Genomic DNA, 72,089 nt, shown 5'->3' with positions numbered 1-72,089 from the left:
TGTTATTTATTTTATCCACAGAAAGTCCTAGAACAGATTCCCCAGAGATATGGTGGTTGTACAGTGCTTCAGTGTCATCTAAAAAGAGTTAGATGTAGAGAGGCAGAAGGAAATGATCCACTTAGAGAAAATTTACCAGTCCTCATTTTTACAAGTTTGAAGGAATCTGATGCAGTTCCTTCAAAGTTGTAAAGTTTAAAGCCATTTTTTTTTTAAAAAATTCAGCACTTAAGACTTGGTAAAAGTTTGTCTGGTTTTGTTTTTCCCCAGAGCTTCTTACTAGCCTTCTCCATGCAAATCATGTTGTCTAAGCTACACCATAGCATTTTGTTTAGGAGTCCTCTGCAGATCTAAGGCTTTGACAACATTTGCTGTCATACATAATTAAAGATGAATCCCACTGACGCTGTCTAAACTGAACTCACGTTGGTCTTTGGCATGATGGAGGAGGACTTCTAGATCGACAATGCAGCTTTTCTTAGTGGAGAAATGGGTAGTACACAAATGCTAATGGTCACCCTGCAGTAATGAATGCCAGGCTAGCTTTGGTATCTGGTGGCAGGCCAGAAGCATGCATAACATTTTGGCTGCTTTTGAATCATAAATGTGTTCTGGTGCAGCTGAGCTGTCAGGGTTAATTTATTTATTTTTCCCCAGACGAGTTTCTCATTTATGGATTAGTTTGCTACGGTGCTGTTTAAATGAGAAGTAGGATGATCACCATATCTTTTCAGAGTATTCTGCTGTAAATTGCTAAGGGATAGCAAGGCTGCTGCTCTGTCACAAGAAATTAAGCTGTGCCCCTCGCTCCCCTGCCAACTTCATCACTTATTTGATCTTATGATTTTATCATGCCAGGGCCTTTTAATGCAGAATGCAAGTGGAAACATACTGACACTGCATTTCTTTCTTTCACACCCTCTTTCTAATAGCTTTTTTTTTTTTGCTTTGGTTATGTTCTGCACCACATCATTGATCCTTCCTTCCTATTCACATTTGCCCTTCCCAGCATATGTGCTGTTTTCTTTTTGACAGGGGTGAGGTTTGTTCTGTTATCATGAGAATTCTTCATTCCATATTGTAAGCCCCCAGATGGCATAGTGGACTAAGTGACTTGAAGGTTGGGTTGCTGACCTGAAAGCTGCCAGGTTCGAATCCCACCCAGGGAGAGTGCGGATGAGCTCCCTCTATCAGCTCCAGCTCCATGCGGGGACATGAGAGAAGCCTCCCACAGGATGGTAAAAACATCAAAACATCTGGGCGTCCCCTGGGCAACGTCCTTGCAGATGGCCAATTCTCTCACTCCAGAAGTGACTCAAGTTGCTCCTGACACGAAAAAAAATCCATATTGTAATATTTTGAATATTTTTAAATCAAATACTGAATGGAGCACAGGTGAATGTTATTTCAAGTGCATCACAAGGTCCTCATCATCTCTTTGCTGGAAGTTGACTGCTCTAGTGCAACTTGTGAGGCTTTTTATTTTATGTTCAACTGAGATTCTCTCCCCGTCCCACAAAGGCTGCCCAGATGGAGATTAGGAGCAGAGAAATTAATGCATATTTTATATGAAGGTTTTAGGCTTCTGTTTTTGTTCCTGGCTAGAGAGTCATTTCAACTTTTGTTATGGAACAGAGAGGAAAGAAAATCTAATTTGGACAATAGTGCCACATAAATACCCTCTTCCTCTAACTAAATCCCTCCTATTTTGGCATTCCAGCTCTTCATGTTAATGCTAGATCACCAACAGAAATGGCTGTCCAATAGGACGGGACAATGAAGGTGCGACCAAAGAAAGGTAGCATGTATATCACAAGGAACCTTTTCCTAGCTCCGCTCAGGAAGGCTAAGATGGAAAATGTGAACACACTCAAGTAGCCTAGATTTTAGTTAGCGAAGGCAGATAAAAAGAAGAAAACCACCCAATTTGAAACATTTGCATTTCCATACCCATTTTATTTCTGTCTCAGTTTATTTCTTGGGATGGAAAAAACAAATAAGCAGACAAGAACAACACAGTTATTACTCTGCTAAAATGGCAACAACATTGAGAGTGGAAGATGACATGAAGTCCATGGAAATTAGATATAATCATATTCTCTGTCCAATTTGTTTCTCTCCCTGGAGTTATTTTTAGCTTTGTTTACTTTAATTGTGTGCATGTCTAAAATCCTACCTCATTCCACATTGTGCAGTGTATAATACCATCACTTCTTCTGGTGTCATTTCCTTCCCAGCTTTTTTAGTACAACCTTTAAATGGAATATCAGACTAAGCACAGTTCTCACAACCTCTAATATGTAGTTGTACAATTCATTACTCTAAAAAGTGGTCTTGAGATAATTAAGAATGGAAATATTTATTTATATAGTACAATACTTGAGGCAGTGAAGTCTCTGACACTTGCTGAAGTGGATCAGTGTTAAGCTACTGAGTCCATCAGTTTGGTATCTAACTTTTGTGCAGAAAGAGTTGACTGTGTTCAGATCTCATTGAGGACAAGACAAATGTGGAGGGACAACTATACATGACTAGATTACTGTCTAATGGCCTGACTTCATATAATACTGCTTCCTGTGTTCAACGTGATCAAATGATAGCAGGACCATACTACTGGAGTACCCCTTTGTTCTATCTGATTTCTAACATATTACTTTGATATATGCATAGGTGAAGCCAATCATGAGTTGGATGTTAAGAACTGAAGTAGAGAAAAAGATGGTAAACAGCCTCCAAGGCCAGAGGGGCATGTTGTTTTCCCCAATGTAGAGCTCAGAAGTAATGAATTAAAAGGAATGTCATTATCTGCAATAGTTTGGGGCGGTGGGGATCAATACTAATATAAGAACTCTAGGGGGTTTTTTAACACCTAGGTTTAAAAAGGAAAACTTCTCTAGGCATTTCTAAGTCCTTAATTTCAATACTATGATCAACCTGTAACAGAAATGTGCAGTACAACTACAGTAGAGTCTCACTTATCCAACACTCGCTTATCCAACGTTCTGGATTATCCAACGCATTTTTGTAGTCAATATTTTCAATACATCATGATATTTTGGTGCTAAATTCGTAAATACAGTAATTACTACATAGCATTACTGCATATTGAACTACTTTTTCTGTCAAATTTGTTGTTAAACATGATGTTTTGGTGCTTAATTTATAAAATCATAACCTAATTTGATGTGTAATAGGCTTTTCCTTAATCCCTCCTTATTATCCAACATATTTGCTTATCCAACATTCTGCCGGCCTGTTTATGTTGGATAAGTGAGACTCTACTGTAATAGCAAGTAATTTTCAACACTGTAATTGATACACAATAATGTATCAATTTTCAAATGCTGGAACAAACAATAGTAACAACTTATTAAAATAACTTTCTAAGCTTCACAAGAATCGACAGTGAGGACAGAATGTAATCAGGACCTCTGGGATTCAGCACATTTGCATTTGAGAAGGAGTCTATTTGGGTCCTGGTATGCACTACAACACAGAAGGAAAAAATAAGTATTTTCTTTTCTTCTGACAGCATATGATCACTTTTATCACTTGCTTCAAAGATAACTTGAATGTGATTTTTTATTTTTAAAAAATTGAGTTATAGTCAATGATATAAGTTAAGATGCAAATGACTAACTCACTGAAAATTTTAAAGCTGACTGACATGATTTATAAATCATTACAATGTGAAGCTGATAGAAAGGTTTCCTTCCTCACAACTCCTTAAACACATAGTTAATGTCACCCATTGTGACTCACCCTGCATTGCTAACTTACGCAAACTGGGAAGGTTCTGTACGTTAAATAGAACATTAATTAAAGATTTCTTGATTCATTGGTGGTGTTGGAACACAGGCGCCTTAAAGAGCCACATACACAATACTCAGTCTTAACAAAAGATTTATTGCAACTAAAAAACAGTCTCAGAGACACTTAACTGCAGTGTCTCTGACCAAAACTCAAAGTTTTAGCCCAAACTGGGCTCAAAAAGGAGAACGGAAAATAATCCGGATTAAATGGATGGATAATCCAGAATAAAACACAGTCAATGGAATTGGCAGCAAACAGCGCTGTATCAGGCTTCCTGGAAGACACAGAAAGTAAACAAAACCAGTCAAGGTTCAAAAAACAGCAGAACAGAAGGTCCAAACTAACGTCATCTTCAAGGTGTTTACACAAGCCGCAGTCGAGTCAAACCAGGAGCCAGGAACAGGGGAAAGCTGCACTCACGATAGCCAATCCAAAGGTAGTTTTCCAAAGTGGGTAACCGGAGCCGAAGTCAAGTCAATCCAAAGTCAGGAAGGGAGAAAGCTGCATCCATGAAAAGTCTGGCCAACACGGGACACCTCCTGTTTCGGAATCTAAGTCAGGCTTGACATCGCCAATATTTTGTTCCTCCAAACCCAAGAAAAGCCAATCCAAACGTCATTACATCGAGCCGAAGTCACCAGTCCAAAGGTCTAGGAAGGGAGAAAAGCACACTCACAATAGTCCAGTCCAAATCCAAGAATCACAGGAACCAGGAACGCCAAGCTGTAGAGCCAAGACCCAAAGCCCAACAGGAAAAACAGGCAGGGACAAACCTACGCCAAAATGACACTTTACTTTCTGCAAAGGATCCCCATTTCAGACCCTACTTTTAACTTACACATCATTATCTGAAGATGAGCTGGCCTCCACCCTATTGTCATCTCCCACAGCTGTTCCTGTCATCACACGTGAATCCCAGTTATCATCCCTCCAGTTCCTCCATCTCCTATCAAGACTTAGGTTTCCCCATGTCCCTGGTGTATCAGCTGTTTGCCAATCCTCCTGTCCTGAAAACCCCACAAACGTATCACTAGAAGTTGGCTCTGCACACATGTCCCTTATTTCTTGTACCCTAATCCAGTCCAATGTGCCCTCCACATTTTACTCACTCTCAGACCCATCATCCCCAGAGAAACCCAAAAATGATTCCTCCTCTGTGGGAGCAGTAAGTATATCCCAGAGCTTCTTCCTCTCCCATTCCTCTTCTGATTCCTGCTCCCGAGTAACCCTCTTAGTTCCTCTATTCACATCCATCCCATCTCCTTCTTCAATCATTGACTCCTCATCACTTGAAAACCCTTCAAACGTGTCTTCCTCAGAAGGTGCCATAAGTACCTCTCGGATCCGTTTCCTTTGCTGTTCTTCATCTGGCACCTGCTCAAGATTACCCCTTTTCCTCCTACTAGTACTTCTACTACTGTTTATAATATTGCCAGAAGACTCAACTACAACAGGTGGGATTATTTTTAAACAGTGGAATGAGTCAGAAGGACCTGTATATTTTAAATATTATTTTATTGAATAAAATATACATTAAAAAACAAACTACAAAAATTGCACACAAAACTACCAAAATAAATACAAAATAAAAAGACATATTCTTACTCTTAAACTTACACCTCTTTCTACTTTATCCATAAGTTACACTTCATGTATAAAAGAAAGGTACAGCGGAGTTAAACTGTTTTTTAGCACTGCAGGACCATGAAGCTTTCACCCCATCACCGCTGCAGGATGGACCCAGTGTGTGGCTGCTTCTGGGACCAGTCTGAAGTAATTCTACTCCCAATTGGCTACAGAATATCTGGTGGAAGAAACCTGAGTGGGAAAGATAGTGAAGTGCTAACAGGTGACAGAGTAAACTCAACACTTTCTTTGCCTTGGTCGTCTCCCTAGGAAACCAAGCATTCATCCTGGGAACAGATAATGCAATAATAATAATAATAATAATAATAATAATAATAATAATAATAATAATAATATATATTATTTATTTATTTATTTATTATAACCCACCTCCATCTCCCCGAAGGGACTCGGGGACAAGTCCTAAAAACATCAATTTGATGTACAGTTAAAAACATAAGACACATTACATAATTAACATAATACAACAGTTATACATATTAAACAGTTACAACATATTAAAATAACACAACCATATCAATTAAAAATGAAGCAGAATTTTCAGATTGCATGGCGGGGCAGGCTGTGCAACATGGGAGTAGGACCATGGTGGCATAAAGTGCTAGTAAACCCAGTAAGAGCACTTGGAATTGTGCAGTGAAGTATAGGCTGATTTATCCAAATGCGCATTTAAACAGCCATGTTTTCAGTAGGGGGAATGTAGGACAGAAGAGGTAAAAAGATAGAACAGGAGTCTAAACGAATTCAAATCTCTAGGCCCAGAGGAACTACAATCAATGGTATTAAAAGAACAGGGAGAAATAAGCTCAGAGTTGGCAGAAACAACCTCAGAATTGGCAGAAATAATCTCAGAACTGGCAAAATATTTGAGAATTCCTGGAGAGCAGTAGAAGTCCCAGCCAACTGGAAGAAGGTCCACCCAACTAGAAGACGACAAATGTTGCCCCCATATCAAAAAAGAGGGGGGAAAGAGGGGCCCAAACAATTACCATCCAGTCAGCCTGACATCAATACCAGGAAAGATTCTAGAGCAGATCATAAAACAGACAGAAATAATAATAATAATAATAATAATAATAATAATAATAATAATAATAATAATAATAGAACTTTATTTATACCCCACCACCATCTCCCCAATGGGGACTCGGGGCGGCTTACATGGGGCCATGCCCAGAACCATACAATATAACAAAAAATAAAACAACACATCATAACACAATTTAACAATACAATAAATAATAACATACATTACAACCAAATTCAGAAAAAGCAATAAAAACCAGGGCGGGCCACATGAACACTAAGTTAAAACTCAGGTGAGAAAGGCATAGGAATAAAACCACGGGGAACAGGGACATAAAATAGTGGAACAGTCTAAAGGATAGATATCCAAGGGGAATAACCAAAGAAAGATATGACAGTTACTCTCCAAAGGCACACCGGAAGAGCCATGTTTTTAAGTCTTTCTTAAAGGCTAGTAAAGTGGGGGCTTGCCTAATCTCAATGGGCAGTGAATTCCTTAGTCTGGGTAGAAAGTCATCATCGGTATCTTAAAAACAATTCATGCTAGATTAACGTTCTCTTTCTCTATCTTTTTATAGAGTTACAAGCTTGATAGATGAAGGGGATGTAGTAAACATATCATATCTTAATTTCAGCAAAACCTTAGACAAGGTCTCCCATGATATTTTCACAAATAAGCTAGTAAAATTTGGGCTAGACAATGCTACTGTTAGCTGGGAATTGGTTAACTGGCCAAACCCAAGGAGTGCTTACTAATGGCTCATCATCCTGGAGAGAAGTAACCAGTAGGGCCCCACAGGGTTCTGTCTTGGGCCCAGTGCTATTCAACATCTTTCTTAATGACTTGGGTGCTGGAATAGAGGGCCTGCTTATCATATATGCAGACAGCACCAAGATAGGAGCAGTAGCTAATACTCCAGAGTGTAGGATCAAAAGTGAGCTTAACAGATTAGAGATGGGCAAAAAAGAACAGAACTTGTGTTTGTGTGGTCTCAGGAATGTCAGTGTACCATCTATTCCCATTAGGGAGTCTATGCATGTTTATTTTTAAAACCATTTTAACTTTAGTGAATTACTGTAATTGGCAATAAAGCAGGGGAGGACAATATAGAAGACAGATGTTCTTTCTAATGATTCCAGCTAGGCCCTGATTACTAAATTATAAATTACTTGAACTTTCCCTTGGCATGTTCAAAAAACAACACTCTTGTTTTGATAATGTAAAAAGTGTCTGCATCAAACAGACTGTGAATGAATATATTTAACTGATGAGTATCTCTCTTCATGGTTATTCATGCTGGCTGATGCCTGGCCATTTTTGTTACTACTTTTTAAAATTAAACAAAATCTAAGGATACATTTAGGAAGGTTCACACGTCAGCCACCAACCCTATCATTACACACTCTGGAAGATATCCTGCTAGCCAGTTAACATGCTGTAGGTTAGATTTAGGACATAGCAATCATTTCCTATTTCATTTGAAATCATGGCATTATTGCCACAACTACTAATGCCTCTGAAACCCATCTTAAGAGCCAGTCACGACCTTGTCACACATATTGAACATCCCCTTTCCTTCCTCTATTGAATGCATATATAAGCATAGAAGTAATTTCCACTCTGCATTAACATGATTTGATTGGGGGCATCACTGAGGCACAGGGCAAGGACTAGGGACTTCATCCCACACAGCCTTCTCTCTGTCTTCATTTCTCTGAACTGTCCCATGAAGGCCATCATATGACACAAGGACACGTGTGGTGGCTGCCTGTAGGACTCCATTTTGGCAGTGCAGGGAAACGGAGGGAAAACTGCATTTCCAGGATTCAGGTGCTACATAACTCCAACCGGCAGAAGCCAGAAAAAAGCCAGATAGAAGCAGGGAAAGGGATGCTGCATTCCCTGAAGATGGAAAGGTGCAGGACCTCAATGGTAGAAAATGAAGGAAGACAGCTCCCCTCACTTTTCCCCGCTTTCATGTAATGAAGTCCTTAGTCATTCAGTTCTATGACACCCACACATGCACACGCACACATATTTTGAACATGCTCATAAGGATGCTCTTAAGCAGGAGCAAGTCCTTAAAGAAGAAGCAAACAACATATGAATTATGCATAGTAACAAACAGGTAGGACATCTGATACCACCCACAGCTGCTGTTACCAGTAATAAATTACCCTCCCCAAAATCAGTGGCAGTCCTGAACAAAAGAAAGCAGAAAAGACTCTGGCTACTTCCATACTGCCATATAATCCAGATTATCAAAGCAGACAATCCACATTATCTGCTTTGAACTGGATTATATGAGTCTACACTGACAGATAATCCAATTCAAACCAGATAATCTGGATTTTATATGGCAGTGTAGAAGGGGCTTCCTTTCACCCTTTTTTCTTAAACAGTGAAATGAACTCCTTTGTCCTGCACAGTATTAGGTGCAGAGGAAACCTTTAGCACTCTCCTGAAACATTGAGAAACACTGGAATAGTTACTGAATTTGAATGGAAATAGATCAGTGAATTTGGATGGTAAAACTAGAAGTAACTATGAGGCTGGCCGGTTCTGCTTTAAAGGAATGAAATGTTTCGCTGCTCCAAGAACGGGTGCTCCGGTTGCTTCTTTTCAGTGACTTTTCTTTCCATAGCTGACCTACAAACTTAATTATCTTCCCAAACAAGACAGTTTCAGTGGGAAAATGAGAAAGACTGAAAACAAGCATTCCTGACAACCAACACAAATTGAATTTCAGATTAGAAATCATGAGCATTGGCTCCCAGACTTCATTCTAAAAGCGTCACTCACCTAATTAGGTGTGAACTGATCAATATCATCCAAGCAAGGAGACGTGCAGCATTCAAACTACTGAATATTGGATGTTTGCAAGGAAACAGCCAGGAAGAAGCCAGAGAACGATTCAGTGACTCATCTTGAATAATTAATCCATTAGAGAAAAATCACATTCGTTTTTTCACGACCAATTTGTGACTCCAAATGTGCCTGGTAAACTGTTCTCTGTGAATTATTTATTTGCTTCTAATAGAACCCTTTGAATGAATCTGCTTAGCTTCATCTGTGTCTGTTGGCTTGAGATAGACTAATGGAACTGGGATTTTGCAAAGTCAGCCTAGCAAGATAATAATCTTTAGCAATCCTGATTCAGGACAATGCTATGTTTAGTAAACATTGTTTACTTGGTTCATCCCATTCATTTCAAAAAGCTTGTCTATAGATTTTGGCTGGTATTCAGGATCAAATTCACACAGGGTTCCTATTGAAAATAAATACCCTCCATGTTGAGCTCCTCCTCCTCCCCCATCGCCTTCACTCTATCCCTCCACAATCTGAAACACAATTTGCTACCTTTTGTGATCTGATTGTGTGATACTTTCATTGTACGTAATTAGAAGGAAACATAGTGCAATGATATGTGACCATGCATTTCAGAGCACAATAATGCAACATGGGGCAAGTGTTCTCAGCAGAATCCCTGGCTTATCATTTTTACTTTCCATTATTTACTATTTTTAAAAGCTTAAAACTCAGTTATGCTTCCACTATAAATTTACAACCTGTCAGGTAGTGCAATCTAGTCATTTTGAAGTTGTATGTAGGGAATAATTCGGATTGTCAGATTTCAAGGCCTGGTTGTGAGTCTTCAGTTTTTCTAGGTCATCTCTAGGCAGGAGGACACAGTTTTAGAAAAGAGCTATGTGCAAATCTTGAGCTCAAAATCCATAATTTTAGACCCAGAACCTGTGATTTATACAATACATGAGGTCAATTTATACACAAATATATACAACAGTTTCCTCCTTCCATCTCAGGCATTGTGATGCCAGGACTCTGCTTCTGCTCTGCATCCACCTTCTGGTTAGAAGCAAATAGGGTAGACTAAATGTACATTATCCCTCAGTAAATGAGAAGGAATAATCCCCTCATTTCACTTTCATCTCAGAACAGCTCTTTTACTTAAGGCATCTGTGTTAATTTTCAAACAGGAAAATGTTTGAATGATAATCGGTTAGCAAATGTGGTTGATACTTAATACATAATCCTTAAGGGCTATCCCAAGGTCTCAAATTTATGCCCATAAACCTCAAGCACTGGGATGATACTGAACTGGCAACCCTAGAAGTCTGTCCAATGGCTTTTCAACGGGGACTTCCTAATAGAACGGTGTACTTTGAACAGTTATTTCATGAAAAAGTATATGAGGAAGTATTGTTTTAAAAAAATATACAAACAGGAGGTGAGAAATCAGCTGCAAAACTCATGAATATATATCCAAAGCCTATAAAAATTAGATTAGCATTACATTCTTATTTATTGTGTTTGTCAGGGAATGCCTTCTCATATCCTGCAACTGTCCCAGTTTGCCAAGGATATTCCCAATGCATCCTCTAATCAATGTTCCATCTTTTAATTGGCTTTTAAAATGCCTCAGTTTTTCTTTTTCTCCTATTTCCTTCCTTTGTCCTATTCTCAATTCAGTTGTTGCAAACTGAGTTGAAAGTACAGTAAAACCTCACAGGTCCGAGCCTATGTGCAATCCGAGTGGGTGAATGGGGAGGGCCGCAAAGGCCCTCGCTGGCTGGCTAGGTGTGCGTGTTGCTAGGTAAATAGCAAGCTACCTAGAAACACGCACGGGGCACCTCCCAAGGCGAGTGCCCCGTGTGTGTTGCTAGGTAGCTTGCTATCTATCTAGTAACACGCAAGGGACACCTCCCAAGGGGCGAGCACCTTGTGTGTGTTGCTAGATTGCTTGCTATCTACCTAGCCACGCATGGAGCACCTCCCAAGGGGCGAGCACCCCGTGCATGTTGCTAAGTTGCTTGCTATCTACCTAGCAACACGCACGGCTGGCTCCTTCGCCACGCCGGGTGCCAGTGCTGCCAGCCCCTGGCATGATGAAGGAGCCGAGGCATGGGCAGGCGGGTGAACGGGGAGGGCCTTTGTGGCCCTCCTCCTTCACCCGCTCGCTGGCTGGCCCAAATGCCCACCGAAGGGAGAAGTTTCCATTCGGCGGGCGCTTGAACCCAGGGAAGCGCGAAGCATGCCGCTTCCCGCTTCCCTGGGTCCAAGCAGCCGCCAAAGGGAAACGTCTCTGTTCAGCAGGCACTTGAACCAAGGGAAGCGCGAAGCATGCCACTTCCCACTTCTCTGGGTCCAAGTGCCCGCCAAAGGGAGAGTGCTTGGACCCAGGGAAGCGCACTTCAAGCTTCTCTAAAGGCCCAAATGCCCACAGAAGGGAGGAAACGTTTCCCTTCGGCGGGCGCCTGGGCCTGGTAATCCGAGTGATCTGGGTAAACCGAGATGAGGTCCGCCCATTTAACTTGGATTACAGAGATTCTACTGTACTAAAGAAGTTGGCAGTCATCTAATTCAGTCTTAGGGAAAGAAAATAAGGGGGCAGGACCATTCTTTTCTCAGTAAAACTAAGGCAAAAACAAATTGCTGCTGCCTCTCCAAACTTATGCATTCTTCTCATTAATAACTTTTGCCATGTTGATCACATTCAAACAAGCCCTACTAGGAGTGGCTGAAAGAGCTGGGCATGTTTATCCTGCAGAAGAGAAGGCTGAGAGGAGACATGATAGCCATGTATACAGTAAATATGTGAGGGGAAGTCATAGGGAGGAGGGAGCTAACTTGTTTTCTGCTGCCCTGCAAACTAGGACATGGAACAATGGCTTCAAGCTACAGGGAAGAAGATTCCACCTGAACATTAGGAAGAACTCCCTCACTGTGAGAACTGTTTGGCAGTGGAACTCTCTGCCCCGGAGTGTGGTGGAGGTTCCTTCTTTGGAGCCTTTTAATCAGAAGCTGGATGGCCATCTGTCAGGGGTGCTTTGAATGAGATTTCCTGCTTCTTCACAGTGGGTTAGACTGGATGGCCCATGAGGTCTCTTCCAACTCTATGATTCTATAAGTACTTGGCTACATCTGTGAAATTTTGGAAAATATGGTGTAGTGGTTCGAGCTTTGAGCGATGAGTGGAGTTGGATATATCACACTCTCTCAGCCTCAAAGGAAGGCAACGGAAAACCCCCTATGAACAAATCTTGTCCCCCAAAAAAACCCCCACCGTAGGTTCATCTAGGATGACCGCAATCCAGAAATGTCTTGAAGGCACACAGTGTCTCATATTATTCCCTTCCTATTCCTTTATCCATGCTTTTTAAAATGAATCTTGACTAGATGAGGCAACATGATAAGCAATACTCCCATACTCCAATGAAATATGCATAGTTCTTGCATTGAAGGACAATATTAGGGAGTTATGAAATTACATTTTAATACGCCCCTACAATGTACTCTCATATCATTTATTTTCAGAACATACATAATTGCAAGCCCAGAATCCACAGCCTGGTGAGTAGATGGTGCTTCTGCTTGTTAGTACAACGCGCTCTGAATTATTGCTGTGTTGAGATCCAGCAGCTGTTAAGAGTGCTTAGCGCCAATTTCACATGCATTGGAAACACGTCCATCATGTAGTGGCACTTCCTTTTTCACTTGACACACTCAGATCTATTCTGGGACCTGTATGTTTCAGGTTTTAGGCAGTCTTCCAAGCAGCCATACGTAATTACAGACAAAACACACAACACACAAATATTCACATCCACATCATACAAATTGCTGCCACTACCACCATGACCATCAGCTGCAGCCAATCCTTGCTTTGTGTCTTATTTTACAAGTACTACGTCTGAATGAAAACCACCCAATCACGGACACGTTGGTTTTCTCTTTAGGTCAAGGCATACTCTATGCATTATCTAGGTCCTCCAGTGTAATTCTAAGGTATACTTCTGCCGGAAGTTGATCATAGTCATGTTGAAGGACTTACTAATGCTAAAAAAGTGTTCTAGCTAGGCATTTCTAAGTCATCCAGTGCGATTCTGTAGTATGCTGTATTTCAATAGGGTTCACTACTGAACTGTTCATTTCAACGGGGTTCACTGTTTGCAGTTTCACATTTTCACTGTTAAGTCCAGGAATATATCACTACTGAACTGTTCATTTCAATGGGATTTGGTGTTATCTGCCATTTCACATTTTCACTGTAAGTTTAAGAACATATCCCCCATGGATTGTACTGTACCTACATCCTAACAGAAAGATTAAGGAAAAGGAAGAGCTCCAGTGAGCTTAAAATGTTAACTCGCCATCTCAAAGTTGAGAACAAAGAAGTAGAAAGAGAAGCAGGGAGGTGATAAAGAAGGGAAATTTTTTATATGACCATCAACCATAGAAGTTTCTCAGATTGCACGGTTTGGTTGCTTAGAGACAGAAAGTATTTATGACCATGCACTGCAATAGATAAAACAGAAAATGTGAAAACCAGAGCAAAAGAACTCAGAATGAGTATTGGCACATAGCAGACACAATACTATCTGAAATCCCATTACTCTTAAGAGCAACAAAGGAGAAATTAAGGGGAAAACGTACCTACCTTTTAGAATACTGGCTTTATTATGGGTGTGTGTCAGTCACTTATTAGTTTGTTTGCCAGGAGCAAAACATCAACTGTATAATTTTGGAGATGCCAGGTAAAAACCAGGGAAGGTCTCCTGAAACTTAGCTATGCTGTCTAGGACAGGGTGGAAATCATATGGCCCTCCAGCATTGCTGAACTGCAATTCCTAAGATTTCTCTATGGATTGCCATGACAAAAACTTGAGGGTGCCTGTGCCTTTAATGGTTGCATGGAAGAGGTGTTGCTCATTACTTGGATGTGTGACAAGGAACACCTACTGAAATTCCTTTTCCACACAACCATTAAAATGCAGGAGCATCTTCAGTTTTCACTTACAACCCAAAATCATTATTGACTGTGCAAACTGATGCTGTTTGGATGTGCAGTCCACCAACAGCTGGAAGGCCTGACAATTCCCACTCCAATCTAGAAAAACAAGCAGAAATTACCTTAAATGTAGCTAATACTTGGATCTTTGCATTGTTCTGTTTAATTTTTCTCTCCTAGCACTTAATAAACAGGCTTCAATCCTCCACAGATGTGTTAAATCTGCCAAAATAGGCATGTATAATTAACAGTAATCTTCATAATTGTAACAAATCTTATTTTCTAGTCATTCTTTGACAGGTGGAGTCCCAGTGTTTTGCTACGGATGCTAATAATATGCTGATAATCACTCTTTTGTGTTTCTAATTACGGATATTATGAAGCTAGTTCATAATCAGCATAAACCTTTTAAGGATTGGGTCCTGTAATCTATATTATTTCCTGTGATTTTTGCACCTCTAGTAGCTACCCTCCTCCCCAATGCACACATCTCATCCTTCCTTTTTTGTGCATCTGCCCTGACTTCTGTCATATCACTTGTACTACATTTTGGGGTGTTTCAAGATTTGTAGGGTTGGGGGTTGCCGTTGTGACACTTCTGTAAAACATCAAGTACACAATTACATCATTCTTAGAATTAAATTTACAGTAGGAAGAGACAAGGGCCATCCTGTTCAACCCCCTACTATGCAGGAACACACAATCAAAGTACTTCTGACAGATGGCCATCCAGCCACTGCTTAAAAACCTTTGCTAATAGGTAGAGCATGGAAACATTACCTTCTAGATTACAGCTTTCCAAAACCATATATAGTATGGCCATGTTGGTTAAGGACTACTAAGCATTGTCATCCCCCAAAATTAAACTTTGCTGAGTTCTCCTCATAAGACAAATGAAGTTCTTTATGTAACAATAATCCATCCTTTTTCATAATCAAAACATAAAACTCATTTAGGTGCTATTGATTTAATAAAAGTACATGTAATTTATGGAAATTACCGTAGCGCTAGTAGATATCTAAAAGTATGGTACAAAAAGTGAGCATAGTGTTTGGGTTACAGTTCTGGACTAGGACTTGGGAGCTCTAGTTCCAAGATGTCATAGAACCAAGAATTTTGCAGTCACCTAGAGTTTATTGGAAAAGCAAAATGTGAATGTAACCTCTCATGATGTATACGCAAATATTCTAAAATCTGCAAAAATCCAAAGGCCTTCTGAGCCATTATCCATGCTGGATACAGATAAAGGAAATCAATCCTTGGCCATATTTGTTAAATATTCTGGATAAGAATCAAACCTTGAAACGGCCTAAAATAAAAGCTTGAACAATGGCAACAAGAAGCAACTCATGTTGGCTGCAGGAAATCTGGGATTTCAGTTCAAAGAACTTCTATGAGCTTTGTTTTGAATGTTTATAAGTCACTCTGAATAATGCAAAAGCCTGGAAGGGTGAGAAAGACATTTCTAAATCAGGGGTGGAATCACAGAGTCCCCCGATGTTGATAGACCACAACTACCAGCATTCCTTACCATTGATTTAGCTGGCTGGGTTGCTGGGAGCTTTAGTTCAACAATATCTGGGGTGCCTTTGTCTTATGATGTCCTCTTCCCACTAAATAAATACATTTGGACAAGAGGGTAGCTATTTGGTACCTCTGGCTTAACATTTTCTTTTCATATCAGTCAACCAGAAGCCTCTGAGAAGCTCACAAGCTGTACATGAAGACAACTGGACTGTCCTGTTCATGTTTGCCTTTGATTATGCACAGACATACATGCTTTGAATATGCAATCTCCATTCTTCAAGGCTAATAAGCATTGACACGATTGACCATCCATTTTTCAAATTAAAAACTATGAGCTAAATTTTGTATTAGTCCAACCTAAAAGAGACTAAATAATAGAATTTCAGTTGTGGTTGGTAAGTTTCATTTATTTCCATGGATCTTGTCTAAGTAGGACTAATATTGGATTTAGACCTATATATCTGCTAATGCATATTTTTAAACATCTACCAATTATGGCTACTTTAGTGAAATATCTTTGCTGTCCTCTAGTGTGACTGCAGATAGCTGGCACTCTAGTGCCATCTTCTGGACTTGAGAAACAGCAGCACTTTCCTTAGCCCTACCCATGTTTGATAGTTAAGAGAAGTTTGGTTTGAAGAAAGTTTTTCAGGGAACTTTTGATGTTATTTATTTATTTATTTGCTCTTTTTCTATCCCACCTTTTCTATCCCACCTCAAAGGGGTTCAAGGCGGCTTACATGGAGGCAAAAATTCAATGCCTTAAAAACATCCATATTAAACATTTAAAAACATTACATTAAAATCACACCATCCATCATAAACCAGGCCTTTCCATAGTCAATTCCATATTTCCATATCTGTTATTGCACTGCCCTATTCACTAAAAGCCTGATCCTACAGCCAGGTTTTTATCTTTCTTCTAAAGGCCAAAAGGGAGGGGGCTGATCTAATGTGACTGGGGAGGGAGTTCCACTGGCAAGGGGCCACCTCTGAGAAAGCCCTGTCTCTCACCTCCACCAATCGCGCTTGTGAGGGAGGCAGGACCAAGAGTAGGGCCTTCCTGGACAATCTTAATCTCCGAGATGGTTCATAAGGAGAGATACGTTCTGACAGGTAAGCTGGGCTGGAACTGTTTAGGGCTTTATAGGCTAAAGCCAGCACTTGCCTAGTTTCCAATAGACTTCACAACCTCCGAGGATGCCTGCCATAGATGTGGGCAAAATATCAGGAGAATACTTCTGGAACATGGCCATACAGCCTGGAAAACATACAACCCTGCGATCCCAGCCATGAAAGCCTTCGACAACACTTTGAATTGTGCTCGGTAGCAACTGGCAACCAGTGGAGCTGGCGCAACAGGTGAGTTGTATGCTCCCTGTACGCCGCTCTGGTGAGCAATCTGGCTGCCGCCCTTTGGACCATTTAAAGCTTCTGAATAGTCTTCAAAGGCAGCCCTACGTAGAGCATGTTGCAGTAATCTATTTGGGATGTAACCAGCGCGTGGAACACCATAGCCAAGTCAGACTTCCCAAGGTACAGGTGCAATTGACGCCCAAGTTTTAGTTGTGCAAGAGCTCCCTTGGCCACCGCTGAAACCTGGGGTTCCAGGTTCAGCAATGAATCCAGGATCATTCCCAAGCTGCGAACCTGTGTCTTCAGGGGGAGTATAACCTCATCAAACACTGGCTGTAACCCTATGCCCTGTTTGGCCTTGTGACTGACCAGGAGGACATCTGTCTTGTCTGGATTCAATTTCAATTTGTTCACTCTCATCCAGACCGTCACAGCTGCAAAGCACTGGTTCAGGACCTGAACAGCCTCCTTAGTAGCAGGTGGAAAGGAGTGATAGAGTTGCATATCATCTGCATGCAGATCACATCGAACTCCAATAGGTATAAACCCTATTTAAGCTTACTTATTCTTTCATCAAATGGCTCCCAGTTAAAATTAACAATGAACACACCAAGATGAAGAAACTGTTTCAGATATTTTGCATTCATATAATGAAGCTGTTAAGGCTTACCTTCCCACTACTGTATGGCTACTGGGAAATTGCCATAACAAAAGCAGTAAGAACTGATAAAAAATAACTACTCATGTTTGTCTTACTTTTCCCCAAGTTTTTCCTCCTGGAGTTCTCAGTGGAAATATATATATTGGAGAAATGTGAAACTGCAGTTTGGAACATATGTGCCTTCTAAACATTATTTTTGGAATGCATATTCTCTTGCTAAACTAACCCCATCAAGCTTTGCTTCTCTGCAACTAGCATCCAGCATTTATTCCACCAAACAGGAACGTGTCCAGAAGAGGGCAATTACAATTATCAAAGGTCCCAAAACCATGCCCTATGAGGAACGGCTTAAAGACTGGGTAGGTTTAGTCTGTAGAAGAGGTTGATAGGAGACATGATCGCCATGTTTAAATATTTGAAAGGCTTTCATAAGGAAGAGGGAACTGGTTTTCTGCAGCCCTAGAGATTAGGACTCACAACAATGGGTTCAAATAACAAGAAAGGAGATTTCACCTGAACATTAGGAAGAACTTCCTGATTGTAAGAGCTGTTCAGCAGTGGAACTCTCTGCCTCAGACTATGGTGGAAGCTCCTGCTTGGGGGGCTGGGTGGCCATCTGTCAGGTACTTTGATTGTGCTTTTCCTACATGGCAGGGGGATGGACTAGATGGCCATGTGGTCTCTTGCAATTCTGTGGTTCTATGACTGTAGAAACAGGAAGAAAGGAGGGATAGGTCTGAAGAAGCCATGTCTGCTGGCCTTTCTCTCCTACCAGTTCATGTCCAGCAGTCAAGGTTGGGAAACATTGTTACCTCAAAAAACCCTTACTGCCTTGGAATTTATTACCTTGTATTGTTGTCATTTTTGCTTGTATTGTTGTCATTTTTGCTGTTCCCCAATGCAGCTATTGTGTATAGCTTGATTGTTGTGTGTTTGATTAAATTTCCCTTTAAGAGAGTTTGGTTGCACATTTCAGATTAGCCCTGTTTGCCTTATGCACTATTTTGCTAAAGTTATACGATTCCTGATATACATTATATACTCAGAATGTGTATGGGTTCATTCATATGTTCCAAAGACATACCTGGTAATACAGGTATGTCTGGATGTGGGTCAGTAAACATTATAAAACAAACAAGCAAACCAGCAAACATGCATCCTTTGCAAAACCACTGATACTAGTTAGAATGATAGAGTTGGAGGAGACCACAAGGGCTATTCAGTTCAACCACCTGTCCCGATGGTAAGAATAAAGTGCAATGCAATTTATTATCTGAATCCTGATAAGTCACTCAGTCTATAATCCAGTTCAAAACATATCATCTGGATTTTATATGGCAGTGTAGAAGTGGTTTGAGGTTCTGTCTAAACCAATGGTTCTCAACTTAGGGACCCCAGATGTTTTTGGTCTACAACTCCCAGAAATCCCAGCTAGTTTACCAGCTGTTAGGATTTCTGGGAGTTGAAGGCCAAAAACATCTGGGGACCCCAGGTTGAGAACCACTGGTCTAAACCTCTTGACTACAATCCTCACTATCATCACATCAATAGTACTTATAAACAATGATTATCAAAACAAAGACTAATCATTCATTTTAGATATTTTTAAAAAAACCTGGGTAATGAGAAGTATTTTAAAGGGAGTGGCTAAGCACTAACTTTCTGGAAAGACAATTCCTTTTCAGAATATATAGTCTCGTATAAATATGACCAAATTTTAAGATCTAAGAGACAAGACTTTCTCACAAGCCTACTAATTTGCAGACATATTAGGAGATACAAGGGAAGGCCTTCTCACTAGTTGCTCAGTTTTGTAGTATTCCCTTCTTCGAAAAATGGGGAGGAGGCATCTACACTATAGAATTAATGCAGTTTGACACTACTTTAGCTGCCATGGTTCAGCCCTATAGAATCCTAGGATTTTTAGCTTGGTGATGCAACAGCACCTTAGGCAGAAAAGGTTAGACCTTGTAAAACTTTATCTTTCAGGATTCAATAGCAGTAATCCATGACAGTTCAAATTGTCTTAATTCTACAGCACAGATCCACCCTAGGCTGCTTCCCACTCTTCTTCTTTTGCTGCCACTATTCGTTTCAAACAAGCATTTGGCCATTATCTGTTGCTGTGGGAGGATATTTTATCGGGGGAAGCAGTGTACTTCTCTTTGTCTTGTTATGTTTTTAAATACTATTAAAAGCAATGCTTGTTTTTAATATGATAGCTTATTTTAATAGCTTTAAGCATTCTAAGTGATTTGATTTTAGCTCTAGTCTGATTTAATTGATATTGTAAGACACTCTGGGGTCTTCTACTGCGAGAAAGACTGATTAAAAATAAAGTCTATTTGTATACCTAAAGTGTATCTTTAAATACCATTGCTAAACTGATTCATTGTGACACTAAAAATGTTTCTTTCATCTAATGTGTAAAAATATTATTTTTATTTTCTTTCCATACCTGAAAAGACTTTTGAGTGACATCTTCTACTGTATAAAATGAAGTCTAGCTTATGTTCTTTCTTACTTCATTTTTTAATCATGCAGAACTGTCTTGGCACTCATTTTAGAACAATACTAGTACGAAACACAATGTGTTTGTTTGATTTTTACTATTTCTACAAGCCTTTATACACTCCCCATTTGATTATGCACCAAATGAACGTGGATCTACTTACTTAAAACATATAATCACAAGTGTGCAAAATAATTATTTTGTTAAATACATGAAACAGACAAATGAATATATAAAAAATACATTAGAGTTAAGAAGGGAGAAAACCAAAATGCTATTTCTATGGTATTTAATTGTCATCTGCCTCAAGATTTATATTGTTGCCAAACTTTGCATAAAGCTGGACTTTAAGGTCTGATAATACTCTCTGGATTGATTCTACTCGAGACTCCAAAGCTCCAATTTCTTCCTGCAAGTTTTGCTGCAAAAGAAAAAGAAAGTTTATGACCAGAAGAAAAGGTGTTGTTCTAAAAGTTTCAAATAGTGTTAACAGAAGAAGCAATGGGTTTACTAGATTCAAGGATACTAAATGAACCCAATGAGTTTCTTTTATTGATTGGTCCCCAATCCCACTGCCACTGCATTGTTTAAAAAAGCCAGGGAGGGAGAAAAGAGACATCATTCCTCACTTTTGCTTCCTCCAACATCTCTTGCGTCTCATCTTGGGGGTGGTTAATGAAGACGTCTCCAATTTGATAAGGTATGAATAGTGAGTCGTCATCAAGCATCATGATGTCATCACATGCATCTTGCAAGTTCTGAAGCTGTTTCTGTGGTCAAGAAATCAATCAGTCCCCATGCAACAGGATACAAACTGACAGATAACAATGTAGCTTCTGACATATTCTTTTGACCTATAGAATGTTTATGGCCATATAGCAGTGGTTCTCAAACTAACAGCGGGTAAAATGGCTGGGATTTCTGGGACCCCAGGTTGAGAATCACTGCAATATAGGAAAAGACAATTTGAGGGCACAGTTCAAAGTTCTATGAAAGCATTAAATCTCAAGAACTGCAGTACTGAAAAGGGGAAAAAAGCAAATTGTTTGCTAGGAGCCTTTTGAAAAGGCATTGAAAATGTTCTTACCATTTTCTCATCCCTGTGTATAACTGAATATTAAGATTCCACAGATTTAAAAGACAGCAACTAAGAAGTCAATGAGTTCTGAGCAACAATGGTGAACCATCTCAGGACAAGGAGGTCATACTGGAGCTCTATTCACCTCACAAGGGGATTTAAAAAATAGTTATGCCCCCAAATCATAGCAGCAAAAAGCTACAATCTTCTTTAAACAAGAAAAAGCATACTGAATCCTGTGTTTTAAAATTTTAAGAACTGGGGGAGAGGGGAGATTGTTTGTTGCTGTGGTTGCTATCACAATTTTGATAGAATTTAGCACATTGATACATACAGTGATCTGACAAGTTAAATTTCAGTTTTCATTTTAGATTATGGAAATTAGATTATGGCAACTACTATGCATTAGTATACATTAAAATTATATTAGTGCTGTAACTATTTTACCCCTTCTCACATTGACTTTTATTGCATTCATGTACTGTGGCAATAATAAACTTTATGGAACAATGTATCTTTTGAAAAAAAAACTGCAGAAAAATACAGTACTGGTATATTTTATGGTGACTCTTATGCCTCTTTGATATGCAACTGCAAAAGGTGATGTGTAGGGATTTCTGTACTACACTGCGTCTATAGGCCTATAGTGTTTCTTAAGGTTGTGTTTTGTCCTCTATGCTATGTAACATATACATGCATAACTGACTTAACAAAGCTTCTGACAAAGTCCTTTTTTATAAAATATTTTGATGCTCATCCATTTTTTCTGTCTAGCTGAAATCCAGACTTTCAGTGATATGTTGCAATAGTACGAATGTCTTCAATAGAGCTGAAAAAGAATGATGTTCTACTCTAACTTATCCTAGTACATGTGTGCCTAGTACAAAGAGTAAAGCAGATAAGTCTGATTCATCACTTACCCCCAGCATGTTAAAAACATAGATCTATAAATTATGTCACCAAGTTATAATTATTATGGAAAATATTAGAAAGGTGGTGTCTGGTGAAAGAAAAGTTCAACCTTAGATGCACTGCAAAACAAGTCATCAAGTGGTCACTATTAGGTTTTTAATGATTTTGTTTATTGATGTAAGGCTTACCTGATCTGGATGTCTCACTTCTCATGTGAATAATTGTTAGTTTTGAATAAAAAGTCATCTGAAACATGCTGAATAACCTATTAAGGAAAAATCCCTGGGTATACATCTCTTTCATTAACCAGGGCATACAATCTGAAGTTCTGATGCCACCAGTAAGTTGTTTACCCAACACTCTTTTCCTTTAAACTGAATCAAGAAAGGCTATTCTAGTCCTAAATTTGTAACATTTAAAGGTATTTTAAATGTTGTTTTAAATTTTGTTTTCAACTGACAAACATTTATGTTGCAACTATTCTGTTACCCTAAAAGCCTTCAATACCCTAAAAGCACCAGATTCCATCTGATCTTGGAAGCTAAGCGGGTCAATTCCGGTCAGTATTTGAATGGCATGCTGCCAATTAAGACTTGGTGCCATAGACTATATTTCAAGATGAAGGAAATGGCAAAACCATCTTAGTGTAAGAAAACTCTGTGAAATTCATGGGAGTTGCCATAAGCTGTCAAGCTATTTGAAAGTACATACAAACACTATTACTGTTTTATATTATTGCTATTTTAGATAAAAAGGAGGGATGGAAATACTAAACAAACAAACAAATAAATGGGAGCATGATTTCCATACAAGTAAATAGAACAATTATGAACATACTAGACACATTATATTGAGGTTACCTTTTTATCCTCTATTTCTTCTTTCAATTCTGTAATTCTACTGGTGTTTCTTGCAAACTTGTTGATTTTCTGTTGATCTTCAAAGGTAACATTGACGTCTTCAGCTGCCTACAAAAACAATACAAAGAGAGAAAGCTCACACATGTACCTTATGCGACAATAATCTACTCTTTCAATTAACTTAGAATATACTGTGCTCACCATTCAGTTGAAGCTTACATCAATTTATCAACATTTCATCAGTGTGGTTTCTCAAAAGATTCCAAAGCAGCTAGTTGTCATAAACTTCATAAAGACAAGGCATCAAAGTGAAGATCAAGATAACCAAGTAGCATGAGGATAGCTCCAGGAAAAAATCCATATAATATCAGCATACCCAAGAGACCCAAGAGTTACCATAGAGAATTCTGAGATCACAAAGGACTCAATGTTTATTTTTAAAAAGGTAAGGTGGAGCTTTTTTCTCCTTTAAGACTCTCTGAATAAGCACTAATACAATTTGTCCTGTAAAACAAGAAGTGATGATGCTGACTATCACAAGGGAGTGAAAACCGTGAGCAGTGTTTTCCAAACCTAAATGTGAAAGCAAGACATTAGCAATTATGTTACTTCTTTAGCAAAATATTATTCAATGTTATAGTTCAACATATCACTGTAAGCCACTCCGAGCCCCTTCGGGGAGGGGGGGGAGGGTATAAATAAAATGTATTATTATTATTATTTCCTGCTCTACTGTTTTACAGCTTCAGAAATGAAAACTTTCAAAGTGCTCGGATACCCTAACTTGGATTTGTAACTTGAAACTTTATAAATTATAAAGGAATATATGTTTTAAGTTACCCTTTACATGTCTCCAGGTGGCACCTATTCTTGATAGAATAACTGTTATTGACAAATAAAAAACTGATCTTAACACAGTCATAGATACCTCAGATATCGGCATGTAAATTTCATACCATCTGATTTCAGAAGGTAAGTAGGCCTGATTATTACCTGAATGGGAGACCATTGAAAAAACCTTCAAAGATCTCCAAAAGAGTAAGGAAGGAATCATGACCTATCACTGTTGCCAGCCAAGAGCTGATTACATTGGCCTAAATGGACCAAAACAGTTTCTTGTGTTTTCACATAAATTATGAAAAAACCTTAGTACATTTCTGAACTACTTTAATCCAGAATTACAAATTGAGGAATAAAATGTAGAGAGCATGGACAGGGCTTTTCACTTATCCCCCCAACAGTGTATATGACAGTAGACTTTTAAAAAATCAAGAAGACACCTGCTGAGTCAAAGAACCGATGCTGCTAGTAGATGAAAATACAGTAGAGTCTCACTTATTCAAGCTAAAAGGGCCGGCAGAACGTTGGATAAGCTAATATCTTGGATAATAAGGAGGGATTAAGGAAAAGCCTATTAAACATCAATTTAGGTTATGATTTTATAAATTAAGCACCAAAACATCATGTTGTACAACAAATTTGACAGAAAAAGTAGTTCAATAGGCAGTAATGTTATGTTGTAACTACTGTATTTATGAATTTAGCACCAAAATATCATGATACAGTATACTGAAATCATTGACTACAAAAAATGCCTTGGATAATCCAGAACCTTGGATAAGTGAGTCTTGGATAAGTGAGAAGTACTACTTCTGCTCCTTCTGCTCCAATTACATTGGACTACCGCCGATTTCTGAGCCTGGATACATTGCACAAGATTTCCCTAGCCTAAAATGATACATTTTAATATATTGCATTTATGGTTCCCGTCCCATTGATCTGGTCATGTAAGTGTGATTTATTGTTATAATTGTATTATTTCACTTTGTTTAATAATGTGTATTATGTTGGTATGTAATGTTTGTGTTGCTTTTATGACTGTAAACCGCCCTGAGTCCCATCCGGGAGATAGGGCGGTATATAAATAGTTTTTATTATTATTATTATTATTATTATTATTATTGGCTGCACTAAAATCCAGCATTTAAGTTTCTCGCTAACAAATAGGACTGAGATGGAAGCCATGGCAGTGAGTTTGCAATACATGAGTAGAGTCTCTTGATGTCTCTCATTCATAGACGTGCAACTTAATAGCTAGAGTCCCCGGGTATTACAAGGGATGTCATTTATTTCAGGGTCCAGAAATCTTATTCCTTATAGTGCTGGCAGGTACCCCTTATTATAAGGGATGTCCCCTATTTGAGATCTGATAGCTTTTACCATCATATAGACTCAGTAAGATGCAAAATATCCCATAGTTCGGATGTGAGCTCTTCTGAGATAGAAATGTGTTCATTGTTTATTTGTGATTGTGAAAAGTATGTTGATTTTGCAGAAAAATGTGTGTGCGTGTATATGTGTTAAAGAAGCTAATGCTGCAGGAAAAGGTATCCCTCGCCACCCCCACTTCATCCCCGTTCTCTCAAATACAAGAAAAGCCACAAGACGAGAGAAGAAACTGAGAAAACTGTTCTCCCGCCTTCTTCGCTTTTCCTGAGACCACTCACCGCTTTCTTCATGGTGGCCGCCATCTTGAGGACTGAACTATTTCCCTTCCTCGGTGGGGAGGTTTCTTCCCCACCTTCCTATCTTTCCCACCAGCTTCGACTTTTCTTTGTGTTCTTCTTAGAGACATATTAAAGGTATCTTTTATTTTAATTTTTAAATTTATTTTTAGTGGAACTATCACTCAGCTGTCTGTAATGGTAATTTTATTTTTGTCCTCCCCGCAGCGGAAGTTGGTACGGTCCACAGTCTAGCGTCGAAAGGGACGAAGAAGGCTCGTCGTCTGGCTGAAAGAAGGAGGCGGGGATGGAGGGGTGCAATGCGAGGCTATAAACGGTAGGTGGCGCAGTGGGCCTTCTAATGTTAATGGTAGCGGTAGCGAATATGTTGGATAATAAAGAGAGATTAAGGAGAAGCCTATTAAACATCAACATTCAATACACAGTAATGCTATGTAGTAATTACTGTATTTACGAATTTAGCACCAAAATATCACGATATATTGAAAACATTGACTACAAAAATGCATTGGATAATCCAGAACGTTGGATAAGCGAATGTTGGATAAGTGAGACTCTATCGTATATGATATTATGTTGTAATATAATATAGTATATATACTACAACTTATGCTATAGAACAGTCTATATATATAAAAGAGTGATTGCATCAGGGCAGCGGACAAAACAACAAAACTACAGGCGCCCCAACCTCGAAATTTGACAACACAACCCATCATCCACGGCTCTAGGTTGATACAACAAAAAGAAAAGAAAAATAAAGTCTTAATTAGAGTGAGAGGAAAAATTGTTTTTATCCAATTGCTGCCAGTTACAAGGCTAAGTTCCGCCCACTTGGTCTCCTAGCAACCTACTCAGCCCAGGGGACAGGCACAAGAGTTTGCAGAGACCCCTAAGGGCCATCCAGCCCAACCCTTTCTACTATGCAGCAGGACACAATCCAAGCATACACAACACATGGGCAACGTATAAATACTATACAATACTACAAAGGGACATAGACCCCCTCTACCCTCACCACTTTCACAGTACACAAACAACCAAATGCATACTAAACATAAAGACAACCATACAACAAACATTCAATACCACCACTACCTCAACAAGTTCTCACCAACACCACCAGACAACGCCACAGCAACGCGTGGCCGGGCATAGCTAGTATATTATGTAATACTAATAATATAATATAATATAATATACTGGTAGTGTATTGTATATTCTGGTATAATATTATACAGTAGAGGGGATTGTGGATGATGGGTAGAAGCTCTTACATGTGCCCATGAAGCCAGAGTCACCCTGCAGAATGATGCACCACTCAGCTTTGCAGAACTAATAACACAGGAACTTTTTGCAGTCATGCCGGCCACATGACCTTGGAGGTGTCTACGGACAACGCCGGCTCTTCGGCTTAGAAATGGAGATGAGCACCAACCCCCGGAGTCAGACATGACTGGACTTAACATCAGGGGAAACCTTTACCTTTACCTTAAGAGATCAACAGAACAATGCTATTTACAATAGTCTCTCTGATTGCTTATAGAAATCAGCAGCCATAAGCAGTCGTTTCTTAGTCCATACATCTGCTTCAGTGAAGATCAGCAGCAAACAAGGCCTCAGAAATAGATAGGCTTCTATGAATACAGAGCCATCTTCTTTCCAGACAGTACTCAGTAGACTCACACACAGCAGCAGGACAGCAATAGTTGCAAACAGATTCCCAGGTCCTTGCAAACTCAGCCAATCGGCTTAATGCATTTAATCTTCCAGTTTTGTGTGTGTGTGTCAGGAGCAACTTGAGAAACTGCAAGTCGCTTCTGGTGTGAGAGAAATGGCCGACTGCAAGAATGTTGCCATGGGGACGTCCGGATTTTATTTTATTGTGTTTTTACCATCCTTGTGGGAGGCTTCTCTCATGTCCCCGCATGGAGCTGGAGCTGATAGAGGGAGCTCATCCATGCTCTCCCCGGGTTGGATTCGAACCTGGCAGCCTTCAGGTCAGCAACCCAACCTTCAAGTCACAAGGCTTTAACCCACTACGTCACCGGGGGCTCCTGATTTTCCAGTTAACACACATATAGTATCTTTGCAAACCATGACAGAGTCTCACTTATCCTGCCTTCGCTTATCCAACATTCTGTATTATCCAACGCAGTCTGCCTCCCGTCCGGATCCTCAACTATTTCCATAGGTAGCAAGGACTGAATTTTTTTACGGATTTAACTTCCGACAATGTTGTTAATGCAAGTTCATTTTATGCAATTCTAGCTTTATTTGTAGTCAATTTTTTAGTAGCCAATGGTTTTGTAGTCAATGTTTTCAATACATTAAGATGTATTGGTGTTATATTTGTAAATACAATAATTACTACATAACGTTACAGTGTAGTAAACTGCTTTTTCTGTTGATTTGTTGTAAAACATGGTGCTTTGGTGTATAATTTCTAAAATCATAATGTCATTTGACTTTAATAGGCTTTTCCTTAATCCCCCCTTATTATCCAACTTTTTCATTCTGTTGGCCCATTTATGTTGGATAAGTGAGACTCTACTGTAGTATAATATAATAATATATAATAATATAATAATTTTTATTATATATTACATGTATAAGCTGGGATGGCGACAACCGACAGGGAGCTCTGGCGTAGGCTGGTCCATGAGGTCACAAAGATTCGGAAACGACTGAATGAATAAACAACAACATAATGATATACTATATTATATTTGTATATTTTAAGTTGTAGTGTTTTTATTGTGAGCCACTTTGAGTCTCTGCATGGAGAGATAAAGTGAAATATAAATAAGTAAATAAATAAAAACATCTATTATCCGCAGGACAGTCAATTAGAGAAAGTGATAAGGGAATGTCTGAGAGACACAACCGATCAACCACAGTTACATAACGTAAAATACGGTCATGCACCACAGCATGTGTAAAATTATCAAATTATAACAATTATAATTAAAATAAAAGAAGAAATAATAGAAGAAATATTTCAAACATGGAAAATGGATATGGAAATTGATAGAAAAGACAGCCAAAGGGGAATAAGTAATATAGCAAAAGAAAAATATAATGTACTAAGGAAGTAAGAAGGAAAATGCTACAAAAATGGTACAGGACCCCTGTACAACTTTCACGTTATTTACCAGGGATAAAGAACAGGTGTTAGCATGATTGTAAACAAAGAGGTGTGTTTAATGACATGATATAGGAATGTGATTTATTTATTTTGTGTAAAAGCATTGCATCTGTATGGGAATGTGATAGAGTACAGGCATACTGGAGAATGATTGAAGGAGAAATTAAAAGAATGTTAAATCTTCAAATATTAATAGCCAATAGAAATGTATTACATGCAAGGATACCAGGAGTTTGTAATGTGCAAAAAGAAAAGGTGGTTGATAAATTAATAGCATGTGCTCAAATTGTTTTTTTGAGGAGTTGGAAACATAAAATAAAGTGCACTTTAACAAATTAGTATAATAATATAGTTAATATATTAAATGTGGAAATAACAAATAGCTAATTGAACAATATAGATAAAATAGAAAATGTTATAATAATTAAGAGTATGTGGAATCCAGGTAGGAATTATTTAGAGAATGTATTAAGATGTGGAGTAGAAAAATTGAGTTTAAAATTGATATTTCATATATAATTTCTGTAGGTTACTGTACAAAAAGTATATCCAAGGGGAAAGGGCGGAGGGTGAGAGTGGGTAAAACAGTAAAATAAATAAATAAATAAATACATTAAAAACATCTATTATCCAAAATGTTTGGGATGAGAAATGTTTGGGATTCCCTTTCCCCCTCGTATTTTGGAATATTTGCATTTAAATAATGTGATATCTTGGCGATATCTTCCTCACTGTAAGAGCTGTTCAGCAGTGGAACTCTCTGCCCCGGAGTGTGGTGAAGGCTCCTTCTTTGGAGGCTTTTAAGCAGAGGCTGGATGACTATCTGTCAGGGGTGCTTTGAATGAGATTTTCCTGCTTCTGGCAGGGGGTTGGACTGGATGGCCCATGAGGTCTCTTCCAACTCTATGATTCTATGATTCTAGATGCTACCCAAGTCTAAATACAGCATTCAGATATCCTGCTGGTAATTTTGTGCACAGTATTTTCTAAAATGTTGTGCTTACTTTGGCCCATCAGAAAGCAACATGTATCACCAACAAGTCTCAGCAGATGGGATTGCATTGTTGTGCTTAGCTGTACACAATGAATTTTGTGGTGTGTTCTAAGTGGAAACTGAGAACAACCTGGTGACCTCCATTTCACAAAATCCATTGTCTGTAGCTAAGCTCCGTGAAACACCCATATTTATTCTGACTCATGGGGCAGAACCTCACAACATACTGAACAGATGTTTCTTGCAGTCTGAGAAATTGAGGTTTAGGTCCATCGGGCCAGGATATTATCTCGGCTGGGACAGACAGGCTTGATGGATCTGGACCATAATTGGCACAGATACCCTTCATGATCCAACATAAAATAATGAAGGGATTTGAATTTTTTTAAAAAAAAACCCTTTTGAGGCTAGAGCAGAGAGAAAGATAAGGAACAAAGCTGATTGGTTATGGCTGGGCGAAGGATTGGCTGTTGCTAGGTGAAGTGGCCCTCTGTGATGTCACTGGGAAAGAAATGGAGTTAAGTAGATTAGCTGCTGCTATGTGACATGTATTGAGAGGGAGGAGAAAGAAAGAAAGAAAGAAAGAAAGAAAGAAAGAAAGAAAGAAAGAAAGAAAGAAAGAAAGAAAGAAAGGAAGGGAGGGAGTTGGGAGGGAGGGAAGGGAGAAGAAAAAGAAGGGAAGAGAAAGGAAAGAAAGAGGGGGAAGGTGTATGAGCAAGGGAAGAAGGAAGGAAAAAAAAGAAGGAAGGAAAAGAGAAATGGAGAATGTATTTGGGGGACACAGAGGAGGAAAAGAAGCCGCAAAGAGAGCCTGCCCATCTTTGCCAGAGCGCTGTCATAGAGACATTGTGAGGTAGGTCTTCTCAGCCCTGGGGCTTTATCAGACTAGCACTTTCTTGGCATCATCTGCCTTCTGCAGAATTCTGAGAAATAAATAAATAGCACCACATCTTTTCACAGATAGCTGTCACCTGAAATGTGTCATTATTAATCCATTATGATCCATCCTGGACAATGGCATGCACTTCTCAATGTTAAGCATCAGGCCTGAACTTGCTTACAGACAACTACCTAGCTTTAATCAACTACTTGCCAGAAAAAAATAGGCCACACCCCAAAAAAAAGGGGGGAAAAAAAGACGTAAACACGGAGACCAGAATCTACTAGCAATCCTGTCTCTTTACTCCAATATCACAGTTGCAGTAGCGATTAATCTTGTAACAACACCAGGGCTGCATTTCACTGAAATTTCATGCTCCAGACCAGATACTTGTGATGTTATAGAAGCAGGGCACACTAAGAGGTAGGAAGCAGATTCAAATTACTTAGGCATCCATTGTTTGTATAATGGTAACCTACATTGATGGGCAGAAAAATTGAATAAAACATGACTAACTAGGTACAGAAAACCCAAAAAAGGGAAAATTAGAAGCATTTTTAATGGTAAAACAAGTGACAAAAACAATTAACTGCAAGTTGTTGATGCAATTAACATTCTGTACGGATCATTCTACATTACAGTCAGTGTGTTGTGCTGTTTATGGAAGTCACATCATTGGGGAATTTTTTCCACGTCCTGTACTGCTGCTGCTAGAGATGCTAAGCGTACTCTCCAAATGCCCCGCCTCACCAGGATCAAACCCAATTAATCCACTGCCATCCTATCTTCTAAGCTTCTTTTAAAGTGTCCTGGTTTCTCTCTATGTTGTCCTATTTTATCTTTTGTCCTCAGCTTATTTCCATTGCTGCATACTGAGTTCAAAATGGAAAAGGAGTTTGCAGCAGGGAGACAGGACAAGAAGAAGGCAGAATCTTGCCCTTCCCAGTAGGCTCAGATGAAAGCAAACTGCTGCAGCTCCACCAAGTGAATGTGTTCTTAATATCTTTTCCCATCCTGACGACACCCTGGTTTTGGTTTGCCTGTGAAATATTGAGTGGGTTGTGCAAGATGAACAGTCTCTGGTTACAATTCTAGCACTCTACTCATTGCTTTCTTCTATATGGCATGATAGGCCCCAAAGCATCTTTTTCCTCCTCCCTTTCCTTGATCCTGTATTTCTGGTGCACCAGTGTTGAATAAATTGGGTAAGTATAGCATACCTGCAGACACTTTAGTGTTGATCCATGGGGTTCCAGCCCAAACTAGATAGGGATGGCGCAGCTCACATTCTAAAATCAGATATTCATTCCTTTCTTTGCTGCTTAGTCTGAGATTCATCTTACTGCCGGGAGTTCCTGGAAAACAAAGACATTTCCTTACATTTTCAGCCATTTTTGAGATCTAGCAATTTTTACTCAGATATATTCCAAAGTGTTATTGTTTTTATGGTAAGCTATCACTGCATAGAGAGGTAAGAATGCTGATTCTCCATACTGTAAGACTGCTATAAGATTATCAATGACACAGTATTTCAAAAGTAAAAAGTTTTACAAGTGGCCTGTGGAAGGATTTGTGCTGTGCAAATTTGGCAGCAGCAGGGTTGGCCTTCTGGGTTGTGCCACATTGTTATTTATTTCTCCAGTGGTTTTCTGTAAAAGCGGGTTTAATTCAACAAATGTGTATGCATTGTTTTTAAATAGCCCTATTGTTCCTTGATGGGATAATCTCCCCCTCTGCTCTAGTCTCAAAGTGAGTTTTATATACGAGATTGCCAAAAGAAAGAGAAAGAGTAAAAAGAACAGGTAGCATTTCACAATGGCAGCTACAGGCACATTGTGTCACTGACAAATATTTTCCTTCCATTGAGGGAGGGGGGATATCATGCCAAGCCTTGGGGCTAAGATTGAACAGGGAGTGGTTCAGGGTGCACTGAATGAGCTCATGGCTTTGGCAAGGTCTTTGGAGCAATTGGGAAGATTAAAGCATACCCTGGAAGCCATAAACATCTTGCAAGTTGGATAGAGTTTGAATGGCATCCTTTTAGCTTTGGGCATGTTTGCATGTTTTCATTTTAATACTCCATCTCATGGTGCAGAAATCTACTCCTTCCATCCCACACAGTTTTGAATGGATTTGAAAGGGGGAAATGCACAGTTGCCCCTCTGTAGCTGAGGATTCTAGATCCACATATTCCACCAACTTCCAAATATTTTTGGAAAATCCAAAAAAAGCAAACCATGATTTTGATATTTTATATAAGGCATGCCATTTTACTGTGCTATTGTATATAATAAGATGTGAAAGCAATTGATATACACATAAGAAAAATACCATTATAGTAAAGCAGCATTGCTGCACTAATAACAGTTTTTCCCTGCTATACAAGACAAGAACGTTAGTGCTGACACCTTGCCAAACAGCTTCTGCTGGCCCTGTGTCAAAGATGCAACTGATTTCTTGAACATCCAGCAACATCTGGTCCAGCATTCCCAACTGAATTGTTGTAATATCCTTAAGGTACCAGGGTCTGTCTGATCTTGGAAGATAGGTAGGGTCAGTTCTGGTTAGCGCTTGAATGAGAGACAGCCAATGAATTATAGGTGTGGTAAACTAGGTTTCAGAGGAAGGAAGTGGCAAAAACTACCTCTGAATATCCTTTACCTAAGAAAACCCTATGAAATCCATGGGGTTGTCATAAATCAACAGGCATTTTGTGGGCTCACACACACATGCATCAGACATTTCAGAAAAGCTCGATGCTGAAGGAACAGGAGTTGGTGGGCTTCATCATCTGATCAGTTTTAGACTAACTACATCACCAAACCTCCATGGGGGTGGAGGACCGATTAAGATGGTCCGCCCCAGGAGACTTGTGGATCCGGATGGATACCTGATGTCTCTTGGAGATTGTCCTGTCATGGTGGCTGGCAATCCTGTCGAAGCCTTGGTTGACCTCTATAATACCGAGATGACCAGAGCAGTGGATACGATTGCCCCTGAATGTTCCTTCTTGTTATGCAGAGCCAATCCAGCCCCTTGGTTTTCTGAAGAGCGGGCTTTGATGAAGCAGTTGAGACAGAGACTAGAGTGCACCTGGCAGAAAACTCGAAGTGTGTCCAACCGAACACGGGCTAGAGCCTCCCTTAAAGCCTACCCTACGGCATTGCGGGCAGCCAGAAAAGCTTGCTTGACTCCCCGCATTGCGTCTGCAACCAGTAGACCAGCCGAGTTGTTTTGGGTAGGGGGGAGCTTTTCCATCTTCATGATGGGGAGGCTGTCTTGGACCACCTGACAACTCAATGTGGCGGGTTCGCCCATCATTTTGCAGACAAAATCTCTCGGATACACTCTGACTTAGACACCAGCCTTCAAGCAGCACCAGAGGAGATAACTGAGGCACCTGCTTGTCTGGTTTTAATGGATTTGTTTCAGACTGTTCAGCCTGATGACATCGAAGGGATCCTCAGAGCTGTGAAAGCAACTATGTGCGCTTCAGACTGTTGCCCTTCTTGCCTAATAAAACTTGCCAGTGGGGGGTTGGTGAATTGGTTTGTGAGGATCATAAATGCCTCACTGAGTCAGGGATATTTTCCACCTGCCTTAAAACAGGCATTGGTGAAACTGATCCTGAAAAAGGCATCCCTTGATCCTTTGGTATTAAACAACTACTGACCAATTTCCAACCTCCCCTTTTTGGGCAAGTCTCTGGAGCAGGTGGTTGCCTCGCAGCTCCAGGGATTCTTGATTGAGACCGACTATCTGGATCCATCACAGTGTGGCTTCAGGCCTAGTCACAGTATGGAGACAGTTTTCCCATGCTTTTTACCATCTACATGAAATTGCTGGATGCGGTCATCTGGAGTTTTGGATTCGGTGCCATCTCTATGCAGATGACACTCAACTGTACTACTCTTTTCCACCTAATTCCAAGGAAGCCCCCCCCCCCCCCCGGATCTTGGGCCAGTGCTTGGCTGCTGTGATGGACTGGATGAGGGCTAACAAGCAGAAACTCAATTCTGACAAGACAGAGGTCCTCCGGGTCAGTTGTGTGGCCGATCGAGGCATAGGGTGGCAACCTGTGCTCGACAGGGTCATACTCCCCCTAAGGACGCAGGTCTGCAGTCTGGGGGTCCTCCTGGACTCAGTGCTGATGCTTGATGTTCAGGCAGTGGCCGGGAGGGCATTTGCACAGTTAAAGCTGTAGCTGTACCTCATGAAATATGACTTGGCCATGGCAGTGGCCAGAAGGGCATTTGAACAGTTAAAACTCCTGTGCCAGATGCAGCTGTACCTCGTGAAGTCTGACTTGGCCATGGTGGTCCACACCTTAGTTACCTCTAGACTGGATTACTGCAACGCGCTCTATGTGGGGCTGCCCTTGAAGACGGCTCAGAAACTACAGTTGATACAAAAGTCAGTGGCCAGATTAATAACTGGAGTGAGCTACAGGGAGCAGTCAACCCCCCTGTTCAAGCAACTCCACTGGCTACCAATAAGTTTCCGGCCTCAATTCATGGTGCAGGTTATCACCTATAAAGCCCTAAATGGTTCAGAACCTGCTTATCTTCACAATCCCCTTTTCCCCTACCAACCCACCTGGACCTTAAGATCTGTCAGGGAGGCCCTTCTCTCGCTTCCGCCTTCATCTCAAGCGCGACTGGTGGGGATGAGGGAGAGGGCTTTCTCGGTGGTGGACCCTCGGCTCTGGAATTCTCTCCCCAGGGAGATCAGACTGGCACCTACCCTGTCCACCTTTTGCAAAGACCTAAAGACGTGGATGTTCTGGTGCGCTTTTGAGTAAGCAGTTCCACCAGATATTCAGCCCACTTCCATCTCATTATTGGTTATTGCACTTTATCACTGTTCCTTACCCTTTATGGTTTTAGTGTTTACTGAGATTGCTCCTCTGCCCTATTTTTGATCACCCTTATACGTCCTAAGAGCCCTATTCAGAGTTCTACACAATTTTACCCTCTGAATGTTTAGTTATTATTATTGTCCTGGTTTTAATCCTGTTGATGCGTTTTATTGTTTTATATAGTTATAATGTTTTTAATTGCTGTGTTTTAGCTTTCATTGTTGGGCTTGTCCCCATGTGAGCTGCCCCGAGTCCCTTCGGGGAGATGGGGGCAGGATACAAAAATAAAGTTGTTATTGTTATTATTATTATTATTTATCCCTATCTTTGTGTCCAATTAAAAATAAAGAAAGCCTGGTTAATTGTACAGAAGCTCGGGCTAAAATATAAAGAGAAAGAATCTGCCCCTCCAGGCCCTGCTTTGCTTATGAAACGGCACAGTAGGAGCTCATTAGTGCCAACAGAATTGATGACAGAGTCAATTGATGACTTTTTGCCATCCATGCCATAGTACCATTAGTGCTGCAAACCAATAACAAACATCTGTGCAGAAAGAGCCTGCATCATGTAATGGTTTGAGGACTCTGAGAGACCAGGTTCAAATCCCTTCTCTTTCATGGAAATCTACTGGGCTATATTTTCTTAGCTTGAGACAATAACAAACCACCTCTGTATGCAGCTTGCCAGGAGAGCCCTAGGAGATAGGGTCACCATTATCGAGTGGAATGGAAAGCATACAACAAGAACAATCTGTACAGAACCATTGGAGACATTGATGAACATTGTGCTCATTCTTTCTTGAAGGAGGACATCCCTAGACTGACATTATCCAGATATGTTGGGCAACTGCTCCAATTATTTGAAGGCTGTCTTAAAATGATGGGAATTGTGGTGCATACGTAGGAAGAGTTATTGTAACTGGACCTAGAAAACTGATAGCCAAACTAGGCAAGACTTTCATTGCAGAAATACAGTGAATACCTAGGAGAAGGACTGTATGGTGTAACTGTTTCAGTGTTGGAGTATAAGTCAAAAGGTTTGGGTTTGAGTCCCTGCTGGAAACTAACAGAATGACCGTGGGAAAGACATGCACTCACACTTTCAGAAGAAGGCAATAACAAATCTGCTCTGCTCACGGCCTCATCAGACTTGCAGCCGGAATCGCTACACATTGTAGCGAATCCGGCAGTGCCCATCCGGCAGTGGCGGCCTGCTTCTCCCCTTTGATGTGTATAGTAACACAGGAAGCCTCCCGTGTGCTGCCATGGTGGCATATGCCAGTTGACCTTTCCTTTCACGATGGAGCCCCATCAGAACCCCATCGGAGCCAGCGGGTTCCATTGCAAAAGGGAAGGTTAACTGCTGTATGCCGCCCAAAATCCTCCCGTCTGATGCAGTTGTCAGTTTCAGAAGAAGGCAATAGCAAATTTGCTCTGAACAAACCTTGCCAAGAAACCCCCATGATTGCCATAAATCAAAAACAAATTGAAAGCACACAACGAATTATAGTAGCAATTTGTGGCTAATAATAATTGTGTAATAACCACAAGGAAGCCTTAGCAGCTCCTATTGGCACCTCCATAGCTTCCTTTGAAATATAGGCAGGATTTTTCTGAGATGGTGCTTTTTATATAACCAGTTCAGCTGTTTTAGAAGATGCTTGTCAGGAGGATCTGTCTTTAATGTACACCCCACATAAAAAAAACAATTGCAAAAAAGTGATTGAGTAGCTTCCTTTTCTCTGAAGGGTTTTACTCAAAGTGGGTTCTCCTTGCCAGAAAGCCAGAGATTTCCATGGATGAATAATCCATGTTATTGGGTTGATGTAAATTAATAACCCATGTTATGTCTGAGTCAATTTCACTTTCTTTCCAAATGGAAAAAATGGGGGAAAGGGGAGAAACAAGTTCAGAGGGTTGCCTAGAGGTTTGCCTGAACTTGCCTTGGGTACATATGGCTAAGATGGGAAGATGGGTCATGTTTTCCTCTTCGCCTTTTTTAAAAAGTGAAAACAGTGACCTCTTTGGAATCATATAAACTCCCTGAACTCATTGACCTTTACTACAAAGGAGTGGCTTGTTACCTGAGGCTATATAGAATGCCTTCCTGGGGATTATTTCCAATCTCTCTCTCTCTCTCTCTCTCTCTCTCTCTCTCTTTCTCCCCCCCCCCCCCCCCCCCCGCTTTCCTTCTGCAGACATGAATCATGTCACCCTTGCTAACAACAGAATGATTCTCATGGAATCCCACAAAATCCAGGATAGCCACCAGCAAGAGACTTTCAAAGGGCAGCAAATGACTCCTGTCTAAGGACCCATCTACACTGTCATTAAAATAGATTGAACTGCATTATATGGTCAGTGCAGACTCATATAATGCAGTTCAAGCTGCATTATAATGGCATAGTAGATAATGGCATGCCTCAGTGTGTGTGTGTGTGTGTGTGTGTGTGTGTGTGTGTGTGTGTGTGAGAGAGAGAGAGAGAGAGAGAGAGAGAGAGAGAGAGAGAGAGAGAGAGAGAATATATGTATGTATGTACATATGTTCTTTTATTGGTGTGATTTCATAGACTCATAAAATAATGGTGTTGGAAGATACCGCACGGGCCACCCATGCAAGGAAAGCACAATCAAAGTACCCCTGGCAGTCTCTGTTTAAAAGCCTCCAAGACGGATAAGGCAGAAAGATTCACTGGTGAACCGCTCCCATAATCAGGAAGTTCTTCCTAATGTTCAGGTAGTAGAACTTCCTAACTGTGCGATCTGTTCAACGGTAAGGTTTGTAAGGTGCTAGGTTAGTATTGTTTTATTTATTGTACTGTGTTTGTGAATTACTCTCCATACTCATGTATAAATCTAGAAATTTTAGTCAGAAAATCACCCCCAAATAAAATTTATCGACATGTCAATGTAAGTGAAATACCTTTACTGTTATCAAAATAAGAAACAATTTCTGAGTAGTGTGGTGAAAGGCAAGAGCTTAATCTGTCCAAGGAGAACCTAAAAGAAAACAAACAACCCCTCTATTTTTTTCTGCCTAGATACAGTTTCTGGAAGCTCAGAAGTCAGTGACAAGCTCCTTCTAAATAAATAAAAAACACACACTATGGGATTTCCTTTGGGATTCCGTAAAGCAAAAATTACTTGGAAGGCACACAGCAGCAGCAATAATACAGCTGAATAATTATAACTAATGATAGTTGTTAGGAATAGCAATGACAGTACCCCCCCCCCCCCATGTATGTGGGACCAATATCTGCAGCTTCAGTACATACATTATTTCTAGGCATTTTCTAGGTCTTCCTGAATGATTCTATGGTATGCTTCTGCTGGAAGTTGTTCATTTCAACAGGGTTCACCATTATACACAGTTTTGCATTTCCATGCTCAGTCCAGGAACAAATCCTCTGTGGATATGGAAGTTGTATTGTAATTACTATAAGAGTTCTTTATAGTAAAAAATAGTTGCTATAATAACAAACAGGTAGGTAGTCATGGTTATACCCAATCATGTGCAGTTCAGTAATTAGAACTGAAAGTGAAAAAAGGATCAATGCAGAATTCTAGAGCTAGTTGTCCACCTGTGCTAATAAGATGTAAAATAAGCACTTTTGTCCTCTGTCACGTAGCTGGCATACAACTCCTGTGCTTTCTATTACCAAGTTGGCTTTACTATAAGTTTGTCTCTTTCCTTTTGTGAAGCTTTCTTCCATACGTAAACAGATCCACTGGGGAAGATAGACAGAGAAATTGTGGTTAATTTTGATGTACTCCAGCTGGAGGTCACCCATGCATCCTAAAGGCTTAAATGGTTCAATCCTTGACACCCCTAGCAATTTGTACCTTTTATGATCTCAAAGAATTCCTAGGGAGTGGCAATTACAATCAGGCAATGGGATACAGTGGAGCACCTGACACAAGGTAAAGAGTTTGTCCAAATTCCAAAAAGCTACTCTGGCAACCTTAGGTCTAACCTTTAACATCAGTGTGCAAGAATGGAGAAGTATGTTCTGGTGCTTAGAGAGCATGGAGTTCAAAACCTATATGGCCCAAGAGTTCATTGACCTTACAAAAAGATAAAGTGATAATTCTGTTAGCTTTCCTTCATCTTTGTGTGCCATACTTTTACCGTACACCAATTCACATAGCAGTATACACTGATTACACATGTACACATTTAAATTCAAAAAATGTATTTCATACTTCCTGAAAGTATTTCAAAAATCTTAAAACTTATTTAATGTAAAAATAGATGATATTAGACTTTAAGGCATGAAGCCTAAGTCACATACTTTGTGCAACAAAAAATGTGCAACAACCAAGGATCAAAAGAATTCATAAACATTGCATGTATCTAGTAAACAATTAAACATTGCTAACAAGCACTATATCTTGTTTTTAACTCTTCCTTAATAATGAGAACAGGATTCAGTTGATCAATAAACAATGATCAGTGTAAAGACTAGCCATTTAAAATTTTTCCAAACTCTGAGAAGGGGACAAGGAATATTGAGGAAAGATTGTGGTTGTCACCATAGCAGGTAGACTACAACTAAATGAGCTATTGTAAGACCAGCCATGCCAAAGAGGCTTTTATTTCAATTTTCATATTCTTGTTAAAATATTGGGGGTAACGGAACTACAACCAGCCCTCCATATTGATGGGTTTAACTTTTGTAAATTTGATTATTTGCAGATCTGATTAATATGGTATCCCTATGAAACTCTAGCTCGGGGGTCCTCAAACGACGGCCCATAGGCTGAATGCAACCCTCCAAGGTAATTTACCTGGCCCCTGCCCTACACTTTAGACTTGGGGTCACCCTAAGTCTGAAATGACTTGAAGGCACACAATAACAACAACCCTAATTAACTTGACTATCTCATCAGCTCAAAGTAGGCTGACACTTTTCATTGAAATACTGGTAAATTTATCTTGGTTAAAATTGTTTTTTATTTTAAATATTGTATTCTTATTTCATATTATTTTTCTTTTGTACTACACATAAGGTATGTGTTGTATGCATAGGAATTCATTCATGTTTTTTTCAAACTGTAATCAGGGCCCTTCCACACAGCTATATAATCCAGACTATCAAGGTTGAAAATCCCACAATATCTGCTTTGAACTGGATTATCTGAGTCCACACTGTCATAAATGAAGCCCAGATCTCTGAGTTTAGCGGTGTTTCAAAGGCAAGATGCTTTATGGCTTATCACCTGCCTTATCACCCATGTATCTTTCTCAATAGTTCCAATTACTCACGTAGAATGGCGGTCTCAACCTGTTATGCTTGTATAACGTAGATCAACAAAGCAGTCTCTGTGTTTCATTTCGAACAGTCCTAGGGAACAGCTAGTATTCCATCTGAATATGTCATGAACCATTCTCAAGTTCATTTTTACAAAGTGCAGATCATTGAATGCATGACAACCTAATGTCTTTTTTCCGCCTTACATTCACTCTTTGGAAACCTTCAGAATGGATGCAGGCTTCGATGTGGCTTGAGCCCAGGAACAACTTGCACCTCAATGATCTTACATACCTGTCTGATCAAGGGTCTATCCAAACAAATCTGATATAAATCACCAGAGGCTTGGTTCACAACCTCTATCCATCATATGGCTTGGCATTGTTTCTAACTTTTGTGTAATCATCTTTCAACAGGTTCATTCAGAAAAAGCAAACAGTGGCTACAGTGCAAAGTTAGAGATAAGGACCCTGCCAAAGAGTTCAAGCTGCTGCGTTCATCCAGGGGAGCCTCTCTTTCCAGGATAAAAATGTAATACTAATAGGGTGTTTTTTTTATTATTAGGGCTGGTCTCTGCTGAACAATTCATTGCCCGGCAGGCCAAACTCAGCCAAATAACCACATATGGTTGATTTCATTTACTTTTGATTTTTTTTTCTTTTTTCTTTCTTTTATTAAAATATTTATTAAAACATTTGTTATACATCATTTGTTACACAGTAGACCCATAATATTCAATAGTCAATATTCAATACAATTCTACAATACATTTTTGCATATGTTTTTGGACATTTATGTGGTTATTTCAATAAAATCTTACTAAGCATCACTGCAACTCCCATTGCACTACAACTCCCATCATTCTCTATGCTGGCTAGGGCTGTTGTTAATTCAATAATACCTAAGGGGGGTCACAGATCATATACTCAACCATAAAACCACACTAAGGAACCAGAATATTTTATCCAGCATACCACCTAGCACTTCCAGTTATTATTATTTTTAAGGATGAAGAGCCAGCATGGTATAATGTCTGAGTGATGGACTAGGATTGCAGAAAACAAGGTTTTGAATTCCCTTAACCATGGAAATTCACCAGGTGACCATATGCAAATTGCACTCTCTCAGCCTCAGAGGATGGTGATGTCAATACATCTGATTAAGAAAACCCCATTCTGAATTCAACTTTAAAACAAGCTGATTTTTCTGTTTCTGTCTATCCCTTTCAAAAGGAAATGTAGGAGAAAGACTTTTGGCAAGAATGCTGCATGAAGAGGAATATTTTTTGGGAGGGGGTTGGCTGGCTCTTTATTTTTTTCCTTTTTTATTGTGGAATACACACACAGAGAGACATAGAATCTTGATATTCCACAATAAAAATAGAAGTATTTTTCCTGAATCTTGCCACCTCCCCATTCTCACCCATGAACTTATCCTTACGTAATATGAAGGTACAGAAATACTATTGAATATTTATACCTCAGTATGATCAAGCATGTAAACATTTCCCTTGATTTCACCAGCTATTCTATTATCACTCAGAATCTTATCAATCTTATACATAGCTGTCTGTCTGGGGTTCCCAAAAATACTCATTTTATTTTCTTCCTTATCCTGGATGAAGAGGAAATTTAATATTTCCTCCTTTACCGATTCTAAATTTCTCCAGCTCCCAGAGTCCCAGTATTTTCAAAAGATTCTGTTTATGCTCCCACATCATGCATAGTACTTGAAATCAATGCACATTTTGTGTGTGACCTTATCAGTCACAGGGGGCAGAATAAACCTCAAATAGGTCAAAGCACTCACAATAGGCTTCAAGGAAGGTGTTAAAGATCACATTCCTGGATAATACTTGGGTAAAGGTGGCTGAAATGTTGACAGTTTTTTTTTCCGCTTTGAAAGGGTCCAAAGGTTGTAGAGTTATGTAAATGGCTTTATAGAGAGCTTAGATCTATTTTTGCATGACATAAATCTATTTCAGTTACACTCCATATATGCTAGATATCTTGACCTTTTGTGTTTGCTTTGCTGATAAAAGAAATACTCTTCAAGGACTCCCCTGTTGCAACCTTTATGGCTGAGTTCAGCTTCTGACTAAGCCCTTGCTGAGTGCATCGGGGGCTTGAAACCTTTTTATACTTTTCAGTTTTTCCTGCTGTAACCTGCTTGTTTTGTCACGACAGCATGCTGGTTCTTGAGTCAAAAGTATTTTATAACAAGAGGACACAATTACACTTTTTTTTAAAGCAAACCAACAGTGGCATCCAACTTTCCACTGAGAAACTCAGCACGATAGTATTATTCTCTGGCCTATCTCCATTGTTCTCTTTACAACAGTATTGTGGTAGGTTAGTTGGTGAGTTGAAGTAACCCAGTAAGTTTCAAGGCTGAATGGAGTTCTGAGCTTGGGTCCCAGCTTCCCAGTTCAGAACTGCCACTGCAACTGTGTCTCAATGGCGTAGTGGTTTCTAGAATTAATGTACACCAATATCTTCCTGGGTTTGTCACTTGCAGTTGAGCTTTGGAAGCCACATAATTCTCAGAGTCAAAGGAGCACAGTAAACTGTGGGTTCTTCAGTGAAAGATGAGTGGGTTCTTCAGTGAAACACAGTGGGCCCTTGGTACCTGCTGGTGTCTGCTGGTATCACCGTCCATGGACATCAAAATCCATGGATTCTCAAGCCCATTATATGTAATGATTGAACTCATATAAAATGAGAAGAATTCAAAGAACTGCCAGAAAGAGCCCAAAGATGTGTAAAATAGTTGGTGCAGGATATTCCTATACCTCATTGTAGTGACAAAATCAAGGTTTACATTTAAAAGAAAAAATTGAACACTTTAGGCTGTCTTGGTTGAATCCAGAACCCATGAATATGGAAAGCCAACTGTATTGCAATGTGGTGCTTTTTGTCATTTTTCCAACCCCCATGACCTCTCCAAGGCTGCTCCAATTTATACTGCCTGCTTCCTGTTTGGTTCTCCTCCCCACTCCACCAGTTAGTCAACATAACATCAGGTATTACCGGGATTTTAGAAATGTCCTGAATGGTGATTGTGGTAGATTTCTTCAGACTGTCATTCACAGCATCCCTCACTACTGCTAATTTGGTTAGAGATGCTGGGACCTGCAGTTAACTATATCTAGAAGCCACACGATTCACACATCTGTATTTGCAAAGATGGATTTAAGCAGCTCTGAACTGAGCACAGTGCAATATCCGAACCTGCTTTTCAATGCAAAGATTTCTGATTACCATAATGCTTGTAGGCACAACTATAGTCAGCAAGTACGATAATCCTGTTCAGTTAGCATTTTATAAATTGAAATTGCCCCATCAAATTAGAAGGCTGTTTTTACTTATGCGTCATTTCAGCAGGGATTATCTTTTATGGTGAATTTAAAAAATGTGCTTCTCTCAAAACAAATAATAAACACCTTTATTTGTTTAATGAACATATTGCCCCATTTTTCCACAGCCATCCAAACCATGTCCAGATGACACAAATGAGAAACATGGCATCCATCAGTCTTGAGGGATCAGCATTTCTGCCTGACTTGAGAGAGATCCAAATACATTCTCAAATGAACCAGTCATCTAATATACTATTAATTTTTCTCCTATTTTCTCCCTGAAGATTCAAGGTGGTACATGTTTGCATTATCATGCTGTGAAAGAGTCAAAGCAGACATGATGTAGTTCTTGCAGTATGATCCCTTCTATTTTATTGCTGCAGGTAGTCTTGTTTAGATGTACAAGACTGGAGATTTATGTAATCCTCTTGCCTAATGTTTTTCCCCCATCTAAGTCACATACACATACAAAGGAACCACTATTAACTCAGCAGCATAGGTATGCCATTAACCTGTGTCAGGAACTGTTCTGCTTAGAAAAAAGACAAGTAAGGAGACATGATTTGTTGTTATGTGGATGTGGGATTCACCACCATGAGATGCAATGATGACTGCCAACTTGTTTGGAGATTTTATTGTGCAGAGGTGGAAACTGGCTCAGCAGTGCTGTGCAGGAAGTATAGCATTCTGGAATACCTATTGCTGGTCCACCACTTCTCCACAATGAAGCCATTAAGTGCTATTGAGGACCACAACCCATCCCTATCCCTGATCACGTCATGGTCCTGGGACTTATTTCATGCAATGAGTTCTGAGCCTGTGATGCAGCATCCTCCTCTTTCCTCAGCAGGAAAAATGTTCAATGTATTTCAGTGTCTTTTAAAAAGACAAAAAAAGATGACCCTTTAAGAAATGGAAAAAAGGGGAAAAACTAAGAGAAGGAAATGGTGGAAGGGTAGAGATATTAATAATCATAATCATAATCATAACTTAATTTTTATGCCCCGCCTCCATCTCCCCGAAGGGACTCGGGGCAGCTTACACGGGGCCAAGCCCAGGAAGTTACAGACAATGAAAAAGACACAACAAAGTAAAAACAAATCAATAAAACATATTAAAATCACATTTGTAATAAAACATAGTAAGGTTAAAACCTGAGTAGGCCGACAAAAATGAATTGGGCCAGAGAAAGTGCATATAGTGAAAAATGTAAACTGGAGAAGAGGTAAATAACCACTTCTCCAAACCAAAAGTGTGGCTTGGCAATTCCAAGTTATTACAATTGTATGAAGCCACAAACTGTGCAACATCCATCACAATAATAATAAGTTACTGCTGTCTGGCATCACAGGAACTGCATCTCATCTGTAGTAATGCCCTGAGTTTCAGAGAAAAATTCATGAAAATTATGGCCATCAATGACTACCAATCACAAAAGGCTATATGTGACCTTTAGTAGTAGAAACAGTTTGACTGTTTCTGTCAGTTGCTTGGAACCATATATTGTTACACTCATAATAAGTTTCTTTGGGATTCTGGCAGGCAAATGATAGGCTACTGTATGAATAGGACACCGAACGAGGTAGGCCTTTGGTCTGATTTATCATACCATTTGTTTATGCCTATCTTTTGTCTCTCAGTAGACTTCAGGGAAGTGGTTTAGATTTAGATTGGAGCAGCAACATGAAGGGAAAGGGTTAAATCTTCTCTCCACTGTTTCAATTAAAAGTGGAGAGACATCCAATTTGTTGTGGTTGTTGCGTGCCTTCAAGTTGTTTCCAATCTATGGTGAACCTGCCACAGAGTTTTCCTGGTGAGGTTTATTATGACGAGGTCATCCAGTGTGTTTCATGGCTCTGCAGGGATTCCAACCCTGGTTTCAACATTCAAATGCTCTGTGCTTTTTTGCCTTTAGGCAAATAAGACTAGCTGTCTTTCCTTATCAGGTCAATTCAAAATGTTTATTGTGTGACACATCTAATGTAATGATCAGTTTTCAGATAAGTTGGCTGAACTCACGTTTACCTGTTCTGTTCAGCAGTAGCTATCTAAATCCGCACTTCCGCTTGCTGATAATTAATGATCATCTGTAGGCTGATCATAATAACACTTTGATATCAATGCTTTCATGCAATGCACTTTGAATGAAATCAAAGAATCTGCTGGGTAGCAATGCAGTGGATTTAGATGTCGTGTAAATGTCTGCTTGCTACATAACTTTCAAGCAGACAATGAAAACACTTAAATAGTCTGAAAAATACAATCAGACCTCCACATTTGCAGACTTTTTTGGATTTGATTATCTACATATTTGATTACTGTGATATGTTTTCTCTGGGAATCTCTATGTTATTCAGTGCAACCCTATGGTCTACTTTCACCAGATGTCATGTTGAAGGACCTAGGGATTTCTAAGAAGAACACTTCTTTCAGCATTTGTACATCCTCCAGTAGGATTCTATGATCTACCTCAAGTGGAAGTTGACACAGAGTTACACTGGAGGACCTTGAGCAGTGGTTTTCAACCTTCCTAATGCCCTGACCCCTTAATACAGTTCCTCATGTTGTGGTGACCCCTAACCATAAAATTATTTTTGTTGCTATTTCATAACTGTCATTTTGCTACTATTATGAATCGTAATGTAAATATCTGATATGCAGGATGTATTTTCATTCACTGGACAAAATTTGGCACAAATACCCGATATGCCCAAATTTGAATACTGGTAGGGTTGGGGGGGGGAATGATTTTGTCATTTGAGAGTTGTAGTTGCTAAGGTTTATAGTTCACCTACAATCAAAGAGTTTCAAGAACTCCACCAACAATGGAATTGAACCAAACTTGGCACACAGAACTCCCATGACCAACAGAAAATACTGGAAGAGTTTGGTGGGCATTGACCTTGAGTTTTGGAGTTGTAGTTCACCTACATCCAGAGAGCACTGTGGACTAAAACAATGATGGATCTGGACCAAACTTGGCACAAATATTCAATATGTCCAAGTGTGAACACTAGTGGAGTTTGGGGAAAAAGGTCTTGACATTTGGAGTTGTAGTTGCTAGGATGTATAATTCACCTATAATCCAAGAGCCCCTTGAACTCCATTAATGATAGAATTGGACAAATTCGGCTTTTGATGGGAGGATTCACTGTTTGTTTCCAAAAAGGAAGAGAAGGACAGGCAGAGAGATCTTCAGCCTTCTCTGCCAAAAGGAGTTTCTAATACCATCAGAAATATGTGTTTTTTGATGGTCTTTGGCGACCCCTCTGACACCCCCTCACGACCCCACCAGGAGTCACAACCCCCAGGTTGAGAAATGCTGACCTAGGGATTCCTGGAAGAGTATACTCTTGGGTTAAAAAAACCCATGGTTTTTCCACATTCATGAGGGCCCTAATCCCGCTAACTCTATACCCATAACACATACCACTGGTGGTGCAGTGAATTAAACCACTGAGCTGCTGAATTTGCTGACTGAAAGGTCAGCTGTTCAAATCTGGGGAGCGGGGTGAGCTCCTGCTGTTAGTCCCAGCTTCTGTCAACCTGGCAGTTCAAAAACATGCAAATGTGAGTAGATCAATAGGTACCACTCCGACGGGAAGGTAACATCGTTCCATTCAGTCATGCCGGCCATATGACCTTGGAGATGTCTGCGGACAACGCCGGGTCTTCAGCTTAGAAATGGAGATGAGCACCAACGCCCAGAGTCGGACACGACTAAATGTCAGGGGGAAACCTTTACCTTTACCCTAGGTTGGCAGAAGCTGGAGCTAACAGCAGGAGCTCACCCTTCTCCCCGGATACGAACCGCCAACCTTTTGGTCAGCAACTCAGCAGTTTAACCTACTGCACCATCGGGGGCTCCTATGCTGAAACTACTTGCATATATAACAAGCACAACACCTAACAAGGTGGGGAAGGGGGAAAATGGATAACTTTCTACTAATTTTTACTATTCATCTGTGCCTCTAATTCATACTAATTATCAAAACCCACAAACAATAAACTTCAATAAGTCAATCAGGTGTTGCTATTGTCTCAAAAGGTTTTGTTGATGATTTTTTATTTATTCAGAGTAAGTAAAGTGTCAATTTAAGCTAGATTACTGTCTCTCAGTCACCAGCCCTCTTTAATTTACTTTTTAAACCTTCTAGTTAGTACACATGCACTTCAGGCAGAGCTGTCACGATTACCCAACTGTAATGATGCTTCTAATCACAAGTTTTCATCTGCACGCACTACAAGCTTATCCTGTTGTTTTCATTGCTGCTGGGTTGTTGTTGTTTTTTACTAGTTGCTGATTTTGGTACATTTTGGGGTATTTTATTTACAACATTGTGGTGTGGTCTGTACAGGAGGAGGCATACAGGGGTGACAACATGAGATACCACACTGGGTGACCCTGGGTCATAACTTCTCGCAATGGCCAAACTGTCTGGGGATTATGCTGAGCATTGTGGCCTGGAAATACATTTTTCAAGATTGGGGGAATAGAGGGGTCGTTTCAAGGATTTCACCTAGATCAGTGGTTCTCAACCTGTGGGTCCCCAGATGTTTTGGCCTTCAGCTCCCAGAAATCCCAACAGCTGGTAAATTGGCTGTAATTTCTGGGAGTTGTAGACCAAAACACCTGACCTTGATGGAGAAGGCTGAGTTGCAGTGGCCCTCCAGGGAACAAAAGAATGCGATGACACTTTTTTCTTTTCAAAGCAAACAAACAACAGCATCCAACCTTCCTGGTACCTGGTTACTGCGAGTTTTCTAGGCTGTATGGCCATGTTCCAGAAGCATTCTCTCCTGACGTTTCACCCACATCTATGGCAGGCATCCTTAGAGGTTGCAAGGTATATTAGAAACTAAGCAAGGGATGTATCTATATCTGTGGATGGTCCAGGTTGGGAAAAAGAACTGTTGTCATATACCTCACAACCTCTGAGGATGTCTGCCATAGATATGGGCAAAATGTCAGGAGAGAATGCTTCTGGAACATGGCCATACAGCCCGGAAAACACAACCCAGAACTCTTGTCTGCTGGAGGCAAGTGTGAATGTTGCAATTAATCACGTTAACATTGAAAAGTCTTGCAGCTTGAAGGCCTGGCTGATTCCTGCCTGCGGGAATCCTTTGTTAGGAGGTGTTGGCTGGTCCTGATTGTTTCATGTCTGGAATTTCCCCGTTTTCAGAATATTGTTCTTTATTTTCTATCCTGATTTTAGAGTTGTTATTTTTTTAAATACTGGTGGCCAGATTTTGTTCATTTTCATTGTTTCCTTCTTTCTGTTGAAATTGTCCCCATGCTTGTGGATTTGAATGGCTTCTCTGTGCAGTCTGACATGGTGGCGTGGTCCAGCATTTCTGTGTCCAGGTTGGTTCATCAGGTGCTCTGCTATGGCTGAGTTCTCTGGTTGAGTTAATCTGCTGGTACCATTCATTCCCGAAACTCCATTGTTCTCCTTACCAGTCGTGTCAACTGCACTAGCGAGTGGGTTGAACTCATACATAAGTCTCAATGGACCGCGCCCCCTCCTGGTCCTGACCTGCCATTGCAGCTGTATCGCAATGCCTCAGTGGCTTCTAGCATTACAGTAAATGCATGCTGCTCCTGTCTATCTGGGTTTTCCTATTTTCAATGGAGCATCGGGAACCACAACATTCTCAGACCCAAAAAGGGGTGTGAGGGTGCAGAGCGAAAGCTAGAAAAGGAAAGGCAGCGATATTTGCCTCCCACCCCCGACACCAAAATCTGTGAAGACTCAAGCCCCATTATACTCAATATAAAATGGCAAGAAGTCTAACATGCGTCAACGTGAACCTGAGGACCTGTAAAATAGTAGGAAGCTGCAGCAGGAGATGCACTGCCTACACATCGGCTCCGTAGAAAGCATGCTTGCTGCTATCTACCTGGGTGTCTGGCAGTGGCAACCCACTCATCGGGTTGCTGTGAGTTTTCTGGGCTGTGTGGCTATGTTCCAGAAACATTCCCTCCTGACGTTTCGCCCACATCTATGGTAGGCAGCCTCAGAGATTGTGAGGTCTGTTGGAAACTAGGCAAGTGATGTTGTGGAATAGTGTCCAGGATGGGAGAAAGAATTCTTGTCTGTTGGAAACATGTGTGAATGTTGCAATTGGCCAACTTGATTAGCATTGAAAAGCCTTGCAGCTTCAAAGCCTGACTGATGTCTACCTTTGTTGGGAGGTGTTAGCTGGCCCTGATTGTTTAATGTATGGAATTCCCCTGTTTTCTAAGTGATGTTCTTTATTTACTGCCCTGATTTTAGAGTTTTTAAAAAAAATTCTAGTAGCCAGATTTTGTTCATTTTCATGGTTTCCTCCTTTCTGTTGAAATTAATAGAATTATAGAATCGTAGAGTTGGAAGAGACATAGGCAACCCCCTGCAAGAAGCAGGAAAATCTCATTCAAAGCACACACACCCCCCCCCCCCCCCCCCGACAGATAGCCATCCAGCCTCTGCTTAAAAGCCTCCAAAGAAGGAGCCTCCACCCAGGGCCATAGCCAGAAAAAAAAATCTGGTTTTTTTTTAAATTTTCGGGGGGGGGGGTTGAACCCTTTAAGCCCCCCCCCCTCCCCCGGCTACATGCCTGTCAATATCTGCTTGAGATAGTGCCTGGAGGAACTTTTAATTTTTTGCGTCTCACAGACTTAGCATGGGGATTTGGTTAATCAGTTAAAATTCATGAGTAAACCAGGTATTTTTTTAACCTGAAAAATTTCGGAGGGGGGGGGGTTGAACCCCCAAAACCTCCCCCTGGCTCCAGGCCTGCAGACTCCACCACACTCCGGGGCAGAGTTCATTGTCCACCTGCTTGTGGATTTCCATGGCTTCTCTATGTAGTCAGACATGGTGGTTGTGAGAGTGGTCCAGCATTTCTGTGTCCTCAAATAACATGCTGTGTCCAGGTTGGTTCCTCAAGTGCTCTGCTATGGGTGGCTTCTCTGGTTGAGGTTTGTTGTATGTTTTCCGGGCTGTATGGCCATGTTCTAGAAGTATGACGTTTCGCCCACATCTATGGCAGGCAGGCATCCTCAGAGGTTGTGAGGTATAACTCTGGTTGAGTTAGTCTGCACTGCAGTGCCTTTCATGTTCCTCGATTCGTGTTGTGGGCGCTCCGGGGAAATCCTGCTAAGCGCGGCTTCCCCGGAGGCCACCGCACCCCGCCCTAGGCCACCCTGCCCTGCCCTCCCCGCCCTCCTCTCCCCTCCCCTCCCCTCCCCTCCCATCTAATTGGCCCCCGAGGAAAGTCCAGCGCGGTCGTCCTCTCCCTATATATACCTCCTTCCCGGCCGTCGATGGGAGCTGGAGCTGAAGCTGAGCAAGGTGGCTCCTTCGCTCCTCTCCTCTGCAGCATCGCAGCCGGCGGCACTTCCCTTCCCCTCTTGCCTTGTAACCTAAGCTAAGCCTAGCCTTCGTTCCTCCTTAGCAGAAAGATAAGGAGAAATCTGAGAGAGACAGAGCGAGGATCCCCATTGCCATGAGCTGCTCCTGGAAGCGTGTGCCTTTCCTGGGCTGCCTCCGTCCCGCCCGCCTCCCGCCCCGCCAGCGGCAGCAGCAGCAGCTCCTTCCCTCCTCCTCCTCGTCGTCCTCGGCCTGCGCCCTGGAGCCCAAGGCGGCCCCGCTGCCGGGCCCGGTCTGCCCTCGGCCTCCCTGCGCCCCCTCGGCGCCCCCTCCGCCGCCCCACGCCTTGGCCGCCCTGCCCGGACCCACCAAGTGGCCGCTCATGGGCAGCCTCCTCGACATCCTCTGGAAAGGCGGGCTCAAGAGGCAGCACGAAACCCTGGTAAGTCGCCACCGGAGACAGCCCTTTGGGGCGCAGCTCAAGAGACCCCCCTGGAGCCAGCGTTCTGGGAGATGCGATCCAAAACAGAGCGCCCCGCTTTCTTTCCCCAGCCCTCCAAAGCGGTATTTACCCAGTGCAGGATAGAGAAGTCATGCTGCCCCTGTATTCTGCCTTGGTCAGGCCACACCTGGAATCACACTGTGTCCAATTCTGGGCACCACAATTTAAAGGAGATGTTGACTCAAATCTGGGATGTGTCCAGGGGAGGGCGACTAAAAGGATCAAGGGTCTGGAGAACAAGCCCTATGAGGAGCGGCTTAAAAGAGCTGAGCATGAAGGGCTAGAAAGCAGGGTCATCAGGTTTGCAGAGGACACCAAAATCGGAGGGATAGCTAATACTCCGAGCCCCTGGTGGTGGCACAGTGTGTTAAAGCACTGAGCTGCTGAACTTGCAGACCGAAAGGTCCCAGGTTCGAATTCCGGGAGCAGAATGAGCACCTGCTGTTAGCCCCAGCTCCTGCCAACCTAGCAGTTCAAAAACATGCAAATGTGAGTAGATCAATAGGTACCGCTCCAGCGGGAAGATAACGGCGCTCCATGCAGTCATGCTGGCCACATGACCTTGGAGGTATCTACGGACAACGCCGGCTCTTCACCTTAGAAATGGAGATGAGCACCAACCCCCAGAGTCAGTCACGACTGGACTTAACGTCAGGGGAAAACATTTACCTTTACTTAGCTAATACTCCAGAAGACAGGAGCAGAATTCAAAATGATCTTAACCGATTAGAGCAGGCATTGGCAAACTTGGGCCCTGCAGGTGTTTTGGCCTTCAACTCCCACAATTCCTGGCCTCAGGCCATTTTCTTGCCCCCCTCAGCTACGTAAGCAGCTGAAAAGGAAGGGACCTGGAATTGTGGGAGTTGAAGCCTAAAACACCTGCAGGGCCCAAGTTTGCCCATACCAGAATTAGAGAGATGGACCAAAATTAACAAAATGAAGTTCAACAGGGACAAATGCAAGATACTCCACGTAGGCAGAAAAAATGAAATGCAAAGATACAGAATGGGGGGGGGGGGGTGCCTGGTTCAGCAGCAGTACGTGTGAAAAAGGTCTTGGAGTCCTTGTGGACAACAAATTAAACATGAGCCTACAATGTAATGCAGCGGCAAAAAAGCCAATGGGATTTTGGCCTGCATAAATAGGAGCCTCATGTCTAGATCCAGGGAAGTCATGCTATCCCTGTACTCTGCCTTGATCAGACCACACCTGGAATACTGTCTCCAATTCTGGGCACCACAATTGAAGGGAGACGTTGACTCTAAACAGGAATGTGTCTAGAGGAGGGCAACTAAAAGGATCAAGGGTCTGGAGAACAAGCCCTATGAGGAGCGGCTTAAAGATCTATGCATGTTTAGCCTGCAGAAGAGAAGGCTGAGAGGAGACATGATGAGGGCCATGTGTAAATATGTGAGGGGAAGTCATAGGGAGGAGGGAGCAAGCTTGTTTTCTGCTTCCCTGGAGGCTAGGACATGGAAGAATGGCTTCAAACTACAGGGAAAAAGATTCCACCTGACTATTAGGAAGAACTTCCTAACTGTGAGAGCTGTTCAGCAGTGGAACTCTCTGTCCAATACTGTGGTGAAGGCTCCTCCTTTAGAGGCTTTTAAACAGAGATGGATGGCCATCTGTTGGGGTGCTTTTAATGTGATTTTCCTGCTTCTTGGCAGGGGGTTGGACTGGATGGACCACAAAGTCTCATCCAACTCTATGATGCTACATGGGTGCCTATACCAAGCATGGGCAATCTTCAGCTCTTCAGGTGTTTTGGACTTCAACTCCCACAATTCTTAACAGCCAATAGGCTGTTAGGAATTGTGGAAGTTGAAGTTCAAAACACCCGGAGGGCTGAATTTTGCCCATGGCTGGGCTAAACCTTTCCCCAAAAGGAAAGGAAAGAAATATCCAGATTTACATCCAAGGCTGGTGACATCCAGGCATTTTAGGTGCATCTCTACCTTAGAATTATTGCAGTTTGAGCTTATTTTAACTGTCATGGTTCATGCTTTGCAGAGCTGGGGACCCTTCCACACATCCATATAACCCAGAATATCAAGACAGAAAATCCCACAATATCTGCTTTGAACTGGATTATCTGAGTCTACACTGCTATATAATCCAGTTCAAAGCAGATAATGTGGGATTTTCTTCAGCTGTGTGGCAGAGTCCTCGGATTGGTGAGGGACCAAGGCTCTTTAGCAGAGAAGGCAAAGGACTTTGTTTTTCTGAGGGAGTTGCAATTTTACAATCTGAAGAGGTTTTATGCACTTGCAAAATCTCTTCAGATCTTTGTTTACTTATGGAAAGAAAATAAGTGAGAGTATATCTATACTGCCCTATATCTCAGAATCTGATCCCAGATTTATCTGATTATCCCAGATTATCTAGCAGTGGAGACTCATATAATCTAATTCAAAGCAGATAATCTGGGATCAGATCCTGTGATATAGAGCAGTGTGGTTCCAGAGTCAGATAAACTGGCTACCATTCAGAATATGGAGGGTAAGAATACATCTCCATCCTGGCATTTGTAGTCTTGATGAGGTCCCAGCACACTTGAGGAAAGAATATTCAAGACCTTGTAAAACTGCAGCGTCCATGATTCCATTGCATTGAGCCCCAGCAGTTAAGGTGGGATCAAGCTACACTAATTGTACAGAGTCAATGCATCCTAAGTGATCCAAACATCTTGAGTATTTTGGACAATGCTGTTGAAGCAACTGGAGGTCACTCACAGGTTCCATCCCTTGGTCCATTTCAAAGCCCTGGGAAACCTCCTTGGGGGGCTTCCCCATAGGGATCCACAGCGTGAATCAGGATAAATCATTCCACTTCATATTTGTAAATTTGACTTCAAAATTTGAGGTAGGTGGGATCATAATGTCTTGAGGAACCTCAAAGCTTGTAGTCTAGTCTAAACTTCTAGCATTGTAGGGCGTTCTTCACTACAGCAGCCCTGAAAGGTAGCCATGCATCCACCCAGCTGCAAAACCTCTGTCAAGAGAAAGACTTTTCATCCTCTGCTTCCAAGACATTCTCTTTAATGGCACATTCAATCTAAAAAAAATCCACCCTCTTGAGTTTTTTATATCTAGAGTTCTGTGATTCCATTTAGTTCCTACTTTGCAAGAGATTTAGATATTCAGAATGGTGCTTCCTGGACTATTTGCAGTCCCTGGGCAATTGGGTACTGGTTCCTACTAAGTTTTCTGAAAAGAAAAGAAAAATGTAGTCAATGGGCATAAATATGGTGTTAGACTGGCATACTGGAGAAAAAAAATAGCGGTCTCCCACATGAGACAGCCTGAGAAATACTAGACTAGATAACTTTTGGTCCCTTTTCACATTACAATTAGATGATTCTGTAACTATCAATTGCATTTTATGTTGTTTGCTTGGGATCATTTCCAGACATCAGAGGGGATGCTGAATTGCAGGTGTATATAGACTGTGTGGTATTTTAACATCCCTTAACACTGAATGAGAAGCAGGCAAGCAAATCTGTCTGAACAGGCAAAGCAACTCTGATTGTGACCAAAGGCAAAACTCTGGCAATACAGGACCATAGGTGTTCTTCCTTAACCTCCCTTTTCTTCTCTCTTCTGCTGCAGGCAGATTACCATCGCAAGTTTGGCAAGATCTTCCGCATGAAGCTCGGTGCTTTCGACTCAGTACACATTGGTGCACCTTGCTTGCTTGAGGCTCTCTACAGGAAAGAGAGTGCCTACCCACAGCGGCTAGAGATCAAGCCCTGGAAAGCTTACCGGGACTACCGTAAAGAGGGCTACGGACTCCTTATCTTGTGAGTAAAGAGAGGTGCAAGGGCATAGTAGGTGATGGGGCTTTTGGACATTGAAAGGAAGGCTAAACCATTACTTCTTTATGTTAATATTCTACGGCACCCCCAAACCATCTCTGCCTAGACCGACCTGCTATCTCACTATAGGCTTAGTAAAGTTATTTCTGGACTATAGCTCTCAGAATCCATCCCATTGGCTGGGGATTCTGGGACCTGTAGTCCACAATATAACTTTTTCAGGTGGTGCTAAGATTGAATATCCTACACTTGTAAAGCCAATTGGAGGAGCAACTTCACTCAGACTAAATTAAATGTGCCATTTGTGCCATATATGAATGTTGTTAAGCCAAGGTTTCTCTGGAAGAGAAATCATACACTGCTTCTGATCAAGAGAGAGGTATTACATTCACACTCTAAACAAAAACATTTTAAAGCAGCAAATCATTTAAAACATTTTAGGGATACAATGCTGAGTATCTTTGTCACCAAACTTTATTATGGTGGGAGTCTAAAGGTTTTCCTCATTAAATTAATTAATAGGGATTTATGAATACCGTAAGACTACAGCAAGAACAGTGGCACTATGGAGTAGATGTTTGATTCTTTTTGTCTGTACCATTTTCTGGATTTTAATTTAACTACACACGGTGATGCTAGGAAGGTGCCTGTTGTGTTTTTTGCATCATCAAACCTACTTTAAAACTTTCTAATCATCTTTGGTATATTTTAGCATTTTTAGTAAACTGCAAAAACCAGTCTCTAGTGTAAGAACACTCAGTATTTCCTGAGATTTTAAAATCCTGATGTCCTTTCCCTCATCCTGTGTAAATTTAAACTGGAAAAAATTTCAAAATTTGCATTTTTTCTGGAACAGATATACAGTATATCTATTTACAATTGTTTAATGCTGTAAAGGTTCTCCTTTAACCCTTTCCACTTTTATTTCACATAGGGAAGGAAAAGACTGGCAGAGAGTAAGAAGTGCATTTCAGAAGAAATTAATGAAGCCCACAGAAATTGTCAAGCTTGATTCCAAAATTAACGAGGTACTATATAAGAACTTATGGTTAAAGTTGTCTAAATCGTGGTGTAGTGGTTGAGCCTTGGACCAGAGTTGGAATCCCAGCTCAGCCATGAACCCCAGGGCAACCTTAGGCAAACCACAATTTCTCAGCCTCTGTTGAAGGCAATGGCAAACCTCTTTGGAACAAATCTTGCCAAGAAAACCCCTTGATAAGTTCAACTTGGGTTACCATACGTCATGAATGACTAAAAGGCACACAACAACAACAGCGAAAATTTAAAATACCACAAAATTTGATAGTAGTCTGAGAGATACAAGTAGATTACAGACCACTTCAAAGAGTTATGAATTGAGCAATGATTCCTGTTGAATGGCAACATTCAGAAAACCTAGACAGCATAATGGATGGTGAGGAAATCAAGAGGTTGCAGTCTAAGAACTTCTGGCTGGTTGCATAATTTCCTACTCTGTGTTCAGGGCTCCTTGTAACTGAAAGATCAGGGCCTAAGAGAAAACGATCATTCTACAATTTTCCATTTTGTTTGATTTTTATTAAAAGGGACTGACATTGATGGGAATCCTATTGGTTAATTCAAGCTAAAGTAGTCTCATTGAATCAATTGCTGAATAGTGAGTTGTTTTATAGGTAACTCCAATTAATTCAAGGGCCCTATGCTAGTTAGAGCTAACAATAAGATGTTGGCTATTGTGTGTGTGTGAGGAGGTATTGACTTGCAGTGTCTTAACTGAAATTACCTCTTTCTCTGCTGTTCAGACCAGAAGACGTATAGGTGCCAAAGGCAGCTTTTTGCACAGTGACATCTCATTTCTTCCTAAATGTATCATAGATGGAGCTAGTGAGTTAGCTAGGAAAGGGAAAATCAGAATGATATGAGAATTTTTGGCGGGCAGCAAAACCTTATTTCTCATGCATTTGTATAATCTCATTCTATAGGCATGTAAGTTAACAGCCAAAAATCATGTTGTTGTAGCAGATAGCTACATACTCTGTGGTGACATTAAAGAACCTGCAGGAGTACTATCATTTGTGCTGTCCTTTCCTGAGTTTACAGTGCTTTATTTTGAGATGGAAAACTTTACACTGTGTTATAGAACATATAACAATATATCTATCCATATCTATTTATGTGAACAGTGCGCATTTAATCTTTTTTACTAATATTTGTAATCAATCCCTTTTGCAGGTCCTAGTAGATTTCATGCAACAAATTGACATCCTTTGTAATGAGAATGGACAAATAGAAGATTTGTATTCTGAACTGAACAAATGGTCATTTGAAAGTAAGTTCTGCTCATAAGTCATAACCTGGCGTGATTGGGTCTTTGCTTCCCATTGCAAGCAGAGCTTCTTAAGGCAACATGGCTGGTGGATACAATCCTGCCTCATCTTCATGTGTTTGAATTTCTCCTGGGGTACGTCACACCACAAAGAGGCAGGAAGTGAGCAAATCCAAGGGGTTCACCATGCTTTGGAATTATGTATGAGGCAAACTATTAGGCAGGCCTGTCCTGCCAATAGACAAAGCGAAGCAACTCTCATGCAGCAGACACTGGGAGAGGACAGCCCTGTAACCATTTTTCCTGGGTTCTTTTATCTTTCCCTCTTACTAGATGTCAAAGCTGTGTGTCACATGCCTTCTCTTGTTCTCAGAGGCAGTGTGGAGCACTGTCCAATTCCCAGCAATTAAGCAAAAATTCACTTCTGTAATTAGAATGGGGGATGCACTATTTTGTCCTTTGCCTTAGGTAGAAAATGTCTTAGGCCAGTACTGCCATTGTGCCAAGTGTGATTTACCTTTTAGCTTGCCAAGAAAAAGCAACCTCTGTCATATACATGTTGCTGGCTTTACTCTTATTATCACTTATCACTCCTGGTCCTCATTTGCATCTCCTCCCTTGGTAAGATGTAAGGATATACATTTCTTGGAACAAGGACTGAAGGAAGGGTGATGAGATTTTTTTTAAACTGTTGTTATGAAGTGTCATGTACCCTGAAGGCACCAGAATAGTTCTCTTTTTATTATAGGTATTTGCCTGGTGCTGTATGGGAAAAGATTTGGACTCCTGCAACAAGATGTTGGAGATGAAGGCTTAAATTTCATCAAGGCAGTGAAAACGGTATGAATGAATATTTCATTCTGTGATCATGCTCGCCATTTGATCTTGTAGAACAAGATAAGAAGTTGTAATATCTTGAACCAGGCCAGTGGTATTCCTATGTTTTTCCTGTACTGATTGAAGGAGCTCTAAAGGGCTTCAAGGTGGGAGACTTTCTCAATCCTACTAATGATTTTGCCTAACAATTAAGTGATCTGACATCGAGCTATTTAGAAACAATGATCTGGATAATGGGCACAATCCCTTGGTTTGTGTATATATTGTATGGCACAAAAGTACCTTTCATGGGAATGCTGTAAGCACATGTCCATTGGATAGAACTGAGTGTTATAAACACATGTCCATTGGTCAACTCAAGCATAATTATTAGGCATTATCTGGATAAGTGTACAATCCTTGCATCCACCATCCTGGTTGGACTGTGGTTATATAAAACCACAGTATGCTGGAAGGGAAGTGACTTACTTTACTTTCAGTCCTAACATATCATAGCATTGTGTTGGAGGATGTAAAGGTGGTTGATTCCTCCTAGCAAATTCCTAGAGAGTTAAATAACAGTTATAGATGTTCCTTACTGTTATGGGGGCCTTACTGTATTGCGTTCTACTGATTATGTGTTTAGGTAGAATAGCTTTCTTCCCGTCTCTCATTTTAACAGAAGAAGCTCCAGCTTCCTTCTGCATTCTGCACATGTATTCACTGTTGAGATTGACTCATAAGCTTTTTGGGAATAGTGACTATGACTTGATCCTGACCTACTGAGCTATGTGTTTGTAGCTATTCTTTTCTGTTGATTTGTTATATTGTTTTATTATCCATGCTGAGATCTGTGGATAAAATGGAATATAAATATTTTAATAGGCAAATTAAAAAGGTATTCTGTTGCAGTGAAAATATTTGATTCCTTCTGTGCATCTTGTATGATTTTAATAATGCTGTTTATTTGTTCAATATCTATTACAGATGATGAGTACTTTTGGGAAAATGATGGTCACTCCTGTTGAGCTCCATAAAAGTCTGAATACTAAAGTCTGGCAGGCTCATACAAAGGCATGGGACAATATCTTTAAGACAGGTAACTGGACACATCTGATGTGGTAACTATCTCCAAAGCAACATGAGATGTTGTGCTTTCATTTGGCAATTGCACAGAATAGCTTTTCTTTGGCCTCACACCCATCCTGTGTGGTAGGCTAAAAGATACTGACTTGCCCAAATGACCAACCTTCAACAGGATTTCAACCTGGCCTTTCTAGATCTAACATTTATCCCTTAGGCCTACTTTTCACAATTAAAATAGCAAATCAATTTCTAGACTGTTGAACTTAAAACTGGACTGTGTTGGTATATTTGAATCTTTCATACAGAGAAAAACAACAACAGTCTTGTACATAAAAAGTAGCAAATCAGAAGGAAGTTAAGTTTGGTCCATTCTCTCTGACATATTGTTTTCTATGACCTGATTACTTTATTTATGGAAGTATATACAATTCGGAAGGACTTAAGTACCTTTAATGAACCAGATTCTGTCTGATCTTGGAATCTAAGCAAAGCCAGCCTTTTTTAGTATCTGGATGGTAGATTGCCAACAAATATCAGGTGCTTTAGGCTATATTTCAAAAGAAGGAGCTGGCAAAACCACTTCTGGTTATTATTGGCCTAAGAAAACCCTATGAAATTCATGATGTTGTCATAATTTAAATTGAAGGCACAAGGGCAAACACACACTTATACAACCAAGAGATATAGGTTTTGGAGATTTTTGATTGCTTATCACTTTCTTCTTTTTCTTCCTTAGTCAAAAGTTCAATTGACAGCAGATTGAAGAAGCACTCAGCCAACCCCTCTGAAGATTTCCTCTGTGACATTTACTTTGGGAGTCAGCTTTCCAAAAAGGAGCTGTATGCTGCTATCACTGAGCTCCAGATAGCTGGCGTTGAAACGGTAAATACGAAGTCCTTTCAATCCTTTGTATTCAGAGAGAGTATTTCTCTGGCCAACAACAATCCAGCCACAATTTTTGTCTTTCTCTTTGTATTGATTCCAAATCTGTTTTATTGATCATTGCCAATTAAAATGGGTTAGCAGATTCCAACCTTTCTACAAAACTGCTTTGCACATTACATTTGGAATATGATATATATCCTTTCTTCTCTATATATATCACTTTGTATTTGGGTGACAAGAGAGACATTGGCGCTCAAAATGTTTTTAAGCACATTAAGGACATGTCCTTATTCTTTTCCAAACTGGTGGAATTGATTAGAATTATTATGCAAAACATCTAGCGAGCCAAAGGTTACCCCAAACCAGATTCATTTGGAATGTAGTTCTGCTTCTCATTACTTAGAAGAATCCCAATCATTTTTTCCCGGTCATTGGCAGCTTCCTTCAAACAATGCAGGCAAAGGGTAGGAAATTCATATGAATGCTGATACTCCCCCCCTGCCACACACACACACATTTCCACCCGCCAAAAGCATCCAGAGGCTGCTGGCATTAGGGTACATCTATACTGTAAAATGAATGTAGTTTGACTGCATGTGGCACAATACTATTGAATCCTGGGATTTATAGTTTGGTGAGACACTAGCACTATCTAGCAGAGAAAGCTTTGTAAAGTGATGGCTCCCATGATTCCATAGCATTGAACCATGACAGTTAAAATAGTGTCAAACTGTATTCATTGTATAGTGTAGACACACCCTAAGTATTGGTTGAGTGTTCTATGGGAAAATGCTACAGTATTGCTACAGTCTATCCAGCAGTGACAGCCGATATGGTATAGTGGTTTGAGTGTTGGATCGTGACTCTGGGGACCAAGGTTTGAATCTCCACTCATCCATGGAAACCATCAAGGTAACCTTGGGCAAGTCATACTCTCTCAGCCTCAGAAGAAGGCAAAGGCAAACCTTTGAACAAATTCTGTAAAGAAAACCCCATTTTAGTTTCTACTGAGGCCCCTTCTACACTGCCATATAAAATCCAGATCATCTGCTTTGAACTGGATTATATGGCAGTGTAGAAGGGGCCTTAGTCATAAGTCAACAACAAACTCAGTAATGAGACAATTCTACCTTTGGCAGTGCAGAGATCCACCACAATATTTCCTGTCACCAAGAAGAACCCCAAAACTATATCCAAAATGTAGATATTTTGATCCAGAATTACAAAGCCAATTTAAAGAGTTCCCATTTGGAGATAGATGATTTTATATAAAATGGGTGGGTCTTATTTCAGACCAAACCACTCCTGAATACTTTGCATTACAATAGGAATATGATGCTGGGAAAGCCCATTCCCTTCCCACATTCCATTCTCTGGGGATGAAAGTTTCCATTACCTGAAGCCAACTTGCACAAGTTGCCTTCCAACACATCTGGAGGACCCCGGCTTGAAGACAGCTGTCTTTCCACATCTGTTGGGTCTCCTGTTGGCACATTTGTAAAATAACAACTGTTGATCCCAGTGCTGAAACTTTGTTGCTTCCAAGCATCTTCTGTTCTTTTGTGATTCATCATGCATTCCTAGGCTAAGGCGAAACTTTGTTTCATAATCTATCACAGGCAGCTATGAATATATAACACAGACTATTTTCCTTTTTTGAAATACTTTGGCTCCTTTGTCAGGATAATATACTGAGTGAGCCCAGAGTGACTTCAATAATTTCCTGCTACTGTTCTAGACTGCCAACAGTTTGCTTTGGGCCCTTTACAACATCTCATGCAATCCGGACGTCCAGGCAAAACTGTTTGAAGAAATACAGAGTGTCGTCTCAGATGATGAGGATCCAAATGCCGAACATCTAAAGAAAATGCCCTACTTAAAGGCATGCCTGAAAGAATCTATGAGGTAAGACTGCATCACATGTTGGAACATAAGTAGTTTGTAATAGGCTATAAATTGTTTTCAATGGACTTTGATTGTTCAAAGGAAGAACAAAATAAATGTAAGATGTTTCAGGCCATCTTTGTTATGGCCAGATCCTAGTTTGAAGGGAAAGGCTTGATCATTCTCCTGCTGCTGAGAACAGAAAAGCTTGGAATGGTCCTTTTAAATATATATAGTCATGTTTTCACCCAGACCCAGTAGTTATTTACATTTTTCCCAAAGAAATACCTTTCTGTCTCTGAAAAGTACAATCAGCACTTGACATTTCCTTGATTAATTTTTTGTGAATGTCATTATTCATAGATTTTATTAATGTGTTATCTCTGGGAATCTTTAGGTCCTCCAGCACATCTCTAGTGATTCCTAGAAAAATACTACTATAATCATTTGTAGGTCCTCCAGTGTGATGATGTGGTCAACTTCAAGCAAAGTTGACCACAACTGAAGCCACACCCTCATAACTATAAAAATAGCTTAAATTTACTGTTACATTATGAAAAGAGTAAAATTATGCTATGGTCATACTATAATATTTTGCACAAGTAGTAAAAATACTTTGGCTTTGTCCTGTTTTGATATAGGTTAACACCATCTGTGCCATTTACTACTCGGACACTTGACAAGGAAACTGTTCTTGGAAACTATGCTCTTCCTAAAGGGGTGAGTGTATTATTCACCACAGAAATAAATTATAGATTGTACTTCCTCACTGGAAGATCAAAAATTCTAAGGAAGAAAAATGTGGGTCCACACGTTCTGTGCGGCTGGGCTGTCATTCCATTGTTCCATGATTTGGTTGACTTTAAGCAGACCTATCATGAGAATGCAGGTATCCAGAATTCCTACTGTGCAACTGTTTCCAAAAATTCAAATCTCTGAACAGAACATCTCAGTCCAACTTCTCATGGCAATACCATGGGAGTGTTCTCTGAGGTGGGCTCTCAGCAAAATGCTATCAGCTTCACATTTGAAGCAAGTATAATATCTGTAGTATATGAGCACCACCAGCTGCTACTAGCAAGCAAGCACAACTACAACATGTGTGCCCATGAACACACTGTATGTGAAATACTGAGGAGCCTATCGAGAGGAAAATATGATTTGAAGTTAATGAAATTCCTCTTTGGGAGATATCCAAAAGGCTGCCAGACTTATTGCACTGTTTAATATAAGCAAAATACTGATTTCCCAGATTCAGAAGTGAGTGTCCTGAGGTTTTGTTTGCTTCTTTGGATTTTTTGGCTTTACAGTGTGGGCCAATTTGATTTAATTTCTAAAAGGAAAGGTGCCTTAGCTATATCTGGTCAGGAAAATATCCATTTTTGGCTTTGCTGCCCTTTTTCATGGCTTGACTCCTGCCCTTTTAATACTATCAGGCAGAAATTCAACCACTGCAGCTTTCCCCTATAAGGGAATGTAGTGAAGAGTAAAGTATTACCAGCTAAATTTATGGTTGCTGTGCTATTGTTAAAGACACAAGTTCATTACAAGAGATTAGATTACTGTAGACTAGTTCAGATCAGATCAGATTGGAATTTATGAAGTTCTATCACTATTTTTTTATTGTGTGGAACTAGTTGATGGGAGGAAGTGATGTTGCATATAAATATAGGTACTGATTTTGACAGTGTGCTTTCACATGACAAAAATGTGAATACTGGCATTGAAATTGGGCACAGACTAAAGTTTGTTGTTGCACCTGAAAATCAAATTAAACCCCATTTGACGTACATTGCATCTTGTTTATTAGAAAGCTTTCTTGGCCCTTAAAAACATTTGTAAGAAAGAAAATATTCTGTCTTTTCCTTTTCCCAAATGATTCCTGAAAGCAATTTTACTGGCAAGATGAAGCCTGCACCTGCTTTCCCCATTCCCCCCTCCCTTCCTCTGAAATAAAACCCAACTCAAAACTTGTTTGGGGAATCTCTGAAAAATGGAATTCTTCTTGGCTCTTACTCATTGCTCTATTTTCTCGCCTGTGAAGCATGACAGCCTTTGATGCAACATCGCAGTTCCTTCAGAAAAAACAGCTTTTCCTTGATCTGAATCCCTTTCTTCCATTAAGCAAAGTACAACCTGCCATTCCTTCTTTATAAATTGCACCCAGTTGACCTCTCTCTCCTCCCTGTGCAATTTTTTAATGTTTATAGACAGTGTTGATGATCAACAGCCATGCTCTGGGATGCAATGAAGAATACTTCAGCAACTGGACTCAATTTAAGCCAGAGCGTTGGCTCCAAAAGACCATCAATCCCTTTGCTCATGTTCCATTTGGCATCGGGAAGAGGATGTGTGTTGGACGCCGCTTGGCAGAGCTACAGCTTCAATTAGCTCTTTGTTGGGTAAGATTGCAGGGACAATTCCTTGGGTTTTTTGTTCATTAAATTATCATAATCCTTGATTGGGGGGGGGGGGGAGAGAAACAGATTCCCTATGTGTGTATGTCTCCAATTTGCCTTTTGATTTCAGACAACCCCATAAGTTTCATAGAGTTCTCTTAGGCAAGGAATATTCCAAGGCATTGCATTTCTCTGAAATGTGATCTGATATTCAAGTATTTAATTAGGTCTGACCTTGCTGAGTTTTTAAAATCAGACTCAATCTACTATCCTCAGGGTATCCAAACCCTTATTTTTATTGATTTTAAAATGCCACTGAGCTATTTTTTGTGTGGCCAGCTAGGTCTGAAGTTTTGTTTGCTTAGCCTGAGTCAGTTTGGTATAAAAAAAATAATCATCATCACAGGCTGGGTTTCCATTTGAGGGAATACAAAATAAGATGTTCTCTCCGACATGACTGGGGAAAGTTGACCATATCATGAATAAGCAAATCTGCAAAAGTAAAAAAAAAATTGTGGAGAAATGACTGTGTATCACTTGAAACTGGTATTTTGCTTCCGGTTTACATTAATCAGAGTTCTGACATTTTGTCTGAATCCAATAAACTGTTGTTAATTTTAATTCTTGTTTCCAGAAGCAAGCCAGTTTCAATCCATGGTTTATAAAACTGCCTTGGTTCAACTAATAATTAGAATTAACCACAGATTATGGAGATGGCACAAAATTGTGGGAAGGTCTTTTATTATTTGAAGAAAGATGATTTTCATCCTGCTGTGCTTTTACTTGATTGAACTCTCCAGACATTTTTAAGTGAACATTAGGAAGAACTTTGTGACCGTATGAGCTGTTCAGCAATGAAACTCTCTGCCTCAGAGTGAGGTGGAAGCTCCTTCCTTGGACGCTTTTAAACAAAGGCTGAACGGCCATCTGTCAGGGTACTTTGATTGTGCTTTTCCTGCATGGCAGGGAGTTGGACTAGATGGCCCATGTGGTATCTTCCAACTTCCAATGATTCTATTATTCTAAGTAGCCAGGTTCACCCTTGGCCCTGAATCTGATTTTGACACCCAATCCACTGATTCCAAAGATTATCCTAAACCATGGTTATGAGTTGAGGCAGTTGAAATGAACTCCTTCTCAGGGAGCCTTATTATGGCAAAATTGTGAGATCCTGTTTTTTAATTCTTCATGTTTGCTTTACAGCTTGTGCGGAAGTATCAGATAGTAGCAACAGATGATAAACCAGTAGAAACGCTGCACTTAGGAATCCTTATCCCCAACAGAGAACTTCCCATCGCATTCAGAAAACGTTAAGGTAAAGAGAAGCAAGCTTGTGTGATTGCATTGGCCCCAGAAATGGCAATCTAACTCAGTGGTTTGCAACCTGTAGATGTCCAGATATTCTTGCACTAAGGTTTCCAGTTTACTGCTGGCGGGATATAAAGACCCATCAGCTTACTTATGTAGAAGGTCCAGGAGAGTGGAGGCAGCTGGCAGCTTGGTGTGCTTCTGTACTGTAGAATGAATGAGTTTAGCATCACATTACCAACTTCAATGCTATGAAACTATGATAGTTTTACAAAGGTCTTTCCCCTTGCCTGCCAAAGTATGCTGTTGCCTCACCAAACTTCAGAGTCGTGGCAGCAGGACAAGGGATCTCTCCAACAATTCCCTTGCTAATCAGCAGCCAGTTAGTTGAGATGGAGTCAGGCCTTTGGGAAAAGCACTTCACAAAAGGATACTAAATGAATACTATCAGAAACACTAAATAAATTAATATTACCCACAAATCAGATTAGAGCTGAATTTGTGTTTGGGCTTTGAACAATGTAAAGATATGGTGTACCTTACCAAGCTATCAAGAGCACTTAGCTGTGGGAAAAGCTGTTAATTTGGGTTTCAAGTAAAGTAGATTTGTGTGGGCTACTATCATGGTACTTTTTAGGTTGACTGAGTGTTTGAAGGTTGCACATTTTTGGTGTGGTACCTTATGAGGTGAGTGAAATAGATGACTTGGATGGACCATTTTGATGCCAGTATCTTTGAAATTTACAGAAAAGTTGTAATTTCAGCCCCTGTTCATTTAAAAGATTACAATTCCTATGTATATTTAAATGGTGGCAGCCAATCTGAGTCTTACAGTCTTCAGGGGAAGGCTTTCTATTGTATTTTAATCTTTGTTCCATGTATTTTAATACGTGTATTTTATAGAAATATCTTTCAATATATAATTATATATTGAATAATTTTTAAAATAATTTTTTATCATGATGATATATTTTAACTGTGCTGTCTCCCACCTCAAGCTGTGAGGAGAAGTGGGTAGTAAATAATAATAATAATAATAATAATAATAATAATAATAATAATACCATCATAAGTCACCAAGAGAATTTCAGACTTTATCATAGCCTTCTGCATTAGTGTAATGCCAGTGGTGAGGAATGGGAAGCTCTCTCATACACACACATACAAAGAAACACACATGCATATTTTTGCGTCACCTTTCTGTCAGAAACAAGGTCTTTTAAAATATTTTAATCAATAAATCTATTGCATACATAGTCACTGGAATGTTTTCAGAACTGTAGAATGAATAAATGCTCTCTTTTCCCATTCCAGATACTTCGGAAGAAAACAGAAGACTGCTGACTGCTGCTTTTTCTGCAGACAATATTCTTGATGTCTGGAATCCTAACTATCAATGACCAGGCAGCATGTGTGCTGATGCCAAGGAGAGAACAATGGCCATCCAAAGCTAGCTTTGACCTTGCTTAAGGGGCAAATCCATCAAACTGTGGTTAGCACACTCTAAAAGCTATAATGAAAGCAAAAACAGACCCTGCCTTTATTATAGAGGCCAGGGGTGGAAGGGTGACAGAGCTAAACAGGGACTGGCAGAGGGCAATGGATCTTTTCATGCAGCTTTGGCAAAAATCCATTGCTGCTCACCTGCCAATATGTGAAATCAACACCCATCCTGTTAATGTTTCTGGGATCTGCTGGGCAGGAATGGGTGAGACTTGCAAGTTCAGCATTACAATGCAGGGCACGGCTGCAAGAGAAAAGGAAATTGCTTCAATTCTTCCCAAATTCTGAAGTTTCCAAGAAGCATTTCATGCACCTGCAAGGCTAGTTTGTGATGAGGGGGAAAAAAATCATGGATCCAAGAAACATTCCAAGAGGGTACCAAATTTATGTTTCAACAAGGGGAAAAGAAACAGCAAGAAATGTGATGGGTATATTTATAGCTGCAATAACAATTTTATGACTTTATGATGTTCAAAATACAATAGGTTGTCTTAACTACCTTGATGTTGCAAACATAAGTGTGGATGATCCCATCTTATCTCGTTGATATTTCCCCCCAGCTGTGTGTGTGTGCAGGCTGTCATTGCAGTAGATTGTATCAAGGAATAAGAGATCTGCTTGGAAAAGTTGTATTTTGCTGTACAACCCTAGAATTCTCTAGTCAGCATAGCCAATAGTTGGGGAATCCAGTGCCATCACCAAAAAGTAACTTTTCCAAACTTCGGATCTCCTCATGCTTCGAGTGGTATTTCTTAGCTCTTTCTGTCTGTGTAATGCTCTGGACAAGTAAGTGGACAGAAATCTAGTGTTCTGCACAGCCTTATGGAATGGTTCTGTGTTTTAAATGCCCAAACCAGCTTGGGTGTTTGTGTGGATTGTTCAGAAAGAATTTATAATACAACACCATCAAGTTTACTCGCTCAAATTAAGCCATGTATGTGTAGGAGCCTCATAAGGCTTGTGTTTTTGTTAGATGTGGCAATATCCCCACCCTTGAAAACAAAAAGAAAGAAATAGTGTTATAAAACACCCAAATAAATAGCAGCTGTTGGAGATGGGATGAAGGCATTTACTTCAGAAGGAAATCGAAATGTGTGCAAGCTTGTTTTCTAGATCTGTGTAGCAGATAAGATATTACAAAAAGCAAGCTGGGTGGCTAGGGGAGGAAAGCAGTCTGTTATTAAAATCATGAAGTTTGCACAACATCCTGAGATTGAACAGAGAAAAAAGAATACACAAACATTCAAATGTCTTTGTTATATAATCTGAATCTTTGCCTGCAATAAACTAGAAACAAAAGTGGAAAAGTTTTATCCTTTAGTTGTTCAAAAAGTAGGGGCACCGGGAATGTTCTCTAACACTTTCTGTTTATTTCCCCCCTGGATTTTAACATTTCAAAATTGCTGCATGTACTCTTTTGTGTATATTTATTTTGTGTCTGTGTTACCTGAATAGTCTGAGAGCTGTAGTCCAAAAAGTAGCCCTTTCCAAGATCTGAAAAAGGCAGCCCAAGCCTCACTTATGGAATTCACTGCATTAAGAAGTGGCAATAGTCTCAAGCTTTTAGTACTTTCAACAAGGATTGGAAGGGGGGAAAACGTTATTACAACTATGCAGTGATCAAGTTCAAAATGAGTTTACCTCTGAATAAACAGTTCGTGTGAGTCAAAAAGAGAGTGGGGGAGAATGTTTTAATGTCCAGTTTTTGCACAACTGGTTAGCCATTCTAAGAACAATAACTGGTATATTAAACAGGCTGTTGGTCTGATCCAGTTCTGCCCCCCTTATATTCATGCCTTCAGCTTGGTGGATTAAATTGTGGAGATCACACTTGAACATCAAGGTGTGATGAAGAAAAGGATTTAGGACCCCCATGTGTTGCTGACTTCAGCTGTAAGAGGGTCTGTCCAGTATGACCAATTGGATGAAATTATGGTAATTGAAGTCAAAAACATAAGTTTCCATTTCATGAGCTGAAATATGAGTAATATAGTTCACCAGTATTTTCTCCCATTCTTTTTTGTTTCTTTTGCAGTTTTGTATTCCTTTTTTGTACCTGTAAATAATAGTTTTAAATATTTAATATATTTAGAGAACTGTTAACATTTTATGATCCTCTGTGTAGGACTGCATATTTTTAAAAGAAACATGTTTGAGTTTTAAATTGTTGATAATGAAATGCACCAATGAGAATTTTGTAATAAAAAGCAATTTCTAGTATTATGGCTCAAACTGTTTATTCAATACATTTCTATCCAATATCTTCTTTTAAATTAGCCTATTTCTTTAAAAAGATATTCTTAGGGCCCTTTCACACATCCTTATATCCCAGAATATCAAGGCAATGTTTAGCCTGCAGAAGAGAAGGCTGAGAGGAGACATGATAGCCATGTATATGTGAAGGGAAGTCATAGGGAGGAGGGAGCAAGCTTGTTTTCTGCTGCCCTGCAGACTAGGACACGGAACAATGGCTTCAAGCTACAGGAAAGGAGATTCCACCTGAACATTAGGAAGAACTTCCTCATTGTGAGAGCTGTTCAGAGAGGAACTCTCTGCCTCAGAGTGTGGTGGAGGCTCATTCTTTGGAGGCTTTTAAACAGGCTGAATGGACATTTGTCAGGGGTGCTTTGCAATTTTCCTGCTTCTTGGCAGGGAATTGGGCTGAATAGCCCATGAGATCTCTTCCAACTCTATGATTCTAGTATTAAACAAAAGGTAAACAGCCAGCTTGGGAATAGCAAGTGGGAAAGGGGGAAAGGGAAGAGGAGGAGAATCCTGCTCCCTGATGTCAGTTTACTGCCAGCATGCCAGCACAGAAAGAGCCCATTGCACCAACATAGGTGACAGGGACATCACGGGTTTGGGAGGTATTGACATGTTTTACCTGTAAATAGCTAGGAATGGAGAATCATGGGGGTGAGGAAAACCAGCAGCAGGATGCAAATGTCTTTGTGAGAAGGTGACAGTCCAGCTGGAATGTGATGTTGCCTGCCTCGTGTAGAAAAGCCTTAAGACATGTTATCCATTCTTAGAATTCCTGAAATACATTTTCTGGTACTCAGATATATGCATGCCTTATCTTCTGAGACTATCGTCTGTAATTAATTATAAACGTGTGATAGGTTTGTTTGGAACAAAAGCCAAGTTGCTGATGTAAAAGCCAACTAAACACTTGTAGAAACAATTTCCACATTTAAATACTGTCTGCTCTCCAAAGTCACCCTCAGATGAGATGTTGTTGAACAATTTACAATGATTCTATGAAATGTACTGATGTGGTTTGACTTCTTGATTCATAGAAAAAAAGAATACTAGCACATGTGCTTTGTCGGGTTTTTTTAAAAAAAGGTTTTTATTAACAATTTTTGCATTTTCTTCAAACCATTTCCCCCTGCTAACTATGAATTGAAATGAGGGCAAAATGAGAGTACAGTAGAGTCTCACTTATCCAACATTCGCTTATCCAACATTCTGGATTATCCAACGCAGTCTGCCTTTTAGTAGTCAATGTTTTTGTAGTCAATCTTTTCAATACATTGTGATGTCTTGGTGCTAAATTCGTAAATACAGTACATTGCTGTGTATTGAACTGCTTTTTCTGTCAAATTTGTTGTTAAACATGGTGTTTTGGTGCTTAATTTGTAAGATCATAATGTAATTTGATGTTTAATAGGCTTTTCCTTAATCCCTCCTTATTATCCAACATATTCACTTATCCAACGTTCTGCGAGCCCGTTTATGTTGGATAAATGAGACTCTGCTGTACTTAAAATATTTTCACAGAAATCTGAAATAGAATATACCACAAGGGCCATCAAATCCAAACTGCAGCCATACAGGAATATTCAAGTAAAGGACTCATCATCTTTCATTTAATCTTACTTTTTCAACAGACCATGGTAGGATCGGGAAAGGGATTAGTTTGGGTATAGGAAATCTTTAATGTAGCATTGTATTATTTTTTAACCAGAAAGAGAAAGGATAAGAAACATGTTGTCAATTGAAGCAT

At 40.3% G+C, this 72,089-nt stretch overlaps 2 protein-coding genes and 1 long non-coding RNA gene across 5 annotated transcripts; 2 read left to right on the top strand and 1 right to left on the bottom strand.

Moving 5' to 3' along the window:
- Positions 1–20,433: 20,433 nt before the first annotated feature.
- On the bottom strand, positions 20,434–25,859 carry pfdn4 (prefoldin subunit 4). 2 transcript variants are annotated; one of them, XM_003228758.4, is made up of 4 exons: positions 25,711–25,859; positions 23,204–23,311; positions 20,983–21,123; positions 20,434–20,774 (listed from the first exon to the last, which is right to left on the bottom strand). In XM_003228758.4, the coding sequence occupies exons 1-4, from the start codon at positions 25,732–25,734 to the stop codon at positions 20,643–20,645; spliced, it is 405 nt and encodes a 134-aa protein (XP_003228806.2). In that variant the 5' UTR covers positions 25,735–25,859; the 3' UTR covers positions 20,434–20,642. The 2 variants fall into 2 exon arrangements, with proteins under 2 accessions (XP_003228806.2, XP_062835017.1); XM_062978947.1 differs by lacking the exon at positions 25,711–25,859 and adding an exon at positions 23,405–23,556.
- On the top strand, positions 25,713–26,566 carry LOC134298513 (uncharacterized). Its single transcript, XR_010005619.1, has 2 exons — positions 25,713–25,845; positions 25,936–26,566. It is a non-coding gene; the product is annotated as an uncharacterized LOC134298513 (long non-coding RNA).
- A 24,946-nt stretch (positions 26,567–51,512) lies between these two features.
- Positions 51,513–70,300, top strand: LOC100555767 (1,25-dihydroxyvitamin D(3) 24-hydroxylase, mitochondrial). Of its 2 annotated transcripts, none has more exons than XM_062978945.1 (12): positions 51,513–52,017; positions 55,689–55,879; positions 56,829–56,922; positions 58,106–58,202; positions 58,948–59,039; positions 60,003–60,114; positions 60,838–60,983; positions 62,725–62,891; positions 63,512–63,590; positions 65,081–65,272; positions 66,473–66,584; positions 67,892–70,300. In XM_062978945.1, the coding sequence occupies exons 1-11, from the start codon at positions 51,712–51,714 to the stop codon at positions 66,581–66,583; spliced, it is 1,587 nt and encodes a 528-aa protein (XP_062835015.1). In that variant the 5' UTR covers positions 51,513–51,711; the 3' UTR covers position 66,584; positions 67,892–70,300. The 2 variants fall into 2 exon arrangements, with proteins under 2 accessions (XP_062835015.1, XP_062835016.1); XM_062978946.1 differs by having other exon boundaries at positions 51,513–52,021; positions 55,693–55,879.
- Positions 70,301–72,089: the final 1,789 nt, after the last annotated feature.

Source organism: Anolis carolinensis, chromosome 4, assembly GCF_035594765.1.
Source record: "Anolis carolinensis isolate JA03-04 chromosome 4, rAnoCar3.1.pri, whole genome shotgun sequence".
NCBI lineage: Eukaryota > Metazoa > Chordata > Lepidosauria > Squamata > Dactyloidae > Anolis > Anolis carolinensis.
This window is presented reverse-complemented; position numbering and strand designations above follow the sequence as displayed.

Bases quoted from the DNA above. Each gene is read 5' to 3' on its own strand.
- pfdn4 (XM_003228758.4), bottom strand. From the start codon at position 25,734: ATGGCGGCCACCATGAAGAAAGCG. The intron at 23,312-25,710 runs GTGAGTGGTCTC...TTGTTTTTGTAG, and splicing joins CGGCCACCATGAAGAAAGCG to GCAGCTGAAGACGTCAATGT. The intron at 21,124-23,203 runs GTAACCTCAATA...TCTTGACCACAG, and splicing joins AAGAAATAGAGGATAAAAAG to AAACAGCTTCAGAACTTGCA.
- LOC100555767 (XM_062978945.1), top strand. From the start codon at position 51,712: ATGAGCTGCTCCTGGAAGCGTGTGCCTTTCCTGGGCTGCCTCCGTCCC. The intron at 52,018-55,688 runs GTAAGTCGCCAC...CTTCTGCTGCAG, and splicing joins AGAGGCAGCACGAAACCCTG to GCAGATTACCATCGCAAGTT. The intron at 55,880-56,828 runs GTGAGTAAAGAG...TATTTCACATAG, and splicing joins GGCTACGGACTCCTTATCTT to GGAAGGAAAAGACTGGCAGA.